This window comes from Gossypium hirsutum, chromosome D04, assembly GCF_007990345.1.
Source record: "Gossypium hirsutum isolate 1008001.06 chromosome D04, Gossypium_hirsutum_v2.1, whole genome shotgun sequence".
In the NCBI taxonomy this organism is placed as follows: Eukaryota; Viridiplantae; Streptophyta; class Magnoliopsida; order Malvales; family Malvaceae; genus Gossypium; species Gossypium hirsutum.
Genome location: NC_053440.1, coordinates 9,454,490 through 9,509,671, shown reverse-complemented (window position 1 = coordinate 9,509,671; position 55,182 = coordinate 9,454,490). Strand labels below are relative to the sequence as shown.

General features: G+C 31.9%; 4 protein-coding genes across 9 annotated transcripts; 3 read left to right on the top strand and 1 right to left on the bottom strand.

Annotated features, from left to right (window-relative positions):
* Positions 1-12,503: 12,503 nt before the first annotated feature.
* LOC121216311 (alpha-dioxygenase 1) lies at positions 12,504-16,788 on the top strand. Its single transcript, XM_041091910.1, has 10 exons — positions 12,504-12,699; positions 12,796-13,059; positions 14,230-14,382; positions 14,580-14,713; positions 14,942-15,155; positions 15,234-15,379; positions 15,486-15,713; positions 15,800-16,002; positions 16,096-16,339; positions 16,424-16,788. Exons 1-10 carry the CDS (start codon positions 12,589-12,591, stop codon positions 16,650-16,652), a joined length of 1,926 nt encoding a protein of 641 aa, XP_040947844.1. The 5' UTR covers positions 12,504-12,588; the 3' UTR covers positions 16,653-16,788.
* Positions 16,789-22,862: 6,074 nt separating this feature from the next.
* LOC107938825 (alpha-dioxygenase 1) lies at positions 22,863-28,838 on the top strand. Its single transcript, XM_016872063.2, has 10 exons — positions 22,863-23,002; positions 23,091-23,354; positions 25,421-25,573; positions 25,724-25,857; positions 26,966-27,179; positions 27,264-27,409; positions 27,537-27,764; positions 27,868-28,070; positions 28,164-28,407; positions 28,481-28,838. Exons 1-10 carry the CDS (start codon positions 22,892-22,894, stop codon positions 28,704-28,706), a joined length of 1,923 nt encoding a protein of 640 aa, XP_016727552.1. The 5' UTR covers positions 22,863-22,891; the 3' UTR covers positions 28,707-28,838.
* Positions 28,839-37,812: 8,974 nt separating this feature from the next.
* LOC107938837 (uncharacterized) lies at positions 37,813-40,692 on the top strand. Of its 6 annotated transcripts, none has more exons than XM_016872075.2 (2): positions 37,813-38,665; positions 40,300-40,692. In XM_016872075.2, the coding sequence occupies exon 1, from the start codon at positions 38,089-38,091 to the stop codon at positions 38,638-38,640; it is 552 nt and encodes a 183-aa protein (XP_016727564.1). In that variant the 5' UTR covers positions 37,813-38,088; the 3' UTR covers positions 38,641-38,665; positions 40,300-40,692. The 6 variants fall into 6 exon arrangements, with proteins under 6 accessions (XP_016727564.1, XP_016727563.1, XP_016727562.1 ...); XM_016872074.2 differs by having other exon boundaries at positions 40,290-40,692; XM_016872073.2 differs by having other exon boundaries at positions 40,283-40,692.
* A 157-nt stretch (positions 40,693-40,849) lies between these two features.
* LOC107938835 (protein ALTERED XYLOGLUCAN 4-like) lies at positions 40,850-43,395 on the bottom strand. The gene is made up of 3 exons (XM_016872071.2): positions 42,919-43,395; positions 42,535-42,830; positions 40,850-41,895 (listed from the first exon to the last, which is right to left on the bottom strand). The coding sequence occupies exons 1-3, from the start codon at positions 43,205-43,207 to the stop codon at positions 41,122-41,124; spliced, it is 1,359 nt and encodes a 452-aa protein (XP_016727560.1). The 5' UTR covers positions 43,208-43,395; the 3' UTR covers positions 40,850-41,121.
* Between the last annotated feature and the right edge of the window lie 11,787 nt (positions 43,396-55,182).

The following is a 55,182-nucleotide window of genomic DNA, read 5'->3' as shown; positions in this document are numbered from 1 at the left end:
TGAAAAGGGTCTTCAAAATGTCAGTATAAATGTTATTGACAAAGGGGCTGATGTGAGTAAAGATGTCTCGAGGATACGCCCTTGTCCTCCTGGTTTCATGTTGAACAATTGGACTGCCGAGGACCTTCTTGTAGTTTATAAGTCTTCAGAGTAATGCTCAAACATTAACCCTCTATTGTGTCCTTAGATATAATAGAACTCTTTTGTAAGAGCTTGCATTCACTCTTTATCATTTAAATAAATATCAATGAAGATGCATTTTATCACGATCTTTCGCATTATCACGAATTTCATAATCATCTCCTCATAGCCTATCTGTACATTTGCCTCATACCATGCCAAAACATTTCGTTTGTTGGTTCCAATACTTGGATGCCCCTCTATAGTTTTCTTTTCCATTCAACTTTCAGGTGCTCAGATATCAATGGCATGAACAAACCCGTTACGAGTCCTGAAATCGATTTGGAGAAGGCTGTTTGTTTAGAAGAATTCGAAGCCGAAGAAAATGCTGAAGACTATGTCTCGTCTCCTAACTTACTAAGAATGGTGGAACAAGAGGATAAATAGATTTTGCCTCATCAAGAATCTGTTGAAACAATAAATCTGGGAACTGAAGAAAGGAAGCAAGAAGTGAAGATTGGGACTTCTATTTCAGGGGGCACCAGGCATAATTTGATTGCTTTGCTCCGCGAGTACAAAGATGTATTCGCATGGTCATATCAGGACATGCCAGGATTAGATGAAGATGTAGCGATCCATAAGCTTCCATTAAAGCCAGAATGCAAGCCCATTCAACAAAAGCTAAGACGGATGAGGCCTGAGATGTTGTTGAAGATAAAAGAGGAAGTTAAGAAGCAATTTGATGCTGGTTTCCTACAAGCCTCCAAATATCCAGAATGGGTGGCTAACATAGTCCCGGTGCCAAAGAAAGACGGTAAAGGACGAATGTGCATGGATTATCGTGACCTAAATTGAGCAAGTCCTAAAGATAATTTTTCCTTACCACATATTGATACGTTGGTGGATAACACAGCAAAACATTCATTGTTTTCTTTCATGGATGGATTCTCGGGGTATAATTAGATTAAGATGGCCCCTGAGGATATGGAGAAAACTACATTCGTAACAATGTGTGGAACATTCTACTACAAGGTGATGCTATTTGGGTTAAAGAATGCTGGAGCAACATATCAGATGGCTATGGTGACATTATTCCATGACATGATGCATAAAGAAATAGAGGTCTATGTCGATGACATGATTGCTAAATCCCGAGGGGAAGAAGAGCATGTAGTGAACCTCAAGAAGTTGTTCGAAAGGCTGAGAAAGTTTCAGCTAAAGCTTAATCCAGCCAAATGTACATTTGGGGCTACCTCGGGAAAGTTGCTAGGCTTCATTGTCAGTGAAAGAGGTATCGAAGTTGATCCAGATAAAATAAAAGCCATCCAAGAATTACCACCTCCGCGCACGCAAAAGGAAGTTAGAGGATTTTTAGGGAGATTAAACTACACCGCCCGATTTATCGCTCAACTTACCAACCAATGCGACCCAATCTTTCGGCTTCTTCGAAAACATAACCCGGGAGAATAGAATGAGGAATGCCAGGTGGCCTTTGATAAGATAAAACAATATTTGTCCAGTCCTCCAGTGCTAATACCGCCAACTCCTGGAAGACCATTGATATTGTAATGGGTTGCGTACTGGGGCAACACGACGAGTCAGGAAAGAAAGAAAAATTGATCTACTACCTCAGCAAAAAGTTCACTGAATATGAGGCAAAATATTCGTCCATTGAGAAATATTGTTGCACTCTGGTTTGGGTAGCTCGAAGACTCAGAAAATATATGTTGTATCACACGACATGGCTAATTTCAAAGCTCGACCCAATAAAATACATGATGGAATCGTCGACACTATCAGGAAGAATGGCACGATGGCAGATCCTCCTTTCGGAATATGACATTGCCTATGTAAGTCAGAAGTCGATAAAAGGGAGCGCAATAGCTGATTTCTTAGCAACTCGAACGACAGAGGAATATGAGCCTTTAAGATTCGATTTCCCAGACGAAGACTTAATGTGCATCACAGAAATATAATCCGAGTCATCAAAAGAGAAGTCATGGAAGATGTGCTTTGATGGTGTGTCAAATGCTTTAGGGCATGGAATTGGAGCAATCCTGGTATCACCAGACGGGAATCATTATCCGTTCACTGCAAGACTGAACTTCTTCTGTACCAATAATATTGCAGAATATGAGGCCTGTATCATGGGGCTTCGTGCAGCTATCGAACGAAACATCGAGATCTTGGAGGTGTACGGGGACTCAGCCCTAGTGATTTACCAAATTCGTGGAGAGCGGGAAGTGAGGGACTCAAAATTGATTAAGTACAGTGATTTAGTGGCTGGATTGATCAAGGAATTCAAAGAAATAACTTTTCATTACTTCCCACGAGAAGAGAACCAACTGGCTGATGCCCTAGCCACTTTGGCTTCAATGTTCAAAGCAAGTAGAGAAGTAGAAATAATGCCCCTCAAAATGAGCATATACGAGGTCCCTGCACACTGTTGTAGTATTGAGAAAGAAGTAGACGGACGACCTTGGTTCCATGATATCTTATAATATATCAAGAATCAAAGGTATCCCGAACAAGCGAATGAGAACGATAAAAGAACAATTAGAAGAATGGCAGCGGGATTTGTTTTTGATGGGGATGTCCTGTATAAAAGAGGAAAGGATCAGATGCTTTTGAGATGTGTGGATGATGTTGAAGCCAGAAAAATACTTGGAGAGGTCCATGAGGGAATTTGCGGAACGCATGCCAATGGTTTCAATATGGCCAGAAAGATCATGAGAATCGGTTATTATTGGCTGACAATGGAAAGTGACTGCATCAATTTTGCTAGAAAATGCCACAAATGTCAAATCTACGGCGATAAAATTCATGTAGCCCCTTCACCCCTTCATAGCATGACTTCTCCGTGGCCTTTTTCTATGTGGGGCATGGATGTCATAGGGCCAATTTCTCCAAAAGCTTCAAATGGACATCGATTCATTTTTGTGGTTACCGATTACTTCACAAAATGGATTGAAGCCGCTTTGTTTGCCAATGTGACGAAGACTACAGTGTGCAAGTTTTTAAAAAAGGAAATCATTTGCCGATATGGTTTGCCTGAAAGAATCATTTCAGATAATGCCATGAATTTGAACAATAAGATGATGGAAGAAGTGTGCGAGCAATTCCAAATAAAGCATCATAACTCCTCGCCCTATCGCCCAAAGATGAACGGGGCTGTGGAAGTAGCCAACAAAAATATTAGGAAGATCATTGGGAAAATGACTGAGACATATAAAGATTGGCACGAGAAACTACCATTTGCTTTGTATGCATATCGCACATCTGTGCGAACATCTACAGGAGCAACTCCTTTCTCTCTGGTTTATAGAATGGAAGCTGTGCTACCTATTGAGGTTGAGATCCCCTCTCTGCGAGTCTTAATGGAATCAAAGTTAGAAGAAGCAGAATGGGTACAAGCTCGATATGATCAGCTGAACCTCATTGAAGAAAAGCGTCTCAAGGCAATTTGTCATGGACAAATGTACCAGAAAAGAATGATCACAGCCCATGACAAGAAGGTACGGCCAAGAGAATTCCATGAAGGAGAACTCGTGCTGAGGAAAATTCTTCCAATACAAAAAGACCTGCGAGGAAAATGGGTACCAAATTGGGAAGGACCATATGTCGTAAAGAAGGCATTCTCAGGAGGAGCTTTGATCCTTACCGAGATGGATGGGAAAGAGTTGTCGAATCCAGTGAACTCAGATGCTGTGAAGAAATATTATGCTTAAGATGAAAACCCGAAAAGGGCATCTTAAAAAAAGAAAAAAAAAAGGGATCAAGGCGAAAACCCGAAAAGGGCGTCTTGATTAGTACAAAAAGATTAGGATGAAAACCCGAGAGGGCGTCCTAATGAAACAAACCTGGCGGTCGAATGATAGGTTAAGCAGTGTGGCTACAGTATTCGAAGCAGTTCTGAAAGCTCGAAATCTTCTACGCAAGAAGCCGCGCTCGAAAAGATTTTTGATTGAGGAACGATGAAGAGTTCATGTGTTGAATATCTAGAGCATTTGCATCCGTTGAATACGATCCTTTCTTTCTTTTTGACATTTTTTACTCTCATTGGTTAACTTGCTTTGTTTGCCACATTTGAAATAGATGAATATGAAATATCATTTTTGTCCCTATCTGACCTTTTCATGCATCTCATTATGTGTTTATTTACATGATAAATGGTGAAATGACATACTTTAAACAAAAGAAATGTTAAGCATTACCTGGATGAAAATTTGATAAGCACAAGAGTCTCAAAGTAAGAACAAAGTTCAATCGGGGGCAGAAGAGTGATATTTGAGAAACGTCGATTACTCGTGAAGCTTGAAGACAGGTATAAGGCTTGAAGAGAAAGTCGAGAATCAAAGCAATGAACACAGATCCTCAACAATCGTGGCTAAAGGACATACGACAAACATGCTTAAGGAGCACTGCATAATCATGTAGGCATAAAAGCATTTAAGACAAACATGTGCATATCATGATAACATCATACATGGCATATACAGGTACTCCAGCAGAGCAAGAAATCTTGAATGAGAGTCGCACTGAATCAAAGGAAAAGACACCCAAGTTCTACCAAAGGACAGGTTTTGGGTATTTTGATGTTTTTAATTCATGCTTTTCAAGGAAAATCAACTCATATTGCGAGAGATGAGTTGAGCCTCAAGACACATTGAGGTACTTTTAATTTTTGTTTTTCAAAATCAACTCATATTGCTAGAGGTGAGTTGAGCCTCAGGACACGCTGAGGTAATTTCAATTTCTGTTTGTCAAAAATCAACTCATATTGCGAAAGGTGAGTTGAGCCTCGGGACACGCTGAGGTAATTTCAATTTCTGTTTGTCAAAAATTAACTCATATTGCGAGAGGTGAGTTGAGCCTCGGCTCACATGCTGAGGTCTTTTCAATTTCTGTTCGTAAAAAAAATCAACTCATATTGCGAGAGGTGAGTTGAGCCTCAGGACACGCTGAGGTATTCTTAAATTTCTGTTTTTCAAAAATCAACTCATATTGCGAGAGGTGAGTTGAGCCTCGGGACACGCTGAGGTAATTTCAATTTCTGTTTGTCAAAAATTAACTCATATTGCGAGAGGTGAGTTAAGCCTCGGCTCATGTGCTGAGGTCTTTTCAATTTCTGTTCTTCAATTTCTATTCGTAAAAAAAAATCAACTCATATTGCGAGAGGTGAGTTGAGCCTCAGGACACGCTGAGGTATTTTTAAATTTCTGTTTTTCAAAAAATCAACTCATATTGCGAGAGGTGAGTTGAGCCTCGGGACACGCTGAGGTAATTTCAATTTCTGTTTGTCAAAAATCAACTCATATTGCGAGAGGTGAGTTGAGCCTCGGCTCACATGCTGAGGTCTTTTCAATTTCTGTTTTTCAATTTCTGTTCGTAAAAAAAAATCAACTCATATTGCGAGAGGTGAGTTGAGCCTCAGGAGACGCTGAGGTATTTTTAAATTTCTGTTTTTCAAAAATCAACTCATATTGCGATAGGTGAGTTGAGCCTCGGGGCACGCTGAGGTATTGTCAATTTTTGTGTTTCAATTTATGTTTTTCAAAAATCAACTCATATTACGAGAGGCGAGTTGAGCCTCGGGACATGCTGAGGTAATTGCAATTTCTATTGTCAAAAAAATCAATTCATATTGCAAGAAGTGAGTTGAGCCTCGGCTCACGTGCTGAGGTATTTTCAATTTTTGTTTCTGTTTGTCAAAATCAACTCATATTGCGAGAGGTGCGTTGAGCCTCAGGACATGCTGAGGTAATTTCAATTTCTGTTTTTCAAAAATCAACTCATATTGCAAGAGGTGAGTTGAGCCTCGGGCACGCTGAGGAATTGTCGATTTTTGTGTTTTAATTTCAAAAAAATAAATCAACTCATATTGCGAGAGGTGGGTTGAACCTTTTAATTTCTACTTTTTCAAAATCAGCTCATATTGCGAGAGGTGAGTTGAGCCTCTGTTCACATGCTGAGGTATTTTCAATTTCTGTCTTTCAAAAAAAAATCAACTCATATTGCGAGAAATGAGTTGAGCCTCAAGACACGTTGAGGTAATTTCAATTTATGTTTTCAAAATTCAACTCATATTGCGAGAAATGAGTTGAGCCTCAAGACACGTTGAGGTAATTTCAATTTCTGTTCAAAATGAGTTGAGCCTCAAGACACGCTGAGGTAATTTCAATTTCTGTTTTCAAAATTCAACTCATATTGCGAGAGGTGAGTTGAGCCTCAGGACACGCTGAGGTAATTTCAATTTCTGTTGTCAAAAAAATCAACTCATATTGCGAGAAATGAGTTGAGCCTCAAGACATGCTGAGGTATTTTCAATTTTTGTCTTTCAAAAAAATCAACTCATATTGCGAGAAATGAGTTGAACCTTAAGACATGCTGAGGTATTTTCAATTTTTGTCTTTCAAAAAAAAAAATCAACTCCTATTGCGAGAAATGAGTTGAGCCTCAAGACACGTTGAGGTAGTTTCAATTTCTGTTCAATTTATGTTTTTCAAAAATCAACTCATATTGCGAGAGGTGAGTTGAGCCTCAGGACACACTGAGGTATTTTTAATTTCTGTTTTTCAAAAATCAACTCATATTGCGAGAGGTGAGTTGAGCCTCGGGGCACGCTGAGGTATTGTCAATTTTTGTGTTTCAATTTATTTTTCAAAAATTAACTCATATTACGAGAAATGAGTTGAGCCTCAGGACACGCTGAGGTAATTTCAATTTCTGTTTGTCAAAAATCAACTCATATTGCGAGAGGTGAGTTGAGCCTCAAAGCACGTTGAGGTAATTTCAATTTCTGCTTTTCAATTTATATTTTTCAAAAAAATTCAACTCATATTGCGAGAGGTGAGTTGAGCCTCAGGACACGCTGAGGTAATTTCAATTTCTGTTGTCAAAAAAATCAACTCATATTGCGAGAAATGAGTTGAGCCTTAAGACATGCTGAGGTATTTTCAATTTTTGTCTTTCAAAAAATCAACTCATATTGCGAGAGGTGAGTTGAGCCTCAAGGCACGTTGAGGTAATTTCAATTTCTGCTTTTCAATTTATATTTTTCAAAAAAAATTCAACTCATATTGTGAGAGGTGAGTTGAGCCTCAGGACACGCTAAGATAATTTCAATTTCTGTTGTAAAAAAAAATCAACTCATATTGCGAGAAACGAGTTGAGCCTCAAGACATGCTGAGGTATTTTCAATTTTTGTCTTTCAAAAAATCAACTCATACTGCGAGAGGTAAGTTGAGCCTCAAGGCACGTTGAGTTAATTTCAATTTCTGCTTTTAAATTTATATTTTTCAAAAAAATTCAACTCATATTGCGAGAGGTGAGTTGAGCCTCAGGACATGTTGAGGTAATTTCAATTTCTGTTGTCAAAAAAAAAATCAACTCTGAGCCTTAGGTCACACGCCGAGGTATTTTCAATTTCTGTTTTTCAATTTTTGCCTTTCAAAAAAAAATCGACTCATATTGCGAAAGGTGAGTTAAGCCTTGGCTCACACGCTGAGCTATTTTCAATTTCTGTTTTTATTGTCTATTTTTAGAGAGTCAATTCATATTGCGAAAATGAGTTTAGCTCAGGAGCACATGCCGAGTAGAGAATAAAGATTGAAGCTGATTGAAGACGTCAGATTCTGTCTCCTTAAAGTTGCTGTGGAGTTGATCAAGGACATCAAATCTTGCCTTTCTGAAGTCGCAAAAGAAAAGACCACAAACCTTATCTCACTGAAGCGATAGAAGAGCAGATTGAAGTTGTAGATCTCACCTTTCTGAAGTTACAGTGAAGTAGGTCGAAGCCATAAATTTCATATCCTTGAAGTTACATTGGAATAGATTGAAGCTACAAGGCGTATATCATAAGATGCAGTGGAGTGAACCAAAGCTACAAGATGCGGTGGACTAAAAAGGGACTAACTAAACAAGAAGAGTTCCAAAGCAAGTCAAGACCTAGCAAGACCGGGCAAATTTGGTCTTCCTTGAAAGTCTTTGCTCTATTCCCGTTGCACGACAATGAGCAAAGAGGGGCAGCTGTAGAAGCCCAAATTGCCCGGGCCCGATTTCATCACAACCCAACCAAACCTCTAAACCCACTAAAACCCTTAACCCATGACCCATTTACATCTACCCAAACCCATTACAAAACCCAAATATTAAACCCAATTCAAAAGCCCATTAAGCCCCCCCAAAAAAACCTAACCCCAAAAAAAAAACCTAACCCCCCAAAAAAAAACCAAGAAACCCTAGCCACTTACCCACTTTCCCACTTGCCCCATTTTTCCTCCCATTTTTGATATCCATTGTCTACCACCACCACCTACAAAATAGAAAAAGAAATAACAGAAAATCATGTAAAAGATGGCTATAAAAAGCCATTCAAAAATCATGTAAAGGGGGGATTTTACAAAGATTGAAAAAGGAGACAAACACAAAAATCCTTCAAATTTTGAACACAAAAGAAACATCAATAAAAAGGTTGCATTTTTTCTTTTTTCCTCTTCTTTCGAATCTTTTTTCTTTCTTTTTTTGTTTTTTTTTCTTTCTTTATATATACATATATTGTTTTAAAAATTTTTTTACCTTTTCTGCCCACCGTGGGCGGTGGCCGGCGACGGGCGGTGGCCGACGATCGGCCGGTGACCGGCCCCCTTTGGCCGGATTTCCTTTCCCGCCCTCCCTTCTCTCTTCTTTCTCCCTTCTTTTTTTTATTTTTTTTTCTTTCTCTCTTCAAAATGATTTTTTTGTCAAAAATTGGCCTTAAAGTATGTAGCGCTTTGCGATTTAGTCCCTTTTGCTATGTTATGTTTTGAGGGAGGATTAATTGTGTTTTTAGTCCCCACAGTTTTATGCGCATTCTAATAGGTCCTTTCTCCTTTATATTTTTTTAAAAAATTAGCCCCAAACTTTTGATTTTAATCCAATTTTGGTCCTTTTTCATTTATTTTTCGTATTTACCTTGGATTTCATATTATTTTGCTATTTAATTCAGCTTTAAATATTAATCATGTTATATATGTAATATTGTTATCACTATTATTTTTATATATTGTTATTATTATATTATATTTAGCTATATATCTATATTCTTTATGTTTCGTTTCTTAAAATTATATGCATATATATCTATTATTATATTTATTATTAAATTGTTATCATTAGTACTTTTACTTAATGTGTATATAGATATACATGTACATATTAATAATTTTTTTATCATATGTGTATATTGTATATATTATATTTATATTATGTATATATTTTTTATGTACGTTTCCTAATATTTTCTTTTATTATAGATATTATTATTATTACATACTTTTATTATATGCCTATATATATGTATATTTTTTGTACATATTATTATTTTATATTATTATTACCAAATATATCATTTTTCCTATTTTATTATTAGTACATGATTTGTTTTTATTTTTATTTTTTTGTAAATATCATTATTATTGTTATTCTAATATTCTAGTATTCCATGTTAATATTTTTCATTAATGATATCATTTTTTGCGTCCTTTATCTATTTTTAATTTCTCACTTTAGGAATATTTTTTTCTCATGTTCTAATTAATTTCAATAAATAAGGCAACGTATCGATTTAACATAAGGTCGTTGATTTCATCGCTATGTTGAGTGAATATCATTGGCTCGTGTTAAAAATGGGACGTCCTTTTAAAAAAAATCGAAAATTTTAAAAATTCTCATGTTTTGAAATAGGATATTTATTTTTGTGATTATTGGTAAGTGATCAAATTTTATTTTTAAAATGCAGATGAGGATAGGTAATTTGTCAAAATTCTAGTGTTGTAAACTTTTCGTGTTTCCAAAATTTTTCGTGTTTTTCTAAAAAAAAAATTCAGGTTTCAAAAATTTTCGTGTTTTCAAAATTTTCGTGTTTTAAAAATTCTCATTTTTCAATTGGATCATGATTAAATATTAAATTGAATTCGTTCTTTAGAATTAAAGACAACGCATGTTTAATAAGATACCAATTTTGGGCGTCACGAGGGTGCTAATACCTTCCTCGCGCGTAACCGACTCCCGAACCCAACGTTACTCTGGCTTTTGACGTAGACCTAAATTCGGCCTTCATTTTTGTGCAAGAATAAGTTTTCTTTTCTAAAAAAGGATGATTTATTAGGTGTCCGGTCACATCTAGAAAAAAGATTGGTGGCGACTCCCTTTTTTAATAAAATCAAAAGTCGGTTTAAATTTTCAAATAATCGCCTTAATTAGCGACCGAAAGCAGAAATTTTTACGTCGCTACACACATACAACTTCTTTCCCAAACCCCAAGTCAAACATGAATTCAATTGCACATGGGCTAATACCAGATCGGGTGGAAATTTATTATGAGGTTGTAGGGTGTTCAAGTAAAACGTGCAATATATCTCTAGCACGCGCGAATTTAGGGGTTGACTTTTTTAAAATGAAACTTTCATTTTATTTTAATTTTTAAAATTTTTAAAATTTTAAATTAATAAAGGTAAAATTACACTTTAATCCCTTAAATATAATAAAATTTTAATTTAATCTTTTAAAAATTATATTTTTACTATCTTAGAATTTACAATTTAAGTTCAGCCCCTAAAATATTTTATGACTTCACGTTGCATAGGAGAGTTGAGTGATATGTATAAGTATGTGTTTGATAGATAACCCATTAGGGATTGTTTTTAAATATAGGTATATATTTTATTGCAGTTAATGAAGCCAGATCCAATGTTTGTGGCTACGAAACTGTTGGCAAGCAATTCAACATTATTGCAGCTTCATGGGTCCAGTTTGATCCACGATTGGATCGATCACATGGAGACCACCAACCAACAGGTTAAACCTTAATTATATATTTATTTATGTATTTATATATATATATATGCATACAACATAAATATCCGATACAAGAACAATGTTGAAGCCAATGTTAATGGAGATATAGTTATCATTGGTGGTTGAACAAAAATTGCAGGTTGAACTGATTGCACCTAAAGAAGTTGCAAACAAATGTCTTCTCACTTCTTTCAAGTTTCATCCAACAAAGGAATTTCCAACTGGTTTCTGTGACGTCAAAACTGGCACAAACAACATCCGTACACCTTGGTGGTAAGAATATATAATTAGAATTGATGGTCGACTATATATTTAAATGGGTATTACTCAAATCTAGAGATGCTTAAACATGATATTAACATTTTATGTTTGGTAAAATTCAGTTCAGTCTAAAATATGAGCATAAATTTTTCTTTAAATTTACTCATATTTGCAACAGATTAACCTAATCTCATTTTAAACATGTCCATATTACTTTTTTAAAAATATTTATATTATTTTAATTTAATATTTAATAATTTTTTATATTTTTCTATTTATTAAAATTTTTTATATAGCTATCCTAACATTATTTTAATATTTATATTAGAGTAGTATTACATATTCTGTATATAAATTTTATTTTTTTAATGTGTTATAAATTACATTATATATAAAAATAACATAATATAAAATATTATAAACTTAAAAATAGGTCAGATATAGGCCTTAAATGTTCAAATCTAAGCTCAACCCATAATTTAAACGAATCTAAATTTTTTCTCAAACCCATTTTTCGAGCATAATATTTTTGTCTAAATTCGTTTAAATTTCAGATTAAACTCTAATCTCAAATTTATATTAAGAAAAAAAAAACAATAAGAAGATAAATAGATTTGTTTAAATCTCCTTCAAATGTGTGGACGGCCGCCTTACCACACGCACGTAGAAATCACTTCATAGTTGATTGTCTCATGCATAAAATAATTTATTTTCTAAAGGAAAAAACATGTGGGCGACATCAAAAGCAAAGTATGTTTTTTTCTTTGTCTCCTTAATTCCGTACAAAATGGATAATAATAATAATAATAACAGTGTTCTTTTTCTATACTCGAGGTACCCTAAACCACAATAAATTAATAAAATTTATATATTATTAAATAATTAAATAATATCAATTAAGTATTAGTAAAATTAACCCTTAAAATTTGAACTCATTCAAAAATTAAATTAATCTATTTAATAATAAAAGGAGATACGAGGTATATTATTTCATCACAAGTTATTGGCCTCGGACAAAGTCTAAACCACAATAAATGTGGCCACATATGGATGTCTCTTTTCGACTTTCGTCCATAAATGTACCTTTTACTCCAATATTATCATATTCTATCCAAGTTTGGAATTAATAAGCAATACTATTCAACCTCATTCTCATATGTAGAACAGTAAGCCATGAGTTGAGGGGAGAAAGGCATTTTGCTCACGCAATTATCCAATGGTTTCACGTCATTGCCGGCACTACTTTTCTCATAATTTCTTCTATAAATACGGACATATGCATGACCATGGTTATTACAAAGAATATCTTTACCACCCCCCACCCCACCCAAAAAAAAAAAGAAAAGAAAACCCAGGTTCTCTCGAAAAACAATGGCATTTATTACGAAGGCTCTTTTCAACAACATACTACGTCGTTTCATCCATCAAGATTTCCATGAAGCTGTTTCTTCCATGACCATAATTGATGCTTTTCTCTTCCTCGTAAGATAACTCATTTTTCTCCTATGAACCTTTTTTAAGTCATAACATCATGTTGCCGGCTGCTATTAAGCTTAAAAATTATTTTTGGTTAATCAGATGGTTCATTCGGTGGATAGATTGGGGATATGGCACCGGTTACCTGTTGTCTTAGGTTTAATATATCTGGCTGTACGTCGCCATCTTCACCAGCAATACAATCTCATCAATGTCGGGGAAACTCCATCCGGTGTTCGGTTTAGCCCAGGAGATTATCCGTACAGAACAGCTGATGGAAGTTACAATGATCCTTTCAATGAGGGAGCTGGCAGCCAAGGATCTTTCTTTGGCAGGAACATTATGCCTGTTCATCAAACAGATAAGGCATACACATTATTTCAAAAACCTCAATTAGGTCATATGTAGTAAATATAAGCTTTACTAAAAGAAAAAAACATCCACCATACGCCTGAAAAGAATAGTATGTACAAATATATATTAAAATTTTATTAGGAATTAAATAAAGCTTTAACATGGATAAGTTTTTATTAATTTTAAAAAAATATGAAAAAGACCAATATCCTTATAATAATGTCCTTAATACAACATTTGATATTTGAACTTGACACTTTTTCTTAATTTGGTACTTAAACTTTTTTTAAGGCCCAATTTGGTACCTAAGTTTTTTTTTAGGTTTAATTTGGTACCTAAATTTTTTAAATGTTATAAAAATTACGCAAAATACTAACAGTGTTAAAATTTCTTTTATGCTACAAAAATTTTGTCAGTATTATAGAAAATTCATGTCTAAAAAATAGATATTGAGCTATGCTTAACGGATTAATATTAAATAAAGTAAATTTTAAAACCCCAACTTAAAAGAAATTCATTATTTTCAACTAATAAAATAATTAAATAAATAAAACTAAAAGTAATTGAATATATAAAATACAAAAAAAAATCATGTCATCTGTCACATGTCGAGTATACATTGATTATTTTTGCTACCTCATAAAAAATATTGTTAGAATATTGGAGTAATTTGTAAAACATTTAACAAGTACCAAATCGAACAAAAAAAGTAGGTACCAAATTAGGAAGAAGAGTCTAAGTTTAGGTACCAAAATGAACCCCCAAAAAGATTAGGTACCAAATTAGGAAAAAATGTCAAGTTTAGGTACCAAATTAGAAAAAAGTGTCAAGTCATATTAAGCCTTTTAGAAAATATGAAAAAAAAAACGAATACACTTATAATTATATAAGTTACTTTATAAAATAAATGATTTTATTGTCATTTTATAATTGAGTCGGTGTCTGATTTACTCATTATACCAACTTAAGGAAATGCTGTAACGTTATTATATTTAGTACTTATTTAATATTTAAAAACATTTTCAATAGAATTTGAATATTTCAATTAATTGATCCGATTAAATCCGAAAATAAAAGGTGACTTTTAATATTGCCGCATGCAAAGCTAAGCAACTTTATCAACTAGGTTGACGGTAAATTATATGATTGCAAATTAAAACTTTATTATTATTTTCTTTTTAGTTAATGAAGCCAGATCCCATGGTTGTGGCTACGAAATTATTGACAAGAACACAATATAAGGACACAGACAAACAATTCAATATGATTGCAGCTTCATGGATTCAATTTATGATCCACGATTGGATCGATCACATGGAGAACACCAATCAGCAGGTGAAACTTTAATTAAATATATATGTCATCATCATTTATTTATATATTTATGTTATTTCAGATTTGGGCGAAGATGTATATTTAATATGAATATTTTAATTTTTGTTAGAATTTTTTTCATTTTTTTTTGAAGTACATACTTATTTTACAGATATAATGGAGATATAGTTAACATAGGTTGTTGGACAAAGTTGCAGGTTGAGTTGATTGCACCTAAAGAAGTTGCAAACAAATGCCCTCTAAGTTCTTTCAAGTTTTATCCCACGAAGGAGTTTCCAACTGGTTTCTATGACATCAAAAGTGGCGCAAAGAACATCCGTACACCTTGGTGGTAAGAACATATAAGCCCTAATTTAATTGGCCAAATAGAATATATGTTTACCCGATATGATACAAACGTTAAATAATATGAATACATGAAAAGATGAAGAGCTCGAATGATATGAATATTTGGATGTGGTATTAAGTTTGGATTTTTGTAGATTCAGGCTCAAGCTATTTAATTCGATTTTTGGTTAAAGGCATGCAAGATTTTCACATGAACGGGTTATTGTTGTAGGGATGGAAGTGTAATATATGGAAGCAATAAGGAAAGGTTACAAAAGGTGAGAACATTCACAGATGGAAAGTTAAAGATTTCAGAAGATGGATTACTGCAACAAGATGAAGATGGGATCCCCATATCCGGGGATATTAGAAATAGTTGGGCTGGCGTCTCAACATTACAGGCTCTATTCATTAAAGAACACAATGCAGTCTGTGATACCCTCAAGGTATTTGTTTAAATTCCATATTTGCTTTATAATATGAGAAAGATTTACTAAGCATTAGTATTTGGAACAAAATTTTAGAAGGAATACCCGGATTTGAATGATGAAGAGCTATATCGATACGCAAGGCTCGTAACTTCTGCTGTGATTGCAAAGATCCATACCATTGACTGGACTGTGGAGCTTTTGAAAACTGATATGCTGCTTGCTGGAATGCGTGCTAATTGGTAAACTAGTTTTCATTTTTCCCTTTAATGTTGTCAAATTTTAGGGGCCCCGATTGTTGTGATTTGAACCTCGAACATAACTTTAATGTTGTCAAATTTGTCACAGGTATGGATTATTGGGAAAGAAATTCAAGGACACATTTGGGCATGTTGGTGGATCCTCTTTGGGAGGTTTAGTAGGTTTGAGAAAGCCTGTTAATCACGGTGTTCCTTACTCTTTGACTGAGGAATTTACCAGTGTCTATCGACTCCACCAGCTTTTACCAGATTCCATTCATCTTCGAAACATCAATGTTGCTCCAGGACCAAACAAATCTCCACCATTGCTTGAGGAGTAAGCCTTACATGACGTTGTAAACAACGACTCAATAGTCCACATTTATTCTTAAACTTAGTTTGTCTTTGTACTTTGTAATGCAGGGTTCCTATGCCTGATTTAATAGGCCATAAAGGAGAAAAAACTTTGTCACAAATTGGATTCACAAGGCAATTTGTATCAATGGGACATCAAGCTTGTGGTGCATTGGAGCTTTGGAACTATCCTTCATGGCTTCGAGACCTTGTGGCACAAGATGTTGATGGCAAAGATAGGCCTGACCATGTGGACTTGGCAGCTCTTGAAAGTAATGACTTGTCTCAAACTAGAAATTTATGATCCATGAATTCGTTAAACAAACACATAAAAACTCGATCTAAAATTAATGTCAATGATGCAGTTTATAGGGATAGAGAGAGGAAAGTTGCAAGGTATAATCAATTCCGTAGGGCTTTGCTATTGATACCAATCTCTAAATGGGAAGATCTGACTGAAGATAAGAATGCCATTGAAGTTCTCAAGGATGTTTATGGTGATGATGTTGAAGAACTAGACTTAATGGTAGGTCTCATGGCTGAGAAGAAGATCAAGGGTTTTGCCATAAGCGAGACAGCTTTCATTGTTTTTCTATTGATGGCAACAAGGTATAAATCATACTTTCGTACTTATATCTGAATATTTTTGTAAGGAAATTGAATACCAAGAATTGAATGATATTGGTATTGCAGGAGGCTTGAAGCTGATAGGTTCTTCACAAGTGATTTCAATGAGGAAACATACACAAAAAAAGGATTTGAATGGGTGAATACCACTGAAAGCTTGAAAGATGTGTTGGATCGTCATTACCCAGAAATATCAAAGAAATGGATGAACTCAACAAGTGCTTTCTCAGTTTGGGACTCACCTCCAAATGCTCCCAATCCTATCCCTCTCTATCTTCGCTTTCCATCTTCATAACCCTATTGTTATTTTGTTGTTGTGGTTATTTAATCTCCAATATTTACTGTTGATATTGATTACATGTAATTTACAATAAAATTGTTACTCATGTATTGGTATACAATGCATCAATAAAAGTTGATTTGTTCTTGTACTCAACAATGAAAGCATTTAATCCTTTAATCACATGACACAAAATAATTTGATATTAAAAAATAAATTTTGAATGAAATTAAACCTGCTTCATTTAATTTTGATTTTGTTAAGATTATTTTAAAATATTAAACAAATATGTTGGAAATATAACCAAACATACAATATAATTTTTAACGTAGATTTTTCATAATTTTAATAGTGGTAAAATTATACTTTGATCCTTTTAAAAATAATAAAAATTTATTTTAATTCTTTAAAAATTATAAAGATATAAACTATTAAAAATGAAATTGTATTTATATAAAAAAATGTCAAATTAACAATAAAAAAAGGTAGCAGCCAAGGAATTTTGTTTGATAGGAACATTGTACCTCTTGATCAAAAGGATAAGATATACACATTACTTCAAATGGAAAAATCCAACCAAATTGGTGTGGTTAATTCAATTAAAAATTAGAGGTTTTTTTTTATTATTTAATGAATATGGGATAATCACTTATTTAACAAACATTAAATCTTTTAGTAAGTCCGCAAATTTAAGAGATAGGGAATGGCTTTGCCCTCCCCTAAAAAAATTAAAATATTTATTATTATAAATTAATACTGTTAACGTTTTGATATAACTATTAAGAATTAAAATAATTAAATTTGCAAGAATCAATTTGATCATCTTTAAAATATTTTCACAGTGTTGGGATATTCAAAAATATATTTTTAAAATGTCTTCAACCTCTAGAACTGTTTATGAGTACTCCAAGAACTATAAAAAAAATGTTTCTAATTAAGTATATTATAGGTATTAATACCCCCTCAACTAGTGTTTGTCAACACTTTCTCCAGGGATATAGTATCGATAACCAAACCTGATGTATCAATATGGTGCAAGTCAGCAACCAAAAACACAAAATAGAAGAGTTAGGTTTGACATGTTCTTGAGGTATTAGTGCCTGCTCATGAGGAATTCATACCTGCCTTAAAGGTATTGATATCAATACGTAATCATTTCTAACACTATTGTTTTAGACAGTAACACCTAAACTTGCAACAATTTTAATGCTCCTAACGATTAGAAACTCCCCCCAATACTCTTAAACAGCTACAAATCAAAGAGAGGGTACAAATAGGGTCCCATAACACTCTAAGAAGGAAGAGAGAAATATATTAATATCAAGACGAATATTTATCTTTTTTAGAGTCATTTGTTCTAATATCTAAGATGACGTATCTCCCCAATTAAACTTGATAACGACGTAATAGTCTTTTAAATCAATACCTACTAATATAAATTATCTTCTTGCATTATGATCCGACCACATAATACAATTTAATATTAATTAAACATCAGGTAAATATGAATAAATATTTGCTTATATATATTTTTTTTCAAAAACCATTGAAGATAAATATACAATTTTATTAAGCAAATCTATTTTAAAAATTGACGAAATTACTGTACTTAAAACACTATATCCCAACCTACCAAGCTAGAATTCTCTACCAAGACTTTAAACTTCTTGAAAGAAGCAAAAGCTTCATATTTATATTTCAAGAAATAAACCCAATTCATGGTGGTGTAATCATCAAGGAACAATAAAAAAAATATTGACTTCCCCTAAACGATTCAATACACATGGGTGATGGGTCCACATAAGCATGCATGCACCCACTCAATATAACAACGATTAGCTCTCCAAAATTTTCCTACTGAAAAGGGTTCCTGCTCTGCTTTCCCATCACAAAACTCAAAAGATTCAACTTTAGATAAGCCATTAACAATATCTTTTTGATTTAGCAACTTTAACCCATAATCCGAAATCATTCTCGACAATGATATGGATTTCTCTACCTTCATACTTCATAAATCTCTTTTCTTTTCTTTCTTTCTTTTTTTTTTGATTGGAGGTGGAGACTTAATAAAAATTTATTTTTCATGCATTTAAAATATATATATATATATTTGTATTTTGATACAAATATATAAAATTTATACAGTACAATTTAAACTTTAGAAAAATATGTAAATAATGAAGATAAACTAATAAGCGTCTTAAATTTTTAATTTTATCATTTCAACCAATATTTTGTGAATTTTTATTCAAAATTTGTTTTTCACTGTGTATACGTAATGTGGATGTCATTGGTTCAACTGGATATTACAGGCCAGAGAACCGTCTTTCATGTTTACGCTTAATCTGACTTTTATTACCAGATTTTGATATGGTTTCGTTTATGTTTTTGCATTCCACGATTTGATAAAAGCAAATAATTGAGTGCTGCCTTGAATATTTTTGCTAAATAGATTCTTTTCTGACATAGTCTTGGATTGGGACCATCTTGAAAGTGATTTTCGAGTTCCTTGCTTGTTTTGTGTTGGATGAATGCCCCCACCATGTTTGCACCCAAGTTGTCAGAGTTTCTTTTGTCATTGTTTTGACACGCCATTATCCTTTGCACAAATAATGGTTGCTTGGACATGGGAGACACGACTAGGTTCAGGGGTAAAAAATCTACGGTTTCTGATAAATGCTTGAAAAGCATATTCGAAAGAGGAATTACTTAGGATGCAAATTGATTCACGCATTGTAGCGGATTTGTTAGCAAGGCATTGGAAAAAATTTTCAACTTCAGAATCAGAACAATTAAAGAAGATGAAGTAAATGGTTCAGTTTTAAAGTTTTGGGTTTAAAATTATTTTTTAATTAATTATAAATTTACATGAAAATAATGTGAAAAAAACAAAGGGTTAAAAGAATACATATCATGAAGTTAACCCGCAAGTCAACAATTTGTTAGTATTTTAACGGTTAATTTTACCGAAAGTAAATGCATCGTCTATCTAAAAGCACCCTAAAAAAATAAAATAATAAATTGAGTGATTATTTTATAATTTTTACTAAACCAAACTCTGAAAGTCAAATCTAAATCTCAACTTTTTGCATTTGAGTGAAAAAGCACTTTTTTACCACCAAAAGTCAAAAATTCCTTTCAAGTTGTAAATGAACCATGTTTGAATGAACGAACCTCTATTCATATTCATTTGTTTATTTTTAAGTTTATTTTTGTTCTTAAAGAATTTCAAAATGTTTGCTCGTCTTCATTTATTTAAATTTATGTGTTTCATGTTCATTAGTTTAAGTTAAACAAAAATGTTAGTGGACATGTTCATGAATAACTAAAAACAAACAAACAATAAATAAATAGGTAAAATATATAAATGGTCACCCAACTATGCCTGCATTCTTGTTTTTGTCACTCAACTTTAAAAAAAAAATTCAATTTAGGCACTAGCATTTGAATTTGTTCATGTTTTAGTCACAGTTAAGTTAATAGTATGGAAGCCTTTTTCTAATTGGTTTACTAACACATTTAGTCCTTAATGCTTGCATATTCTATCAATTTGATCTTAATTCTAAATAATTCAATAAATTCAACCCTTCACATCTATGAATTCTATCAATTTGATTATCAAACTTCCTAACCAAAGCTTTCAGCTTTTAAAATAGAAGCATTCCACATCTATTAATTATTTTATTTATGGTTGAAATTATCCAATTTGGCACATAACTTATTTTATTTATATTTTTAAGAAGTTAGTGTTAGAAATTAACTAAACACCATTAAAATAATAGGAAATACAAGTTTTAAAAATATAATGTATAATAAAATTATATAAATAATTTAATATTTGTAGAAAATAAATTTCTCCTTTGAGTAGCATAATTTTTTTGAACCACTAACTAGCATAATTTTAATTTTTAATTAATTTGGTAAATGATTTGACACCAATTCAGATTATTAGTGATACATATTGCTTATTGTGGATTTAAAAATTAAAAATAAATAAAACACATAATAATCTCTTAATCAATTTATAACATTAAAAAACTTATCATCAATGTAACAAAAGGAAATTCAATTAATGCTTTCACATTTTTTTTCTTATGTAAAATTAAATGTTCATAATTTTTTTCTTATGTAATTATTGATTCAACAATTGGATTTTTCAAAGTCATATTTTTAACTTTGGATTTAATTTTCATTTCTATGTACCTTGAAGGAGATAACATCCTATCAATAACAAGAGTAAATATAGAGTGTTCTTTTAAGGTTTTTCTATTTTCTTTAGCCAAAATTTTATCAATAAAATAGTTTAAAATATTATATTTAGCAAAAAAACTAATGAAGAAAAAAGGAAACTGAAATAAATTTTCAAGATGAACTCATTGGTATTAAGAATTGGCTCGGAAAACAGCTCGCTAGTTGGGAGAATTTTTTTTCTTTTTTGGGTTTTAAAATTTATTTATAGATGTGGAATGCCTCTGTTTTAAAAGTTGAAAGCTTTGTTTAGGAAGTTTAAGGACCAAATTGGTAGAATTTGTAAATGTGAAGAGTTAAACTTATTGAATTATGTTGAAAGCATAAGAGCTTAAACTCGAACTCAATATGACTTAAACTCGAATTAGAGCTTGAAACTCGTAATTTTCCGTAATAATTCTGTTTAGAAATTTTGCTCATCCAGCCTTCACTAAAATTATCATAACTTGAGCTCCCAACTCGAAATTGAGTGAAAAGTGTATTTTGAAGCTAAGAGATAGCTTTTTGAATTTTATGAAGACATCTCAACCCAAAAATGCATGGATCCCGTCTAAAAATTTGTTGTAAGTCAACTGATTTTTCAAACTTGAAAATTGATAGCTTTGATTAATTGAATTTGATAAATTTCACTCATCCTATCAAACCGTATTTGATAAATATTTTATTACTTTTACAATTAAATAGATTAATTTAACCTATATATTATTAAAAATATTAAATAAAACCAAAATTTATTTATTTATGCAAAACCTTAAAATCCTAAAACTCTAAAAGTTGAAAAACTCTCCTAAAATTTGATTTTGTTTATAGTAGAGACTAATTTATAATATACGTGCAATAAAACAACTTGCTGCTGTTCATAAATATACATTCTCCCACAATATATTTAAATTATTATTATAAATTGAGGAATCTTTGCCTCTAAAATTATAATATTTGTTAGGATTTGAAAATCGATAGTTCGAATGACCGAAAGAATTTGGACCTCCAACCCGGATAAACTTGATCTGAAAGAAGAATGTTCACCACAGTCAGCTGAGGACTTCACAGGAATACAAGATGTTCACAGAGATAGCTTGCATGGATGGAAGAGCTCGTGTAAGCCTCGCACCGGCAAGGTCACAAGAGGGAGCTCGCATGAACCTCGTAGGGACAAGGTTGCGAGCTATGTTTGCGAAGAGGACCCCCCTCCCTCGTGACTGGCAGGTACGAGGTCTGCTGGGAAAATTAGTCCTAAGGTCAAAAAGGACCGCATGCTCCACAGGCAAGTGTCCAATAAGCCAGAAAAGACCAAGAGAATGTCTACACTAGGGACAAGAAATAATAATGCCCTCGGCTCAAAGGCTAAGACAAAACAATAAACCCTATTCTGAACTGTAATAATGGCAATATATATAAATACCATTGTGTTTCCCTTAATACATAAACAAATATTACTCAACAATATTCATTTATGTTTTATCAAAGTTTGAAATTCCATATATAAGTGTAAACTATGAGCTAAGGAGGCAAATAATCAAATTCAAGATTTGTTGGAAATTGTGAGCAACAGTCGAAGATTCACTCCAAAAACAATCAAAGAGAGAAACATTATACAATCTAAAGTTACCTAGAGAACAAGAAAGACATATCTAACTTTGGGTGTAACATAATATGAAACAGATGTCCGTTACTAGTTAAGTGTGTGGCCGCTTGTCGATTCAATGGAACAAAACCTTGACAAATATCAAGGCAGCTGTCAACCTTCAATAGAAAAATATGATTAATATGCTTCAACTCTTTGTCAAAATAAAGAAACCAACCCACCAAAAGATAGCAACCAGCCCAAACCAATTAATACAACACAATTGTCAAGATTTTAGATACACTCTCAAGGAAAGCATTTGAGCCCACGTGCCAGATTCTAAAACTCCAGGACACCTTCGGCTATAAATATGCATGACCATGGTCCTCAGAGAGAATATGTTTACAAAGAGAACAAAAAACCTAGGTTCTCTCGAAAAGCAATGGCATTTATTACAAAGTTCCTTTTCAACAATATATTAGGTCGTTTTATCCATGATGATTTTCATGAAGCTGTCTCTTCGATGACTATAACCGATGCATTTCTCTTCCTCGTTAAATAACTCTTCCCTCCTCATATATCATTTTTTATGTTGAGATTTAAAAACTGCTGCTTAACTGTATTTGTTTTTGGTTAACCAGATGGTTCATTGGGTGGATAAAGTGGGGAAATGGCACCGATTACCAGTTATCTTAGGTTTAATATATCTGGCTGTACGTCGCCGTCTTCACCAGCACTACAATCTCATCAGTGTCGGAAAATCTCCGTCTGGAGTTCGGGTTAATCCAGGGGATTACAAGTATAGAACAGCTGATGGAAGCTACGGTGATCCCTTCAATGAGGGAGCCGGCAGCCAAGGAACTTTCTTTGGCAGAAACATTATGCCCGTTGATCAAACAGATAAGGTATACAACATCACTTTTAAGCTGACAAATAACTAAAAGTTGAGTGAGATGCGTGATAAAAACACAAATTTTCAAAATTCAATAACTCAACCTTTTATCAACCATACCAATACCAGTATCTCTTAACATTAAAAGTAGTACTATTAAACTGAACGATTAGGTTGTGACTCAACTTTTCTATTTTTCTTGTCTAGATCACTTTTTGTTTGGTCCAGCCAGATACATTCATTTGATAATAAAAAAAAAGTGTTTTTTTCATCTTTATCTTTATCTTTATATGTTTTATGATTAATTTTAAATAAAATTTTCATTGTTAAATAATAAATAGGGAAGGGCTAGGCTGGTTGGTCCAAATTACTAAACACCTTTTCCAACCTTCCTATACATATACTAACTATATATATGTTTTATCAAATATTTATAATATTTGTGAAATGACAAAAAAAAAATCTTTCTTTCTTAAACTAGTGATTGATTGAAAGTTTAATCTCATTATAAATAAGGAATGATTTTAAAAATTTATAATCATCGTTTATCTCTTAACCAACCTATAAAACACGAATAATTAATAATTGAGAAAACCACCATATTTTCTTTCAAAACAATATTTACTATATTTAATACGTATTTAATGCACATAGTGTATGTTTCTTCTTTTGGGGCGTGTGCCTACTTTCATTATTAAAAAAAATACCAAGTTAATATTGAAATCTTATATTTTAATATTTAAAATATTTTTAATTCAATTAATTGAGTCTTGGTTAGGTTGACATCAGTATTATTGATAATGTGAGTAAGTGTCACGAGTTAACTCGGTTAGGAGAATTACGAAAACGTCTTTCTATAATTAAAAGAAGTCATATTATTCGAGGGTATTTTAGTCTTTTATTTTAATAAAAATCAATAAAACTTTGTATAGAGTAAGATTTGAACTCGTGACAATTGCATTAATAAAATCTTAAATTTATCACATAACTAAAATTTCATTTTAATATACTTTATACATTTTTATTTTAGTATGCATATTTTATTATCTTCGTTGCATATCTATATATACTTACTATTAATAAAATCTCTGACTGAATTGGTGACACGACTCAACCATGCACCAACTAGGTTAGGAAAATTAAGAAAATGTTCTTCCATAATTAAAGTAAGTTATATTATTGCATTTAATATTCTTAATATGATTTATTTACCTATTTCAATTTTTTTTACTCACAAGTTAGCGTATTTTTGTTTTAATTTCATATGTATTGCATATGTCTTGTTATTATTATTAGTTTTAAACATTATATTTCATTATTTGTTGTATGTTATTTTTAAACACATATCTGTGTTCTAAATAGTTTTCACACACATACGCATGTGATAGAATTTCTAGTATTATTTAACATTTTGATTGATTTTATGTAACTCATCAACCAAATCTCAATTCAATTGTAAAATTATCAAATGCTCCTTATTTTATAAAGAATAAATACTATTTTGAAGTATTTATATCTTTTTATATTTTGATAATTTAGAGAAACATATACTCACATTATGAGAATCATGGGATTTGAATCCAAAATATCATAGATTTCTCTATATGAAATTTATCATTTCAACCAAAGTCAAATTTAATTTTTACATCACTTTTTATAAATTTGTTTTATAAAATTTTTCAATCACGTCATAGAGATGTCATAATCTAATATATGTTATAATGTACTTGACTGCGTAAATGTGATCCATTAACCGGGTCTTAACTTAATTGTGAGATTATTAAAATATCTTTTTTTTCCCACCCTCATCATAATTATGCCATTATCTAGTACTATTATAAAGCTTTTGAGTGAGTTGGTTGCAACCTTCAACCATTCTCAACTCGATTGTAAAATTATAAAAAGTACAATTCTTTTACAAATAAATAAATATTATTTTGAGTAATTATATTTTTTAAAATAAATCTTAAAAAATACGATATTTCAACCAAATCCTTTTAAATAAAAATTTTATGTTGCGTAATTTTGTAGAAATTCTAATTTCTAATGATGGTGAAGATTAAAACAAATTGGTTGTAGTTAAAGAAACCAGATCCAATGGTCGTGACTACGAAATTAATGACAAGAACACAATACAAGGACACAGGCAAGCAACTCAACATGATTGCAGCTTCATGGATCCAGTTTATGATTCACGATTGGGTGGATCACATGGAGAACACCAACCAACAGGTTAAACCTTAATCAATAAATATGATAGAATTTTTCATGTTTATCTAGGATTTATGAAAAGATGTTCATATATCAAGCAAATATAAGATATAGTATCAGAAGTAAAGAATCCATATTATATTTAGAAATTTAATGGAGATATGGTTGCAGGTTGAGTTGATTGCCCCTAAAGAAGTTGCAAACAAATGCCCTCTCACTTCTTTTAAGTTTTATCCCACCAAGGAGTTTTCGACTGGTTTTGATGACGTCAAAACTGGTGCAAAGAACATACGCACACATTGGTGGTAACAACATATCCACTCTCATTTAATTGTATAATTAAAAATCTATGTTACATTTGAACGTGTGTAGTAATTAAACTAAAAATGTAATTTATTATTAAATTTTAATGCTAAAAATAAATAATTAAAGAAAAACAAGTGTTTTTTTTTAACTCAACCAAGTGACCTAAACACTCAATATTTTCCGTATATATTTTCCTTCCTTCTTTGAAACAAATGTTCAAATTGAAACCCAACCTTTTAAAATAGTCATATAAAGGTCTAACCTTACAAAAGTGCTCAAATAAAAGTCAAATATTTTAAACGTGCTACACTAAGGGTTAAAAATTTTCTAATGTGCTTAAATAAAGGATTCTAAAATGTCATATATCATACTTCAAATTATGTTTTTTATTACTTTATTTTCTTTTCAAGTAATATTTAATTACGTTGTTATGTGTTTTATTTTAAACACGTCAATATTCTTCTAATTTTTACTGTAAAATAATTGAAATACGTGAAAAATTCTTATTTAAGTACTTTTTGTAAAATTTAGACCCTTATATCACTTGAGCAGCACTAGAAAGTTGGACCTAATTTGAATATGTAACCATGATAAACACAAATATATTAAAAAAATAAGACTTCAAATAATATATTATATGTTTTTTTAATTAAATATCACCATCATGGATGATTATGGATATAGTGGGTTTAGATATCACAAATAGTCCATCCATTTTTTAGGACTAAAATAATGTGAATTTGGATCTTCTATGCACTTAACTTGAAATATACGTAAATATTCACTTGTGCAATAGACTCTTTCAAATTTATTTAGTATGAGTATTTTTGTAAATGTAAGAGAATGTGAGTTTAAGTACGCTGAAGCGTATTATCTTCTTATTTATGAGTTGGTAAGGGACTATGCCTAGTTTTAAGGGCAATCATGTCAAAAAGAGCAAATATAATAAAATCATTAAAAAAATAATTTTTAAATTTAGTGAAAAAAAATAAGTAATTCAAAATTTAAAGCGATTGTATATATTTAAAATTGAATTCGAATATTAAAAAAAATCTAACTCTCTATAAAGTCGAGCATGATTTTCATATGGAAGGATGATTTTTGTAGGGATGGAAGTGTTATATATGGTAGTGATAAGGAACGGTTACAGAAGGTAAGAACTTTGGTAGATGGAAAGTTAAAGATTTCAGAAGATGGGTTACTTCAACAAGATGAAGATGGGATCCCCATATCCGGCGATATTAAAAATAGCTGGGCTGGCGTCTCCACCTTGCAGGCTCTATTCATTAAAGAACACAATGCTATCTGTGATGCCCTTAAGGTATTTATTTAACTTCCTTCGTTGCAAAATTGCTTTATATTACGAGAATTTTACTAAACATTAGTCTTTGAAATATAATTTTAGAAGGAATACCCAGCTTTGAACGATGAAGAGTTATACCGACATGCAAGGCTTATAACTTCTGCTGTGATTGCAAAGATCCATACCATTGATTGGACTGTGGAGCTTTTGAAAACTGATATGTTGCTCGCTGGAATGCGTATTAATTGGTAAACCATTTTGCTACTTTCCTTTTAATATTGTCCAATTTTATAAGCTTCGATTGTTGGGATTTGAACCTTTAACCAACTGGATTAAACTCCAGATATAATTTTAATGTTGTCAACTTTGTCACAGGTATGGATTTTTGGGAAAGAAATTCAAGGACACATTTGGGCATGTTGGTGGATCCACTTTGGGAGGTTTAGTTGGTCTCAAAAAGCCTATTAATCACGGTGTTCCTTACACTTTGACCGAAGAATTTACCAGTGTCTATCGGATGCACCAACTTTTACCAGATTCCATACACCTAAGGAACATTAATGTCACTCCTGGACTGAACAAATCTCCACCATTGCTTGAGGAGTAAGCCTTACAAGATATTGTTGTAAACAATAGTTCAATAGTCCCCCTTTTTTTATGATCTCAATAGTCCATGTTTATTCTTAAACTTGGTTTTTAAATGCAGGGTTCCTATGCCCGATCTAATCGGCCATAAAGGAGAAAAAACTTTGTCACAAATTGGATTCACCAGGCAATTTGTTTCAATGGGACATCAAGCTTGTGGTGCATTGGAGCTTTGCAACTATCCTTCATGGCTTCAAGACCTTGTAGCACAAGATGTTGATGGCAAAGATAGGCCTGACCATGTGGATTTGGCAGCTCTTGAAGGTAATGACTTGTCTGAAACTAGAAATTTATGATCCATGAATTCGTTAAACAAAGACGTGAAAACTGGATCTAAAATTAATATCAATGATGCAGTTTACAGGGATAGGGAGAGGAAAGTTGCAAGGTATAATCAATTTCGTAGGAATTTGCTATTGATACCAATCTCTAAATGGGAAGATCTAACTGAGGATAAGGAAGCCATTGAAGTTCTCAAGGAAGTTTATGGTGATGATGTTGAAGAACTGGACTTAATGGTGGGTCTCATGGCAGAGAAGAAGATCAAGGGTTTTGCTATAAGTGAAACTTCTTTCATTGTCTTCCTACTAATGGCATCTAGGTATAAATCATAATTTCGTACTGTTTTGCAGAAAAAATTGAATACTATGAATTGAGTAATGATAATACTGTAGGAGGCTTGAAGCTGATAGGTTCTTCACAAGCGATTTCAATGAGGAAGCATACACAAAGAAAGGATTTGAATGGGTGAATACAACTGAAAGCTTGAAAGATGTGTTGAATCGCCATTATCCAGAAATCTCAAAGAAATGGATCAACTCAACAAGTGCTTTCTCGGTTTGGGACTCGCCTCCAAATGCTCCCAATCCTATCCCTCTCTATCTTCGCTTTCCATCTTAAGATTAACTCACATTCGATCTATGGATTTAAGTAGTAGTGGGATCCTATCTCTTATCATAATTTTCATCTTTAATATTTAATATTGATTACATGTTTTAATTTACATCAATAAAAGTTTCTTCTTTCTTTTTCTTTGCTCCGCCATTCAACAAGAATGCAGTACAGAAAGACCCCAGAGTGACACGAACAGAACAAAATGAAGAAACAAAGCTCCTACATCACTACCTAATAAAGTGCCATCCTGCCATTACAATTAACACCTTCATTAAAGACTTGAGGCTAGTACAAGGACCTCGTCCTGCAAAGAAACATGTGTTTAATTCATACGTCTCTTCAATACAATATTAGGATAAGGAGATAAGGTACCATGAATTTGAATCCGTTTCTAATAAGAACTTTAACCACCGCTTTATTCAAACCAAGATTATTTAATTCATATTCGTTAATCTATATACCTACACATAAAAGGATTATATTCATCAAGTGGCTAGTGTTCTTTGCTTCACACAACTTTTTATTTTTTATATTACATGAAAATAATCAAATTTCAATTTTAGTCCCTATCCTATACTCTATAGAACTATAAATATAAAAGGAAGGCCACCATTGGTGTCTTTTTTTTAAAAAAAAAAAGTTATGAAAATATAGTTAAATTTTAATTTGGATATCTTTATTATGCTTGAATTTGACATTTAACTTTTAGTTATTTTTATAATGTTATTAATTAGTGTAAATAGTTAATATCATTAATTGAAATCCTACATATTGTGCTGAAACTTAAAGATTTAATTTATATATTATAATTTTTGACACAATTTGATCTCTTTACTTTTATAATTTCATTAAGTCTAAAAAGTTAATATTGTAAACTATTTCAATCAAAATGTTGATGTCAATTTTTCTTAAGAATAATATTTCAATAAAACATTTATTTTATCATGACAAGTTTTTAAGAAAAATATCCACATAAATAATTTCAATGTTGTTTTTGTTATTATATTGCTATCAAGTAATTTTTTTAGTTTCAAAATGTCACACAAGTGATTTAATAGACAAATTTTAATGGTGGTAACAACTAGAGTTGAAGTTTTAAATATAAAAAATAGACACATTAAATTCTAAATGTACAAATTGTATAAAAACTAGAGTATATTTTAACTTTCAAATTTTTACCTTATAATTTAACCCAAATAAATAATTAACCTTACAAAAAAAAAAGCAAAAACTATACTAGTTTTTTAAAAATAAACTTTTAATTTGATTCATTTAAAATTAAGTACAACGAAGTCTGATTTAACTTTGATTTGTTAAATTAAATAAAATTATTTAAAAATAGTAAAAAAATATTCATTGAAATATAATCAAACATACAATCCAATTTAATTTTACATTTCAAATTTATTAGAATTAGATTTCGAATATATTCATGGAAATATATTCCTCTTTTAAAAAGTTATTAATTTTGAACTCATGTGATGGCCTGATAGTTAAGGGTGTCCATTGTCTCAGATGTGACTTGAGTTCAACTCGCGCTAGTCACGTTTATTGTTCGGCCTTTACCCTGTTGTATGAAAGTTTACATGTTTATTTTTTTAAATAATATATTTATATATTTTTTAAAAATATATATTTGCTGATTAAATGATAATTGATCTCATGTATAACAAAAATCTATTAATTTTAAAAAATAATTAAGAGAATAAAATAGCATTTTAAAAAGTAATGAAATAAAAAAAAGGGAAACTACCAATAGTAAAATATTAAGTAATAATATAAAATAAGGGTTTGTTTGATAAACCATTAAAAATATTGAAATTTTTTAATATTTAATATTTCAAACGTGTTTGACAATCATTTTAATTTTTTACTTAATATAAAATTTTCAACAAAAAAGTGTTGAATAAATAAGTAAGTAGATAGCTCATTATCATTAGTGTAGAAAATATTAAGTTGATTTTATTTTATTAAAATTTTAAAACAAATTATCTTTTTTGTTTAAAAAAATAGGGTATTCAAATTACCATATTTATTTTTCATCCAAAACTATAAAAAAATAATATAAAATATTATGTTAATAAGATTAAATTTAAAAATTAAATTTTACTTTTATCAAACAACATAATTATATTCAATAATTATATTTACAAATTTACTAAACAATTTTCTAATATAAATTCAACACTTGTAAAATTTAGTAGTAAAAGTTTAGTACTTAATTTTTTAGCACTTAAATTTTCAATTTATCAAGCACACCCTAACTTGTCATTCGAATAAATATTTGACATAATATTTCAGAACACAATAATAAACAACATTTATAATAATTTAAATATTATTAAAATCAATTAATACTAAAACTATCTAATATCTAATAATAATAATTAAATATCTCAAATAATAATGAAAACCATACCTTTTTTTGTGATGGAAACAAATGTTTTTTTTTCCAGTAATTTTGTAGATGTTATTTTGAATGAAAATGTTTTATTAATGCATATATTTGTAATGCTAAATATTAATGTATAACTGTAACACTAATTAAGTGATTATTAATTTAAAATAACAAATTTAATTTAATATGGATCCAAAACATGATTAAATGATAATAACTATTACATTGATAATGAAAACATTATTAATAATTACAATTATTTTATATTAATACTTTTTATTAACATAAATTTATATTCAAGATTTAATAGAAATATTATTAATAAAATAATTATAATTATTTTATATTATTTATTTTATATATTTAAAATATATGAAAAACATAGGTAATACAAAATACTAATTCTTAATTAACCTTAGTTTCTCAAATGGATGTGAGTCATACTATTTGTTGAGTCGATATTTATGTTGAATTAAACCGATTTGATTAGATGCAATTAGTATTTATAAAAATTTTAATATTTAATTTAATTAAAATATTTATTTATTTTCGTTTGATTTTTGACATATAAATTAAGAATAAATAAATTTATACATTATATATTAGACTACTAGTATATTAATATTATCTTCATAACGTGATCTAAATGTCACACATTCAATTTTTATTAATTATAAAAATATATTTTAACATGATTAATTATTATCATATTTGTATATAAAAAGTATATTTATTTAATTAAAAACTTTATTTTTTATTATTCTTAATTTATACAATTATATTAAATGATTTTATAGATTTATAATTTTCTTAATTAATAATATATTATGTCATTTTTTTACGTAAACTTTTTAAAAATATATGATCAAATTAATAAATTTCACATTAATATACGTTCATAAAAATAATTCTAATAAATTATTATTGTAATAATTAACAATAAAAGATATTTTTTTTCAATTTCGTCTTTTTTATATGTAAGTAAATTTATAAATTGAATTAGTACTAAACTAGTGGTTATTCTACTATTTGTTCATGTACTATGTGAAAGTTATGAATTTAGTCCTTATAATTTAATTTGATTATTTTCAGTCTTTGTACTTTGAGAATTTAAAAATTTTAGTCTTGATCAAATAGTAGCTTTCTATTATTTTCAAATTTTCATACGACAAATATATAATCTCATATGTAATGTCAAGTCAGCTTGTTACTTTCATATATTACTCATGAAAAAATGAATGAATAGATTTAATGATTGTTATTTATATTAAGGTTAAAATTTCGCACTTCAAAGATATTGTAACTAAAAATGATCCAGTTGGAGAACATAGATTAAATCTACAACTTTACGCATAATACAATACCAATATCATAATTTAACCAAAAATATTTAATTGCTACCGTTTGGTTAGATCTAACACTTCAAAATTCAAAAAGTAAAGGGAATAAAATTGACAAATTTGAAAAGCACATGGACTAAAATCAACCAAATTAAAATAGAGGGACTAAATCCCCAACTTACACAAAATACATAATTTAATAGCAGAATTTAACAGTTTACTAGTACTAGAAAAATAAATAAAAATATAGATTATAATCTATATATATAAATATATAAGCACGAGTTTGAAAAAAATTTGAATTGAAGAAAATATTTCTTATTTTTTTTATCAAATTACGGTTAATTTACCTAAATAATTAAAAAAATTAAATATCAAAATAGGTTGTCAGCTGGATTATATATGAAAATTGTATGTTTTTCTGGGTCGCGCCTATCTAACAGGCGCAACCACTTTTTTTTATATTAATTTTTTTAAAATATTATTTTATTGGTGGCGCCTTTCTCATAGGCGCCACTGCTTGTATTTTTTTTTCCAGACCGGTATATGGTATGAGGTAGGTGGCACCTATCTAGTAGGCGCAACTGGTGGAGCCTATCTGACAGGTGCCACTGGTGCTTAATTTTTCCCCTATATATACTCCCCCGAAAATCAAATGAGCAGAAGATATACATAAAATTTAGTAGAATAGAAGTAAAAAGATAGGGAGAAAAAAGAAAGGAATGAAGACAAAAAACAAGATAAGGTATTTTAGTTTATTTCTTTTTAAATAAAATGTAGAGTTTTGTTAGTAATTTTATTATTTGAAAGTTATTTTGTTAGGTTATTAATTTTGTTAGCTTCTAAATGAAAAAATTTGCATTAAAAATTTTATGTAACTTTTTTGTTTTTCGAAACTGTTTTGAGAATTTTGAATTTTTTTAACAGATCTAGTATTGAAGATGGAGAATCAGTTTTTTGTATGCGTTTATTTCGATGGAGAAATTTTGACAACAATCGTGGGATGTATATTTGAATGTCTCAAACAAGTAACAATGAAATTTAATAGAAATATCTCGTTTGATGATATGAAAGAAAGAATTAGTGAAAAAATTTATAGACGTTGTGGGAGAAGGATCTCAAAACTTTTCTACAAGTTTCCAGTTTCGACGGATCCTATAAAATTTACTGAAATGAAACTTGTAGACGATGAAGACATGGAGACAATGGTCGCTCTTTATTGTAGATTCGGAGCAACCAAAATGCACCGATTTAGTTATTTGCTGAGTTAGTTGGTGTGGAGCCAACTGAAGATCTCACTCCATTAGGTGAACAACATAGAGCTCAAAAGGCGTGTATGGTGGTTCCAATTTGATAGTCAATCAACTATACACGGGATCGACATTGATCTTAATGTTGCACCCGAGACTGACGTGGTCAGTGATGATGTATACCATAGTAGTGATCTTTCTGATCATGAGGTCGATAGTGATAGTGATCCCGACGTAGATGAGGTCTCGGATGATATTGACGACGAAGGTGTGAATAACGATGGAAACATTAACGCGTCTTCAGTCGGGAATCAGATTCGTCGTATTGTGATACATAATAATCCTAGGGCACACATGTCTCGGATAGACCCTGATGTAGTGCACGCGGCCGAGTTTTTGGAGTACCCTGAAATACTACCTACCCACCGACTGGCCGTAGATTCTGATCCTGAGGAGTTGTTCGTGGGTCAGAGATTCGAAAGTAAAGAAAAGTGCGTATTTGCCATTAAGCGGTATAACATGAATATATTAGTGGACTACAAAGTCACCGTGTTTAAACCGACATTATATATTGGGGAGTGTTTGAGGTCGGCGAAAGGTTGCAATTGGCGGTACGAGCTGGATTTATCCAGAAGTCGTAGATGTGGGAGATACGAAAATTTGTTGGGCCTCACACATGCACTTCAACATGTATGATAGAAGATCATCAAAAACTTGATTCCAAAACTATCTGTACGTGCATCATGCCAATGGTGAAAGACATGCTGACCATTAAAGTTTCAATACTGATTGCTGAAATACAAGCACAATTCCAGTATCAAGTATCATACCGGAAGGCATGGATAGCTAAACAGATGACAATTGAGCAATTGTATAGAGATTTTGATGCATCGTACAATGAGTTATGGTGATGGATAGCCGCTATGTGGGAGTACGTACCGGAGACTGTCATTGAGTTGCAGACACGACCTTATTACGGCTCGGATGACCAACTACAACCGGTAAAAAGAATTTTCCAACAGATGTTTTAGACGTTTGATCCATGCGTGCGTGCATTTCCCCACTGCAAGCCGTTTGTGCAAGTAGATAGGAAATGACTATACGGTAAATATACTTAGAGCCTACTTCTTGCAGTTGCTCAAGACAAGAATAAGAACGTGCTCCCGATTGCGTTTGCCATCGTAGATAAGAAGAACATGGAGTCATGGGAATGCTTCCTTACAAACCTGCGAAGGCATGTTATTAGTAATGATAATATTTGCATCATCTTCGATAAAGGGAAATGATTAATTGCCGTCATTAGGCGTTCCGGTGTGCCATGGAGATCCGTTTACTACATACGGGACATCGCGGCTAACTTCTACCATGATTATAAGAATGCAGACTGGCGGAGATAAGTTGTGAGAATGGGTAAAGAATAACCTTATCCTTTCAATATATAACCTAATGTTTTAGGGCGAGACTGTAACTTATATTTTCTTAATACATACACAGCATACGAGCTAGAGCCACACATTTTCCAGCTAAGGATGACTCAACTTGAGAGTGACATGGAAGGTTAGACAAACACATCTTTTCGAAAATGGTTGGGTACCATGGAGCATGACAATGGGCTCAAAGCTTTGACGAAGGCTTTCGCTATGGTCAAATGAACACAAACTTGGTGGAGGGGGTTAACTCCGTGTTGTTGAAAACATGACATATTCTGATTTCATCTGTCTTCTCGGCTACATTCTACAGGTTGGCTACCTTGATGCCAAGAATGGGGTAGCACCAAGCCAACCAGATGGAGGCGGGACACGTGTTTGTCGAATATGTCAGAAATGTAATGGTTGCAAACCGGCGGAAGACGAGGTCGAAGAATGTAGAAGTATATTCACGACTTAATGAAATGTTTTAAGTTACAGAGACCATCGGTCGTCGACCCGGTATACCACTTAAGTCCTACGAAGTTTATCTCCGGAACAGACAGTGCGATTGCAAGAGGTTCTAGACACTTCATTATCCCTGTGCACATGTCGTGGCAGCTTGTGCTAAAGTCTCGCTCAATGTAGAACAATTTATCGATGAAGTATACACCCTCGAGCGCATGGTACGTGTATGGGAGAACGAGTTCCCCGTGCTTCCTGACCTATCTACATAGGAGGTTCCTCCGATGACCTTCGAGCTTGTCCTAGACAAAGGGTTACGTAGGAACCTGAAAGGTCGTCCGCAATTATCCAGAATCCATAACGAAAAGGACATTAGAGAGAAATCCGACGAGAAGCTGTGTGGCGTATGCAGATTAGCCGATCATAATCGAAGTAAATGCCCGTTTTGAAACTATCATATTGGATAATCGTCGCGATCGGGTAGAAATTGAGATGTTGTTCACTACATGTTGAGAAGATTAAATCTAAAATTTGTCTAGAATTTGTTGCAATTAATCTAATTTGAATTACAAAGTTAGTCTAAAGTTTATTTATTTAAATTGCAAAAAATTCCTAAAATTAATAAATAAAATGGAAAAAATTGATAAATAAAATTAATAAATGCATAAATAAAAATCCATAAAATTGATAAATAAAATGGCAAAAATTTCATAATAAATTACTAACAAAATATTTAACAAAATAAATTTACATTACTAAAAACTCACCAAATACTATACTAAACACAACAATTTATAACATAATCCTAAATTACTAACAAATTAATTTTCAAATAATTATAAAAAAAAATTACATTCATACAAAATATTAACCCAAAACCATAAACACTAAATATAAACAATTTATAAATAATAATTAATAACAAAATAAATTTCACAACATCTTAATTGAACTCTTTAAATTATAAATAAAATTATTTACTAAAATAATACATTACCTTTTTTCTTTTTTTCTTCTTCTTCTTTTCTTCTCCTTTCTCTCCTTTCTTTCTCTCTGCTGGTGCTTGAACTTGGGGGACCATGCTTCTAAGGTCCCCCGTTTAAAAATTTGTTTCCCTTGTGAAGGGGCTAAACATTGCCAAGGCAGTCTATTAGTTCGGGGCAGAGGGGCGCAGGCGGGGGGCCTGTCAAGCGTGATCAGTGGCGCCTATTTGACAGGCGCGACCGGTCTCAGGTATTTTTAACCCATAATTTGACCCATTGACTGTATTTTGACCTGTATATATATATTTAAATATTTTTTTAAAAATAATAATATTTTATTTAAAGTAAAAAATATTTTAATATAAAAAAAGTGGTTGCGCCTGTCAGATAGGCGCGACCCAAAAAAAACTATTTTTGTATATGATCCAGCTGACAACCTATTCCAGTATTTAATTTTTTTAATTATTTAGGTAAATTAACCTCAAATTACTAAATTCACATTTTAAAATAAAAAAGTTGTGATAATTATATATTTAAAAATAATTATAATTTAATAGAAGTTGTAATAACTATTACACATTTAAAAATATTATAATTTAATTTATAATTATTAATTAATAATGTTGTGTTAATTTTAAAATAGAGTTATTACTTAAAAAAAACTCTAAACATAAAAGGTAAGAAAAAATTAGGATAATTATAATTCAAATTACAATTATTAAGTAAAAAGATCGATGTAAAAGTTGTGATAATTTTATTAATGTAAAATAAAATTATCACTTGAATAGAATTTCAAATATCTTAATTATCACTTATTTAAAATATTAGAGTAATTATTTTAATAAGTATTGTTTAAATAATGTTATTTTATTTTAATCATAAAAGTAAAATTATATTATATGTTAAAAATACTTTAATTATAATTTGAAAATTTTCATTATAATATTTAAATTTACATATTTTAATTATATTTTAATAATTTAAATAATAAATATTATTTTACATTAATTATTACAATTAAAAATATAATATTTTAAAAAATTAATTAAATATTAAATACAGAAGCTAGTGAAAATAAGATTTAGCTGCAACTTTTTGACCTTGACTGATATTTCCCTGATTTAAAAAAAAAACTTATTAAATAGTGTTGGTTGAATTACACTTTGTAATTCGTATATTTGTTATAAATATATTATATTTGTTGAAAAAATAATAATTACATTTATATTTTGAGTTTATATAAATATTAAAATATTTATTTATTCAAATTGCTAAAGAAAATCAGACTCCGCTCTTATTGTCTGGTTGTTTGAGAAAACCATAAAATCCCCTTTTTTATCCTCCTCCTTTGGCCTTTAGAACACCAAATCTAACCTGGGTATTTTGGTTTACCATGTTCTTTGTAAGGTTTTGAATCAATTTCCCCTTCTGGGTCACCTTCAATTCTTGTCAAAGTTCCAATTTTCATCAACTGGGTACTCTTAGATCTCCCTTTAAAAATTTGGGTTCCTTTCTTTTTTTAGTTTTTATTACCCTCAAATTTTCAATGTCACAAGGCTTTTCAATTGAGCTTTACTTTGACCCAGCTCTTGAAAACCAAGTCTTGAAAGCATGGAATGTTTTGGCTCGTCGGCAAATCAGCACTCAGTTAATTGAAATTGAGTCGAGGCCTCACATTACACTTTTCTCAAGCCCTTTCCTTGACCCTGCCAGGCTTGAATCTGTTGTAAAGTCCTTTGTTTCCAAGCAGGAGCCTTTACCTCTATCTTTTTCTTCATTTGGGACTTTCCCAAATGAAAAGAATCATCTTTTCCTTGCACCAGCTCCAACAATGGCCCTCCTACAGTTCCAGGCTCAGTTATGTGAGGCAATTAAAAAGGAAGGGATTGAAATTGGGGAAGAGTTCAAAGCGGACGCTTGGATTCCCTATTGTGCTGTAGCTCAACAAGTTCCAAAAACAAGAATGGCTGAGGCATTTTGTGTGGTAAGAGAGTTGAAGTTGCCTGTTTCTGGGTATGCAATGGATATTGGATTGGTGGAGTTTTCACCTGTTCGTGAACATTTCTCATTTGGACTTGGGAATGCTGTTGAGCCATGAGATTTCAAAGGGTCATTATGACAGAGTTAGTTCTTGCTTCTTTTTTTGGTTACTATTTCAAAATATGTTTACATATGTGTTGTTAAAGTAGGTTAATCATCAATGATGGATTCTTTATTGTCACTTGCTTTATAGGTTACTCATTTATAATGTCTTTTCGCTGGGTGTATGTTTTAGCACTAAATAATCAGATTCTCCATTGAATTGGGATAAAAGGGGATTGGCCCGAACTTGTTATAGATCTTTTATCTCTGTCTAGGTGTCTAGATAACTTGTTAAAACTGTAAAGAATATCATGAGCTTTTAGTTGTTACTGTTGACATTGATGAAATATATTTAACCACGATATGGCCAGATTCTGCATTGGATAGGGAGAAAGTATAGTTATTTCAAGCCTTTTATTGGTCTCCTATCTTGGTTTGGATGTCTGGAAACATGTAATATACATATTGAGTTCACCGAACATTATAATTCGGATTTCAGATGTTATAAAGAGCAGATTGCGAAGTTTTCGTCCAAGTAGTAGCTTTTTAGTTGCTACAATTGCCAGTAATTTCATGTTTGTTAGTTTTGACATTCTCAAATAAGCAAATGGAATTTGATTGTTACTTAGTGTAGTTTTGCCAGTATTTAATCAATCTTTAAATACTAGGATTCATTGGTCCTTGGATTAGATAACGTGGAAACACTTAATTAGACAATAATTTGTCAACATGATCATTGTTATCTTTTATGTGCAATTGAAATAAAAGTCCCATCTTAATTGGCTTGGGGTGCTTAAGAGTTTCTGTTTTGATGTTTAGCATTATGAATTGGTGATTTGACAAAGTTGCATCAAGTGTACTGATTTTTGCGTCTTAGTTTAGAATTCTAATCTTTAGAAAATTGCCCACATCTATATATCTTTTGCCATTATACATTTTAGTAGTTCATTAGTCTATGTCATCACTGTGTCCTTTGTCAGCTATAATGTCCTTATTCATAAATCTTTTTATTTGGCCAGGCAAAGAAGATAAACCCAAACCGAAGATAAATCTTTTCTTACAAAATTTGTTGCAGGATTTGCTAGTCTTGTTCACTATTTGTTAAATTTAGTTTAGAGCAGAGTTTAACTTCTGATGTAGAGTTGTGATGGTATGTCTAGTTGGCTACATACACGTTGCTGGATCCCGAACCATGCATTTCTCACCCGATTGCTGCAGCTAACATGCTTTCAATGGAAATGCATTCAAATCATATGGAAGTGACTTACGGAGCGATACAATTTGCTATAGATAGGTTGTGTTATTCATAGATATTTGAGTTTCATTCCTTCTTGAAAGTGTTGATAGGCGAGAGAATCATCTTTCACATTTACACTTAACCTGACTTTCATTACCAGATTTTGATATTATTTTGTTTATGTTTTTGCATTCCACGATTTGATGAAAGCCAATAATTGTGTTGCTTTTCATTATGACCCTTGAATATTTTTGCTAAATCGATTCTTTTCTGACATAATCCTGGATTGGGACCATCTTGATAGTGATTTTCAAGTTCCTTGCTTGTTTTGTGTTGCCTTTTAGTTGGATGAATGCCCCCACCATGTTTGCACCCAAGTTGCCAGAGTTTCTTTTGTCATTGTTACACTTATCATTTCCAGGTTCCAGCTAATTGCAGATTTTAACAAGAAATCCAGTTTGATTTTTTCTTTTTGGTACAAAGGAGACTCAAATTTCGGACCTGCTGTATCACCTTTTAAGGAATATTACATGAACCAACTGAGATAAGTTTGGAGTTTATAGTTGATGATGATATGTTAGACTTGGCCGGTATTTCAAAATCTCATATTTTCTTATTCTCTCTTTACCATTGGATCGCAACACAATGGAGAAGCAGGAAAAAAAATTGTGTTAGTTTGGGTATATTTGCAAAATGTCAAACTTGATCAAGTGGGAGAAGTGCCACTTTTGTTTGAAGTTGGATAGTTTTTGAGAGTTGAATGTTGCTTTTTGTTATAATTAAGAGACAAAATACAGTTGGCAAAGAGCAATAGTTAGTATGCATTTATAATTTCATTTTACAGCAGAGTAAACCATGCACTTATAAGGTTGAATTCAATAAATAAATAACTTAAAGTTGATTTTGGTGAATTATTTTTTAAAAGAAAAATAGAAATTGAATATTCTCTAATTAAGTCCAGTATTTAGAGTCATCAAGTTTTCAAAAACATAATTCATTCCAACTCTGAGCTTCACATAGATGGAGTTTGCTCCACTTGATTTCTCCTAAAAATGAAAAAATAGCTCAGTATTAATCATCTTTTTATTAGCCCATGCAGAACAAATGATATTTGGTATCAAATTACAATGAAAATACATGGAATTAATTTCTTGTGGTAACAAGAATAAAAAAATGGAGATCAAATTATTATGATGTAAATATAATTATGTATGGTATATGATCCCTAACTAATTTGGATCTAACACCCCCCCCCCTTCACTAAGAAATAAATGAAGCTTCTCTTCTCAGAACCGCCATCATAAAATCATTCCATACATCAACAGGACCTGGCAAGCACCAATGAACACAGTCATTATAGCCCTTCATCCATTTGTTTCCCCAGAACTCATTAGGGTGACCATCTGGTCTCATCAGCATTGCCCTCGTAATGTCCAATGCCCCGAACCTTCTCCCGACCTTAGCGCCTTTGATGTTCGCCTTTTCAATCTCTTCCATTTGCATGCTCCTCAGCTCCCATTCAGTGGTGCCCAAGTTTATCTCTGATTCTCCCAAAGGGCTTGTCCTGTTACACCTTCCCCCAGTGTTCCATGCCCCATCCTCAAAATGCGCCGGCGAAAATGTCCGGACTAAGGTGACCCTCACTTTGCAGGTCTTGCAGTTGTTGATGTGGTTCAAAGCAGATCGAAATGCCAACTTCAGGGTGAATCCAACACCGTAATCCTTCACATTCGGGGTATTGCAGTATACACATCCAACAATGCCAGTGCTATTATGGACGAAAATGGGTCGAAAGAACCAATGTGCAGCTGAGATTATGACATAGTCTAGAAGAGGAAGATCTTTGCTCCATTCTTCATCAATTTTGTGTAGGTGTAAATTAAAATTGCCTGATAGTGAACCATTCACCATTCTTTCTTCAGCAGATACAAGGTATCTGGACCAAAGGATCATAAGAGTGAAATCATGTTTAGGAAAATACCATATCCGTTTTCTATCTTCTGAATCTTTGTACTCATCTTTGGGGGTTTCAACCTGCAAAACATTTTGACCTTCATATTATCTAAAGTCTAAACATGCCAAAGACAACCTTAATCTAGTTGGCCCTAAACTCACATCCAAGACTTAAATTAAGGGACCTTAATTAGTCTACTAGAAATGCTGAAAATCAAGAATGATGCAGAATTTGTAAAGAGGAGTTGCATGTGAAAAACAGTGTATCTTTCATTCCATAATGCAAAACTCCAAATTAATTAAATTTCTGAATCACTCTGACTTGGTCTTTCAAAAAACACTGGTTTTTCAGGCATTTAACAAGGATGCTTCATCTTCCATAATTCTAGCTTCAAATTCTGTGGACGCCCGTCCATTTCGCCACTTTTATTGACCTCTGTCTCACCCAAATCCATAACATTTCAGGGAATTCTTGAATTCAGTAATTTATCAAAAACTAGATATCATCAAACCTATTTTCACTACACATTCGAGACAATTACTGCTACGAAAAAATCAATGTCGAATTTCAGACAAGAATATTGACAGAAACTAGGTGGGCCAACTTTTGGATATTAAATTCCATGGACAAAGATATCAAAATAAGACGATGTTTAAACAGTGCCCGAGAATTGGAAGTTGTTTAAAAATAATAATAATGATGATGATGATACAACTAACCTTTGAGAGGAGACAAAGTAGAGATTCCATGTGGTTCCTAGCAACAGAGTCACCAACGAATCCAAGTGTCTTCCCTTTAACAAAATCCAGGAATGCCTTGGGATCAAACCTTGGAAGATTACATTGGTCAGGTTTCCATCTCCAGTTCAGAAAATCTCTGTCACTTCTTCCATGGTGGAAACAGTTCTTTGAATCGGGAATTGTAGTGCAACTTGAGTTGGTATATAGAGAACCACGAAGGTCCGGTATCCAATGACCCTTTGACAAATCACATTTCGAAATCCCATCATCATAACCTATTAAAACAAAATCAGAGCCGTACGGAATTTTACATGATGAAAACTAAAAAAAAAAAAAGAGGATGGAAAAAATTTATGGGTTTACCTTGAAGGGGAGGATGAAAAATTCTGGGTTTGCCTTTACGGGGAAGATTAGGAGGTGGTTTGATGACTGGAAGCCTTAGATTACGGGTAAGGGCCTGGTTGGAGATGGGAGTTAAAGGGGTTGTAGAATAAAGGATGAAGAGTATGAATATGACGGTTAAAAGAAGAAAAGACATGAAAAATGGAGGAAGCCTCCCCTTGTTTAGACATCTCTCTTTGAAAAAGTAAAAATAATATGAAGATGAAGCCGAAGATGAAGATGAATACTTCATTGCCTTTTCTTTCTTCATGTAAACAACCAATTTAATATAAGATACAAAGGGTTTTTTGAAGATTTTCTGAATTGAAAGAAAATGACTTTTTTTCCTTTCAAAATAACAATGAGGAAGCAACCAAGATTCTACGTTAATTTAAATTAATTCCTTTCCCTTATTATTTTTGTAATAATGAAATGGATGCTTCTTCTCGGGCATATGTTAAGACATTACGAAAATATTATTTCATAATTAAAATAAATACAATGCGTCAATTAAATTATTAAAATCTTAAATTTATCGTACATATTTTATGATTAATTAATTTCAAACTATTTATTATTTTAAATCTCTAATTTCATACATATGTACATGAGATGGGAATTTGTGGAATGATATTAAAAAAATAAATGAAGAATGTGTATAACATGTAATGTAGTGATAGGAGGGTCAAAAAGAAAATAGGTATTGACGTAATAGGAAAAGGAGAGGCATCGGAGGGAAAGCGTGTCAGCATGTGAATTTCGTTTTGTGGGTCTTCAATGTTAAACCTGATTACCCGGCGCCAATCCCCTACAAGATTTTCGACCAATATTACCATATAATACGCTAGTTAATTTCTATGTTTGTTTTTATAAGTTAAATGTTACATCTGTAATATTCAAATTCTACATATCCACGAGTTTAAGAAATTTAAAAGATTTTTGTATAAATCTCTAAACTTGAAGAAATTTTAACGAATACTATAGTCGTACTGTAGAAAAGTTATCTTTTGATTTAATTCAATCATGAAAAAGGAGACATAAGATGTTTTTGAAGAAAGTCGCCATTTGATCTAGTTCCACTAAAGAAAGGAGGTCCAAACTTGTTTCAAGAATAAGTCGTCACAATTCACATCCTCGAGATCAAGTCTAGACAATCCTTAGATCAAAACTAAACCAGATAGAAGAATGAAAGGGAATTTCTTTGTAAAGAAATATCCAGAGATTGTAATTTTCTTTTGGTAATCTACAATGTTACGAATTTTGATAAACTTCAAAATATATTAAATTTATAAATATCTATTCTCGATTTGAAAGCAGAACACATGGTATCTCGTATACCCTTATAATATGATCAAGTTTATACATAAATATAACTCATATTGCATAAACATGCGAACATGAATATCTATTTTCTTGAAAATGCTTATAGTCCTGCTCGAAGAATGACCCTATAATTACCAAACGAAATGTGAGTTGTCATGGGATTAAGTGTAGACATGATGGCCATTAGCAGCATGTTCGTTGACAACAAGTTTGGCATCAACATCCTTACTGAAGTCCACATTCATTAGTCTTAATAATTTCCTTCTTCATTATGACACAAATTCCGTTAAACCGGAATTATGTAGCTTTAACTACAACCATAACGAGCAAATGATGGAGGGACAACTCATTTATGCACTCGATAAGATTGGTTGGGTTAGAAAAATCGATTGAGAAAATAGTAAATATTGTAGAAGTTTAAAAAAAATTTAAACTGAGTTTTTTAGTATTTATAGTAATAAATTTTTAATTGAATTATTACATGTGCTTTGAGCTAATTCATTTAAATTATTTCTTGACTTTTTTATCAAATAATCTTCTTTATTATCATTGACTTCGACTTGCTTTGAGTGTGACATCAAACAACACGAACCGAATGCACATAATAATAATAACAATAATAATAATAATAATAAACCTTAATTAAATTAAGGTGTGAAAATTATCTCTCTATTTAATATCATTTTACTAATAATTTAATCTAATATTTTCTGTAGAAAATAAAGAATAATGGGTTTTGTCAGTTTTTCTAAGAAAGTCCAAAAGACGTTGTACCCATCATGTGCAAATCTTATTTTAGAAATGTAGATACCATAAAAGATGTGACAAGTGCACTTTTTTTTGTTCATAGAAAAGTGCACTTTGTTGGTAGGCTATATATTTATTTGCGATTTCCAATCGTGTGCTGTGTGTTTGGGGTTTAAGAAATAAAGTTAATTTTGGTTTTTAAGATATAATAATTTTTTTATGTTTTAATTTTATAAAAAAATTATTTTTGTCATTTATTTAATTTTTATTTTTTAGTTCTTAAACTTGTAATTTTCATTAAATCACTCCTAAATGGATAAAAAAATTAATATTTGTTAACTTTGTTGACGTGGTATACGCGTGGATTGTCACGTAAATGGCACATCAACATTTAATTAATTTTTTTAATTTTTTTATATATTTTTTTAAGAATTTTATTGATTTTTATTTTTAACAATAGTTTTTATAATTTTTTATAATTTAAAAAATTAATTAAATGTCATAGACATGTATGCAACGTTAATAAAATTAAAAAATGTTAACTTTTTCATTTATTTTGAGGTGATTTGAAAAAAAAATGCAAGTTTAAGGACTAAAAATGATGAAAAATTAAATAAATGGCTAAAATAATTTTTTTTTTGTAAAATTAGAGGATGAAATAAGTTATTATGTTTTTGCTAATTTAAAACATTGAATGAAATATATGTGATTTAACATTTTAAAATCATTTTAGAAAATGAAAACAAAAATTTAAAAGAAAAAAATTAAGAATTGTTTTCATTATTTTTGTTACATATGTTAAAATTGAAAAAAATATTTAATTTTAAATAAATTGACTCTAGTTCAAATTTATATAAAAGTAAGAATATTCTTCTTCTTCTTCTTTTAAGAATGGTTCCATTCCATATAAATGTAGAATTTTTTTTAATGTTAGGCATAATCATTTATTTAACCCTCTAATTTTATAAAAAAAATGTCATTTTAGACCTCCATTTAATTATTCATCCAATTTAAACCTTTAACTTGTATTTTAAAAATGCCATGGTTTTTTTAATAGGCATCTTATTATTTTTCATAGACTGGAGAAGGAAGAGGACCCGGTACAAGTTCCTCTTATTCATGCTATTTTTTTGGTGCAAGTCCATAATTTCCATTGGGTTTCATGTTAGAAGGGATGGTACAGCAATTTAGGAACTTTATTGGACAATTTTTAGAATATGATGTTGCGTCAATGACAAAGAGGGTGAGGAAATTCATGCTTTAAAAGGTGCGGCTGGATGTACGTCTCCTATTGAAGAGGAAGAAGCGCATTATTTTTTAGCAGAATAAGTCCACATATGCGTTATTTCAATATGAAAAGATAACTCTATTTTGTTTATTATGTGGTAGATTAGGTAATGGAGAAGGCTTTTGCCCAGTACAATTAACTCTAGGATCTCATGAGATGGTGTTTGGTTGGGATATTTCGTTGAGAGCTCCACCAATGAGAGCGGTGTCGACTACTAATAGATGGTTGAGGGATGACTCTGCTGATGGAAGTAGAATAGGGATGGATTTGGATGGGGGAAAGGAGTGAGGAATTTTGGGGATATCCGAACTAGTCATCCTTATCAAATAAGAAGAATAAGTTTGAAGGGTTATCTAAATAAGGTAGTTAGAAATGTCGATCAAACAAGTAGAGAAATGAGAAGTGGGCTAGGACATGGGTTAGGCTCTAATGAGACAAAGGGAGTGGATCCGGAGATGAAAGATAGGCCTATTGAATTTGTAGATGGGAAGAAAAGGAAATGGGTGCAATATGTGGGTTTTACGGCCCTGAATAGTAATGTTTCAATGGGCTTAGATTTGGTTGATAAAATATCGGTGGCCACTATTAAGCAGGTCAATCAGTCACAATGAAAACATTAAGTTGGAATGTCTGTGGTTTGGGGCAGTCACGAGCTATTAAATATCTCAAAAATAGGTTGAGACAAATCCAGCCTCAATTATTATCTCTTATTAAAACAAAAGTTGATGCTCGACGTATGGAGTGGATAAGGAGGCAGTGTGGTTGCGTGAATGGAATTAATGTAAATGCTGAAGGATGAATAGGGAGTTTTCGTTAGGGTGGAAGGATGGTTTAACTATTTATTTAAGAAGTTTCTCTGAGTCTCACATTGACGTTGAAGTGATGAAGGGGAATGAATAGTTATTTAGAGGTTTACTAGTTTCTGTGGTTCCCTTGTGGAGCATTTAAAGGAGTCATAGAATGTTCTGAGTCAGTTGAGAAGTAGTAGTTGGCTGTCTTAGTTTGTGTTAGGGGATTTCAATGAGGTGATATTTTCTTTTGAAAAAAATGGAGGACATTTTCGTGAGGAGAGGCAAATGTCTGTTTTTCGAGAAATACTAAAGGAGTGTGATCTAAGTGATTTGGGTTTTTTGGGACAGTGGTTTACATGGGAAATGAAAAGGTTACCTAATAACAATATAATGGAAAGACTAGATAGATTGATTTGGCATGGTGGGATCTTTTTTCGGGGTATTCGGTGAATCATCTCTAACATAATTTCTGAGATTATTGTTCGATTTTAATTGACACAGTTGGAAGTAGGTGGGTAGACCGATATTGAGATACTTTCAACTTGAATTTAATACAGATTGGGTATTAAAAGAGGGATTTGGGGATCAATTAAAAAGACGTTAGGAGTCGAATGGAAGTAAGCTTCTAGTAAAGCTTGGCGATTTAGAAAATGCATTGATTAGGTGGGCCAAAATAAATCAGGGAGTTCGAAATCGTAGGAAGGTAATTTTAAGTTCTAGGCTTAGTGAGTTGAATGAGAAAGATCTAAATAAGGAGATCTTGGTAGACATTATTGAGGTTAAACTGGCGTTGGATATGGAAGCAGATAGGGAAGAATTATTTTGGGAGCAGCGAGCAATAGTTAATTGGCTTCGGATGAGAAATCGTAATAATTCATTCTTTCATAGTTTTGCCTCTTCTCAAAAAAAATTTTGTTTGAAGGTTGGTGGATGGGACTGGAGGGTGGGTTAGTGGGGAAATAGAGATGGTTGGTCTTCCAACGAGTTATTTCAAAAAACTGTTTACGTCATAGCCAGTGAAGAGTTGTGATCATTTAATTACTAGAGTTCAGCCATGTATTTCAAAAAGTCTAAATGAGGAATTAATGGCTAAATTTAGAGTTGATGAAGTGGTGGAAATGGTGAAATCTATGGCTCCACTCAAGGCACCAGGTAAGGATAGTTTCTCGACGCTCTTCTATTAAAAATTTTGGCATGTTGTGGGGAATGATATTGCTAGGTACTACTTGAAGGTGCTTAATGGCAAAAGGGATGTAGAGGAAGTGAATCAAACGAATATTGTGCTAATTCCTAAAATACTTACGTCGAAAAATATGGGTCAGTTTAAACCTATTAGTCTTTGTAATGTGATTTACAAAGTTATCTCAAAAGTGGTGGTTAATAGATTTCGACGGGTCCTCAACCTTTATATTGATGAAACATAAGGTATATTTGTATTAGATAGACAGATTACTAATAATATACTTGTGGCCTACGAAATTTTTCACTCTTTTAAAAAGAACAAAAGGGTTCTGTTGGATCTTTTGCTTTAAAGCTTGATATGAGTAAGGCCTATGATAGAGTTGAATAAAGTTTCCTTAAAAAGATAATATGTTAGTTAGGTTTTTGTAATGCATGAATTTCTTTAATGATGAGGTGTACCACTAGGGCTTCTTATTCGGTGGTGTTTAATGGAGTTTAGGGAGAAGAATTTAGGCCTACACGAGGATTGAGGCAAGGTGATCTTTTAAGCCCATATTTATTCATAATTTGTGCTGAGAGGTTTTCTACTTTGTTTAATATGGCTAGGTAGGAGAGGTAGATTTGTAGGGCAAAGGTGGGGAGAAATGGGTTATCAGTAACACATTTATTTTTTTGTAGATGACAGCATTTTGTTTGGTGAAGCTACGGTTGAGGGAGCTAATCCTATAAAAATAGTGGTGACTGAGTATGATGAGGTATCAGAACAGTTAACTTTGATAAATCGCTCATTTATTTTAGTGGCAATGTGGACTATGAGGTGCGAGATCAAGTAGGAAACGTGTTGGGCATGCAAATTTCAAATATCTAGAAAGGCATCTTGGTTTGCCAACGATGGTGGGGCGAAGGAAGAAAAATGCTTTTGTTGTTATTAAAAAATGAATAGTTAGAGCGTGCGTAATTTGTCAATAGGTGATAAGCTGTAAAAGTAACATATTTTAATATCATTCTTAATACTTTTTTGGATGACTAATTATGTAAATTAGTGAATTTGATGCTCCTAATCCTTTAAATTCATGTTTCTATACTTAGGAGAGCCTTTGGGATCAAAAGGAGCGAAAAACGTGACAAAATCGGACAAATAGAGTTGTTTTCAAGATCCATACAGATTGGGCATTTCCACATGGGTTGCCCACACGCCCATGTGCTAGCCCGTGTCGATTTCGCAACCAACTTCCCAGATACACGAAAAACTTAATTTTTAGGCTTCAAGAGCATTCTAAAGCCTATAAATACCAATTAGAAGAACAGAGAAAGAGAGCACTCAGAGAAGATCAGAGTAAACACTCGAAGAACACCATCAGAATCAACTCGGAAGCGAATCTCCCTCCAGATCGAAGATCTCCATTTACTTTCTTTCGAAGTTTCATTGAGTTTCTTTATATCTTGTGGATATCCTAACTTTGAGATATTCCTATTTAGGATTATGAACTTAATTCCCTAGATACCTAGGGAGGATGAAACCTATGATTAATCTTATTATTTAATTTCTATTTTTATGCGATAAATATTTGATTCTTGCTCTCAATTATGTATGCTTATTTCGTGTTTTAATATTTTTGAGATATTAATTCATGTTTAATGTGCTTATTTCAGTGGAGCAAAAGTCCCTATTTAAAGTAGATCTAGCATAATTGAGTGGAGTTGCATGCAATCCTAGAAATAAGACGACATTTATCTACCGCATTAGAGCTAAATCTAATAAGAAAATCCATAGATCGAGTTAATACGGTGATAGGGATTTTAATTAGAAAGAGATTTCAATTAATCAACCTAGAGTCGGTTGTTCTAACTCTCGAAAGAGATATTAGCATAATTTAGGGATTTCTATGGATCAAGTTTCAAGTGAATAAATCTTTGAATTTAGATTCAAAATAATAGGTGAAGTCTAGATGGATTCTTTCCTGAGTATTGTTTTTCTCATTGGTTATCTTTGATTATTTTCCTATTTCATTCTCTATTGCGTTCTTAGTTAAATTAGATTAGTAAATTTAGATTAAAAAGAATCATTCCAATTTGTCGGCTAAATAATAGAAAAATGGTAATTACTAATACTTTTAATCCTCGTAGTTATTCTATTGTTCAATAAGTGCGCTTGCCTTTGTCGTATTTATAGTTAGTTTAGTGACCATCAATAGGTGGAAATGAGGTGTTTATTAAGTCCATTTTGCATGCCATTCCGATTTATGCAATGTAGTATTTTATGTTGTCTGTTTCATTGCGTTAAGAATTAGAAATTTTGATGTGCATGTTTTGGTGGCGCAATATAAAAACTAATACATTGGTGTAGTTAGAGCACTATATGTATTCCAAAAGTGCAATAGGGTATAGGGTTTAAAGAGCTTTCAAAGTTTAACATGGCTCTGCTAGCGAAACAGGGATGGAAATTAGTTCCCAACAATTTATTTGCATAAGTGATGAAGGCGAAATATTACCCTCAAAGGGATTTTATGAGTGCAAGTTTAGGTTCCTACCCTTCATATACTTGGCGGAGTATTTTGGGTGCCTGAAGGTTACTGGAACAAGTCACATGTTCGAAGATTAGAAATAATTCATTAGTGAATTTTTGGAATGATGTGTGGTTGTTGGGTCCTGGTGATGGCAGAGTGCAAATTCAGAATATTGATATAAGACATTCTACTATATCAGATCTAACAGACATGGAAATGGTTACCTTGGAAGCACAAAGTCGTTTGGACTTGTTTGGTGATGAGCAAGTGGAGAGGATCTTGTCAATCCCACTAGTTAATAGTGTGCAGACAGATGAAGTGATATGGAGGGGTGACAATACTAGGGCTTATACAACGAAGAGTGGGTATAAGTGGCTTATTACAGAGGGGGAAAACTTGTTGGGAAGTAACAATTCAATGCAATATGTGGTTCTAAATACTTTCTATACAAGATTCTAGAGCTTAAATATTTTCAGCGAAATTCAAATAAGTTTATGGAAAATAACTAATGAATTTATGCTTACTTTTTGTACATTGAAAACATGGAAGCTTGTAGTGGATGTTTTTTGTCCAGTTTATAAAGTGGAGGAGGAAACTGTGGCACATCTGTTTCAAGAATGTGTCTTCACAAAGCAAGTCTTATAAGAAATAGGAGTGGTTTTCTTGACAACAAATAGGGAACAAAATTGGAAACAATGGTTAGTAGTGGAGTTCGAAAATAGTAGTATACTGATATGTAGAAAATTAGCTATTTAATTTTGGGCTTTATAGTACAATTGAAACAGGGGCTATCATGAGGGGATAAAGGAACAGGTATAGGATGTTGTGTTCATTAATGCCTATAGTTTAGAAATTGAACAATTGAGAGAGTTATCTGTTTTCATGCATAGGCCAAAATGCGCTAGTTGGGAACCATCAGATGGTGAAACTGTCAAGGTTTATTTTGATGCTTCTTACCAACAATATTTACATAAGTTCAGTTCGGGGATAATAGTAAAAAAATAAAGAGGGATTGGTGATGGCAACGTGTGTTTACTTATGGGAGAATGTTGTGAATCTGACCATGGCAGAGGTGCGAGTGTGTCTACAGGTGGTTATTTTTACAGAGGAGCTAGGGTTTAAAAAGGTCTGTGTGGAAGGAGACACTTTTAACTGTTATTAAAAAGCTAAGATCTGCAAATGAAGATAGATCGAATATAATAAATTTGATAAGATAAATTAAAAGTGGATCATCCAATTTTCGAAGTTTAATGTTTCAATTCATACCTCGAACGACAAATGAAATGGTGCATGTGTTAGCGTCGGAAGGTCGAAAATATGACTCTCTGGTATATTGGATGGAAGAAGCCGAAAAAGGAGGTGCAAAGGCTTGTTAACCATGATAGCCATAGGATAGGGGTTGAAGTGGGTTGGCAAGAGTTGTACTGATTGAGTTCGAATGTCAAGTGATGATCGAGGGTTCGATGAAATCAGCGACATATAGAAGTGTTGGGAAGCAACAAGATGACACTTGTGACTGAAGGAGGAGCCTGGCTACCCTGTGGTTCACTGATGCAAGAAAGGGTTCTGGTAAATTCTTGGAGACAAATAGAGAGTTTCAGGCCTGGGGTCCATTTGTCTTCTGGTTTTATTTTTTAGCTTTTTTTTTTTTTTTTTTTGCATTGTCTTTAAGATTTCTTTATTGTTGCTTTCTTTTATTTTTTCCTTGAGCCATCATTTGGCCATCCAATGGTTGAAAGTGGTTTGTAAGGCTAGGCAGTGTTAGAGGGCTTTGTAACCGTTTAATTTCTCCCCAAGTTTAAATACATTAAGTTGGTTTGATTTAAAAAAATAAAATTAATAGAGATAATATAATGACACATATTTTAGTTTTTATTTTTTAATATGTTAAATATAGATATTATTTTGTCAATAATTATAGATATTATTGTATTAACTCGATATGTTTGTTTTTACATTTCTCTATATTTCTAAAAGTAAAAAGTACATTAATCAATAAATAATTCAGTGACATAGAATTTGTATTATTATTAGTCTTCTATTAACACATAATTTTAGATTCAAACATGAAACAACTCTATCTCTCTTCCTATAAAAAATAAAATAAGAGAATAATATAATTTTAGTGTTGGGTTGAGACTAAATCAATTAAGAAAATTACTTAAATAATTTTACATATTTACAAATATATATATTTTATTATGAGAATATTTTTATTTTTTTCTTATTCGTAAAAAAAGATAAAAAAATTTGCAAGTGTAAATAATATTTTTAAATATAAATTAATACATTATTATAAAATGAAAAATAACATAAATGCGGTACGAATGTATAAAATTTTTATGATAAAAAATGAAAGAAAATAAAAAAATTATAAAATAAATAACATGAATTATTTACCTGAATTACCCTAAAAAATAATTTAAAGATAATTATTAATTGTCTAATGTCCAACCTCCTTAAATTATAATCTAAACAATCTCAAACAAAAAGATAGCATTTAAAGATAACAAAATATATATTTTTTAGAGTTTAATGTTGTACAAAGTTTTGTCTTTAATTTTTAAGAATTAAGTTTAGTCTTAAATTCTATGTTGTTAGTTAAAAAAAGTAAGGAATCTCACATTATCTAGGAACAAACTGCAAATTGGTTATATGTCTATATACACCCACATGCCACAGCGCTTAAGAAAATAAGAGAAATGAGACTTGAGATTTATATAAAGACTTGTTTTGTAAGTTTTATTTTTACAAGAGGTGGACCAAAAAAATTAAAAAATATATATTAGGGGCAGAAAACCTAAAAGCGTTGTAACACCCGAGATTTTAAAGTTAGAAGTTATGTGATTTATAGGTAGGGTCAGTGGCTAGATCAGACAATTGAGTTTGCTACTATGTTTTATGTCAAAATGAGTCAGCTGGTCTGGTGGTTTGTTGTGTGTTAATTTACCTCTGGGTTCGAATCTTTGTGTGTGTTTATAGGATTAATTTTATTTTAGTTATTTGTGTTGTTTTTTTGTTTTTGTTTTATGTATTTATTTATCTTATTTTAGTTAGTGAATTAAAAAAAAAGATTTTGAACACGTTCTTTTCTCCTTCTCTAGCACGTTTATATTTCTTTTTATCTTCTCCTCCTCCCTTTCGTTTTCTTGGTGGTTTTGTTGTTGGGAATCATTGTAGTTTGTTCTTTCCGATTTCACATGTCATTGCCTCACATTTTCGTCTAATAGGAGTTTGACGTAAGTGTCGTCTTTTGGTATGTTTTCTGTGACTTTCAAATTAAATCAATTGAGTTCTTAGATAGTTGTTTGTGGAATTGAGATTTCAATAAGGTAAGTGGTGACGTCCAATCCGTTCGGGGGCTTTGGTTCACAAAATCAGGTGTGAGATTTGAACCTTATCTAATTTATGTGCGAGTTATTGTTTCAGCAATTCTTGTGTGTACTCTAAACCATTGATTTTGGGTATTTAGTTGTTGAGGAAGTATGGGGAATATTACGTATTCTGATATATTTTTTGTTATAGCAAAGGTTGGAGACTGTTTTGATGGTTAAAAAGGCGATTTTGGCCTGTTTAGATGTGGTTTCATGACCACATGGGTGGCCACACGAGCGTGTGCCTGTTCACACGGTTGTGTGGAATTAGGGTTTTCGAGCGGGATTAGGTGCCACACGGTCGTGTGGTTGTTTTGGGGGAAATTAGTCGATTTTCACACAACCATGTCCCTTGGGTACACGAGCGCGTGCAATTGGGAATTTAGGGTTTTTGATAATTTTTAGTACCACACAGCTTGGCCACACGGGCATGTGTCCCCACACGAGCGTGTGAGCTCTCCACACAGCGGTGTCTCCTCTTCTCTTAATTTTTAGCACTTTTGGACAATGAGTTACACGAGCTACTCACACGGATGTGTAGACCCCCACACGGCCTGGGCACTTTCACACGGCCGGGTGGCCTTATGTCGCCAAATTTTGTACTGTGTTTATTTTTTATCTGATTATGATTATGTGTGTTCTGACCCTCGGTTAGGCCTTTGTAAGGTTGGTCGAGACTTTGTTTTGGCCTGGACTTGTGCGTTATTCGCAATCATAGCTCATATTAAGCGATTCAGTTGAGTGTTAATTTGATGTTATGTTATATCTGATTCTGATTCTGGGCATTTAAATGTGTACATTTTTCATTTGGATTAATCTTCTTAGGTTTGGTTGCGAAGAGAAGGGAGTCTGATATGTTTTGGCAGTTTCAACTACAACATGTCTGTACAGCGGTTTATCACGTTGCACTATATTGCATATACGCTAGCTTTGCTACGTATTACTATCTGAGTGGCTTAGCCCACATACTTAGTGTGTAGGGTTGGATGGACGTTTCGAGGTCCTATGTGGTGTGCATGGTTGGATGAGTTTAA

Excerpts from the sequence above, each read along its gene's own strand:
- LOC121216311 (XM_041091910.1), top strand. The coding sequence starts at position 12,589 with ATGGCATTTATTACGAAGGCTCTTTTCAACAACATACTACGTCGTTTC. Across the intron at positions 14,714-14,941 it reads AACATCCGTACACCTTGGTG|GGATGGAAGTGTAATATATG; the intron begins GTAAGAACATAT and ends TTATTGTTGTAG. Across the intron at positions 15,156-15,233 it reads CAGTCTGTGATACCCTCAAG|AAGGAATACCCGGATTTGAA; the intron begins GTATTTGTTTAA and ends ACAAAATTTTAG.
- LOC107938825 (XM_016872063.2), top strand. The coding sequence starts at position 22,892 with ATGGCATTTATTACAAAGTTCCTTTTCAACAATATATTAGGTCGTTTT. Across the intron at positions 23,003-23,090 it reads CCGATGCATTTCTCTTCCTC|ATGGTTCATTGGGTGGATAA; the intron begins GTTAAATAACTC and ends TTGGTTAACCAG. Across the intron at positions 27,180-27,263 it reads CTATCTGTGATGCCCTTAAG|AAGGAATACCCAGCTTTGAA; the intron begins GTATTTATTTAA and ends ATATAATTTTAG.
- LOC107938837 (XM_016872075.2), top strand. The coding sequence starts at position 38,089 with ATGTCACAAGGCTTTTCAATTGAGCTTTACTTTGACCCAGCTCTTGAA.
- LOC107938835 (XM_016872071.2), bottom strand. The coding sequence starts at position 43,207 with ATGAAGAAAGAAAAGGCAATGAAGTATTCATCTTCATCTTCGGCTTCA. Across the intron at positions 42,831-42,918 it reads TTTTCATCCTCCCCTTCAAG|GTTATGATGATGGGATTTCG; the intron begins GTAAACCCATAA and ends TTGTTTTAATAG. Across the intron at positions 41,896-42,534 it reads TACTTTGTCTCCTCTCAAAG|GTTGAAACCCCCAAAGATGA; the intron begins GTTAGTTGTATC and ends AATGTTTTGCAG.